At 39.7% G+C, this 72,089-nt stretch overlaps 1 protein-coding gene across 1 annotated transcript; it reads right to left on the bottom strand.

The window, feature by feature from the left end:
- Positions 1 to 64,253: 64,253 nt before the first annotated feature.
- On the bottom strand, positions 64,254 to 65,639 carry LOC140014596 (uncharacterized). The gene has a single exon (XM_072065662.1). The coding sequence runs from the start codon at positions 65,637 to 65,639 to the stop codon at positions 64,254 to 64,256; it is 1,386 nt and encodes a 461-aa protein (XP_071921763.1).
- Positions 65,640 to 72,089: the final 6,450 nt, after the last annotated feature.

Below are 72,089 nucleotides of genomic sequence, written 5' to 3'. Positions count from 1 at the left end.
TTTATGGAGTAGAAACAAGATCAAATGGTTGGATGATTACACTCAAGCAAGATGGAAGCAAGAATCTTGGAGAGTTTTTCTTTCTTCTTAGCTAGAGAGGGCCGGCCACAATGGTGAAGAAAAGAGTGATTTTTGTGGTAATTTTGAGATATTTAATCAATTGGTAAGAAAGGTCAAAAAGTCAAATAAGTGACCACCACTCTTAAGGTGACACTTGTCACTTCATTAATGCATTCCTATCCTTCTTTTTCCCCCTCACATCAATCACTTCACCTCCTCTAATTATCTCTTAACACCTGATAAATTTCACCCAGTATCCGGAACTTATCCTAATTGGTCGAATTTTTCCGAACTTTTCGCCCTAGTGGGTCCCACGTCCGATATATATCCTTAATTTCTCAAAAACTAACCGATACTAGAAAATCATTTTAAAACTATTTTTGCTCATAAACTTTATCTGGGGAATTTTTCTAATAAAGAAAATGTAGAAAAGGCGGGCGATTAAATAAAATAAACCCTAGAAAATTGGAAAATTTCCGGGTTCTCAAACTCATTTTTTTTCGGGGCGTCACAATCTCCCCTCCTTAAAAGAATGTCGTCCTCGACATTCCATCTTGTACCAATCAAGTCGAGATATCCCGCAAGAATCATGAATATTGCAAATCAAACCCGCAGTCCGGCATCCTAAACTTCAAGCCTAGGATACACTACAGAGATCTGAAACCTAAGCTCTGATACCAACTGTGACAGCCAGTCCCAAAGGTACACACACAACAACAAGTTCATCCAATAGCCATTCAGCAAGCTCCAAGTAGTACTAGTACAAGTCAAGCTAGGGAAAAGTCCGGAAATGAAAATTAATCTCAAAACCAGAAAAATAGTTTTGACGTCATTTTGAGGTAATGGTACCAAAGGCGCTACGATGGTCGGATGAAGGTGAAAGACCCACCATTTCGAAGCTAAGAACCAGGGTTACAACAATGTCGAAGGTCACTCAGTCCAAATCCCAGCACAACTAAGTCATATATGCCAAATACCAAACCAGAACCGTAATTGCAGGTTTACAAATTACACTATGCTGTAATCAGTACAACTCAGTCTAAACAGGTCCAAATTCAGAAATTCCAAAGGTATATGGTAGCTAGGACATCAATCTACATTTCATCAGAAGACCTCAACACCCAAATCCAAAACAATTCCAGTCAAAACAACCCATTTCAGACGCAGTTCTAACATCCTGATGAACCGAGAACAGCAATAGTAATTTCGGCTTCTCTCATTCTACAATACCCCAAGTGACCTGACATTTTACAGGCACACTTAAAACATCAATACCTACAACTTTCATGTTTTGAGCCAAGGCCAATTCGGCCTCTAACCATAAGATACAAAACCGGACAGAATTGGGGATATAAAACCCTAACTTTCTCAAATTCCTTCCAAACCCAAAATTGATTACAATTATCTATCATAGACACCTACTAGAGTCCTTAAACATCAATTCCCATCATCAAATATAGCCACAACATCACATTCATATTAAACCAGAAAATTCATCAATAAATTGAAAAATTCACCAATTCATCTCAAACCAAGAAATAAACAACAAATTTCAGCACTTTAGCTACCACTAAGCACAACTTAAGCTTCATTAAGTGTAGGAGGAAGTTCAATCACCACTCACCTAGTAAACAAGAGAGGGAGAGTTGTTGGACACCTTAGCTTCCCAAAACACTTCACCAAACCACTTACTAGCACCAAATGGAAAGATTTTATGGAGTAGAAACAAGATCAAATGGTTGGATGATTACACTCAAGCAAGATGGAAGCAAGAATCTTGGAGAGTTTTTCTTTCTTCTTAGCTAGAGAGGGCCGGCCACAATGGTGAAGAAAAGAGTGATTTTTGTGGTAATTTTGAGATATTTAATCAATTGGTAAGAAAGGTCAAAAAGTCAAATAAGTGACCACCACTCTTAAGGTGACACTTGTCACTTCATTAATGCATTCCTATCCTTCTTTTTCCCCCTCACATCAATCACTTCAGCTCCTCTAATTAGCTCTTAACACCTGATAAATTTCACCCAGTATCCGGAACTTATCCTAATTGGTCGAATTTTTCCGAACTTTGGAACCCTAGTGGGTCCCACGTCCGATATATATCCTTAATTTCTCAAAAACTAACCGATACTAGAAAATCATTTTAAAACTATTTTTGCTCATAAACTTTATCTGGGGAATTTTTCTAATAAAGAAAATGTAGAAAAGGCGGGCGATTAAATAAAATAAACCCTAGAAAATTAGAAAATTTCCGGGTTCTCAAACTCATTTTTTTTCGGGGCGTCACAATCTCCCCTCCTTAAAAGAATGTCGTCCTCGACATTCCATCTTGTACCAATCAAGTCGAGATATCCCGCAAGAATCATGAATATTGCAAATCAAACCCGCAGTCCGGCATCCTAAACTTCAAGCCTAGGATACACTACAGAGATCTGAAACCTAAGCTCTGATACCAACTGTGACAGCCAGTCCCAAAGGTACACACACAACAACAAGTTCATCCAATAGCCATTCAGCAAGCTCCAAGTAGTACTAGTACAAGTCAAGCTAGGGAAAAGTCCGGAAATGAAAATTAAGATCAAAACCAGAAAAATAATTTTGACGTCATTTTGCGGTAATGGTACCAAAGGCGATACGATGGTCGGATGAAGGTGAAAGACCCACCATTTCGAAGCTAAGAACCAGGGTTACAACAATGTAGAAGGTCACTCAGTCCAAATCCCAGTACAACTAAGTCATATATGCCAAATACCAAACCAGAACCGTAATTGCAGGTTTACAAATTACACTATGCTGTAATCAGTACAACTCAGTCTAAACAGGTCCAAATGCAGAAATTCCAAAGGCATATGGTAGCTAGGACATCAAGCTACATTTCATCAGAAGACCTCAACACCCAAATCCAAAACAATTCCAGTCAAAACAACCCATTTCAGACGCAGTTCTAACATCCTGATGAACCCAGAACAGCAATAGTAATTTCGGCTTATCTCATTCTACACTACTCCAAGTGACCTGAAATGTTTCAGGCACCCTTAAAACATCAATACCTACAACTTTCATGTTTTGAGTCAAGGCCAATTCGGCCTCTAACCATAAGATACAAAACCGGACAGAATTGGGGATATAAAACCCTAACTTTCTCAAATTCATTCCAAACCCAAAATTGATTACAATTATCTATCATAGACACCTACTAGAGTCCTTAAACATCAATTCCCATCATCAAAGATAGCCACAACATCACATTCATATTAAACCAGAAAATTCATCAATAAATTGAAAACTTCACCAATTCATCTCAAACCAAGAAATAAACCACAAATTTCAGCACTTTAGCTACCACTAAGCACAACTTAAGCTTCATTAAGTGTAGGAGGAAGTTCAATCACCACTCACCTAGTAAACAAGAGAGGGAGAGTTGTTGGACACCTTAGCTTCCCAAAACACTTCACCAAACCACTTACTAGCACCAAATGGAAAGATTTTATGGAGTAGAAACAAGATCAAATGGTTGGATGATTACACTCAAGCAAGATGGAAGCAAGAATCTTGGAGAGTTTTTCTTTCTTCTTAGCTAGAGAGGGCCGGCCACAATGGTGAAGAAAAGAGTGATTTTTGTGGTAATTTTGAGATATTTAATCAATTGGTAAGAAAGGTCAAAAAGTCAAATAAGTGACCACCACTCTTAAGGTGACACTTGTCACTCCATTAATGCATTCCTATCCTTCTTTTTCCCCCTCACATCAATCACTTCACCTCCTCTAATTATCTCTTAACACCTGATAAATTTCACCCAGTATCCGGAACTTATCCTAATTGGTCGAATTTTTCCGAACTTTTCGCCCTAGTGGGTCCCACGTCCGATATATATCCTTAATTTCTCAAAAACTAACCGATACTAGAAAATCATTTTAAAACTATTTTTGCTCATAAACTTTATCTGGGGAATTTTTCTAATAAAGAAAATGTAGAAAAGGCGGGCGATTAAATAAAATAAACCCTAGAAAATTAGAAAATTTCCGGGTTCTCAAACTCATTTTTTTTCGGGGCGTCACAATCTCCCCTCCTTAAAAGAATGTCGTCCTCGACATTCCATCTTGTACCAATCAAGTCGAGATATCCCGCAAGAATCATGAATATTGCAAATCAAACCCGCAGTCCGGCATCCTAAACTTCAAGCCTAGGATACACTACAGAGATCTGAAACCTAAGCTCTGATACCAACTGTGACAGCCAGTCCCAAAGGTACACACACAACAACAAGTTCATCCAATAGCCATTCAGCAAGCTCCAAGTAGTACTAGTACAAGTCAAGCTAGGGAAAAGTCCGGAAATGAAAATTAATCTCAAAACCAGAAAAATAGTTTTGACGTCATTTTGAGGTAATGGTACCAAAGGCGCTACGATGGTCGGATGAAGGTGAAAGACCCACCATTTCGAAGCTAAGAACCAGGGTTACAACAATGTCGAAGGTCACTCAGTCCAAATCCCAGCACAACTAAGTCATATATGCCAAATACCAAACCAGAACCGTAATTGCAGGTTTACAAATTACACTATGCTGTAATCAGTACAACTCAGTCTAAACAGGTCCAAATTCAGAAATTCCAAAGGTATATGGTAGCTAGGACATCAATCTACATTTCATCAGAAGACCTCAACACCCAAATCCAAAACAATTCCAGTCAAAACAACCCATTTCAGACGCAGTTCTAACATCCTGATGAACCGAGAACAGCAATAGTAATTTCGGCTTCTCTCATTCTACAATACCCCAAGTGACCTGACATTTTACAGGCACACTTAAAACATCAATACCTACAACTTTCATGTTTTGAGCCAAGGCCAATTCGGCCTCTAACCATAAGATACAAAACCGGACAGAATTGGGGATATAAAACCCTAACTTTCTCAAATTCCTTCCAAACCCAAAATTGATTACAATTATCTATCATAGACACCTACTAGAGTCCTTAAACATCAATTCCCATCATCAAATATAGCCACAACATCACATTCATATTAAACCAGAAAATTCATCAATAAATTGAAAAATTCACCAATTCATCTCAAACCAAGAAATAAACAACAAATTTCAGCACTTTAGCTACCACTAAGCACAACTTAAGCTTCATTAAGTGTAGGAGGAAGTTCAATCACCACTCACCTAGTAAACAAGAGAGGGAGAGTTGTTGGACACCTTAGCTTCCCAAAACACTTCACCAAACCACTTACTAGCACCAAATGGAAAGATTTTATGGAGTAGAAACAAGATCAAATGGTTGGATGATTACACTCAAGCAAGATGGAAGCAAGAATCTTGGAGAGTTTTTCTTTCTTCTTAGCTAGAGAGGGCCGGCCACAATGGTGAAGAAAAGAGTGATTTTTGTGGTAATTTTGAGATATTTAATCAATTGGTAAGAAAGGTCAAAAAGTCAAATAAGTGACCACCACTCTTAAGGTGACACTTGTCACTTCATTAATGCATTCCTATCCTTCTTTTTCCCCCTCACATCAATCACTTCAGCTCCTCTAATTAGCTCTTAACACCTGATAAATTTCACCCAGTATCCGGAACTTATCCTAATTGGTCGAATTTTTCCGAACTTTGGAACCCTAGTGGGTCCCACGTCCGATATATATCCTTAATTTCTCAAAAACTAACCGATACTAGAAAATCATTTTAAAACTATTTTTGCTCATAAACTTTATCTGGGGAATTTTTCTAATAAAGAAAATGTAGAAAAGGCGGGCGATTAAATAAAATAAACCCTAGAAAATTAGAAAATTTCCGGGTTCTCAAACTCATTTTTTTTCGGGGCGTCACAATCTCCCCTCCTTAAAAGAATGTCGTCCTCGACATTCCATCTTGTACCAATCAAGTCGAGATATCCCGCAAGAATCATGAATATTGCAAATCAAACCCGCAGTCCGGCATCCTAAACTTCAAGCCTAGGATACACTACAGAGATCTGAAACCTAAGCTCTGATACCAACTGTGACAGCCAGTCCCAAAGGTACACACACAACAACAAGTTCATCCAATAGCCATTCAGCAAGCTCCAAGTAGTACTAGTACAAGTCAAGCTAGGGAAAAGTCCGGAAATGAAAATTAAGATCAAAACCAGAAAAATAGTTTTGACGTCATTTTGCGGTAATGGTACCAAAGGCGATACGATGGTCGGATGAAGGTGAAAGACCCACCATTTCGAAGCTAAGAACCAGGGTTACAACAATGTAGAAGGTCACTCAGTCCAAATCCCAGTACAACTAAGTCATATATGCCAAATACCAAACCAGAACCGTAATTGCAGGTTTACAAATTACACTATGCTGTAATCAGTACAACTCAGTCTAAACAGGTCCAAATGCAGAAATTCCAAAGGTATATGGTAGCTAGGACATCAAGCTACATTTCATCAGAAGACCTCAACACCCAAATCCAAAACAATTCCAGTCAAAACAACCCATTTCAGACGCAGTTCTAAGATCCTGATGAACCCAGAACAGCAATAGTAATTTCGGCTTATCTCATTCTACACTACTCCAAGTGACCTGGAATGTTTCAGGCACCCTTAAAACATCAATACCTACAACTTTCATGTTTTGAGCCAAGGCCAATTCGGCCTCTAACCATAAGATACAAAACCGGACAGAATTGGGGATATAAAACCCTAACTTTCTCAAATTCCTTCCAAACCCAAAATTGATTACAATTACCTATCATAGACACCTACTAGAGTCCTTAAACATCAATTCCCATCATCAAAGATAGCCACAACATCACATTCATATTAAACCAGAAAATTCATCAATAAATTGAAAACTTCACCAATTCATCTCAAACCAAGAAATAAACCACAAATTTCAGCACTTTCGCTACCACTAAGCACAACTTAAGCTTCATTAAGTGTAGGAGGAAGTTCAATCACCACTCACCTAGTAAACAAGAGAGGGAGAGTTGTTGGACACCTTAGCTTCCCAAAAACACTTCACCAAACCACTTACTAGCACCAAATGGAAAGATTTTATGGAGTAGAAACAAGATCAAATGGTTGGATGATTACACTCAAGCAAGATGGAAGCAAGAATCTTGGAGAGTTTTTCTTTCTTCTTAGCTAGAGAGGGCCGGCCACAATGGTGAAGAAAAGAGTGATTTTTGTGGTAATTTTGAGATATTTAATCAATTGGTAAGAAAGGTCAAAAAGTCAAATAAGTGACCACCACTCTTAAGGTGACACTTGTCACTCCATTAATGCATTCCTATCCTTCTTTTTCCCCCTCACATCAATCACTTCACCTCCTCTAATTATCTCTTAACACCTGATAAATTTCACCCAGTATCCGGAACTTATCCTAATTGGTCGAATTTTTCCGAACTTTGGAACCCTAGTGGGTCCCACGTCCGATATATATCCTTAATTTCTCAAAAACTAACCGATACTAGAAAATCATTTTAAAACTATTTTTGCTCATAAACTTTATCTGGGGAATTTTTCTAATAAAGAAAATGTAGAAAAGGCGGGCGATTAAATAAAATAAACCCTAGAAAATTAGAAAATTTCCGGGTTCTCAAACTCATTTTTTTTTGGGGCGTCACAATCTCCCCTCCTTAAAAGAATGTCGTCCTCGACATTCCATCTTGTACCAATCAAGTCGAGATATCCCGCAAGAATCATGAATATTGCAAATCAAACCCGCAGTCCGGCATCCTAAACTTCAAGCCTAGGATACACTACAGAGATCTGAAACCTAAGCTCTGATACCAACTGTGACAGCCAGTCCCAAAGGTACACACACAACAACAAGTTCATCCAATAGCCATTCAGCAAGCTCCAAGTAGTACTAGTACAAGTCAAGCTAGGGAAAAGTCCGGAAATGAAAATTAAGCTCAAATCCAGAAAAATAGTTTTGACGTCATTTTGAGGTAATGGTACCAAAGGCGCTACGATGGTCGGATGAAGGTGAAAGACCCACCATTTCGAAGCTAAGAACCAGGGTTACAACAATGTCGAATGTCACTCAGTCCAAATCCCAGCACAACTAAGTCATATATGCCAAATACCAAACCAGAACCGTAATTGCAGGTTTACAAATTACACTATGCTGTAATCAGTACAACTCAGTCTAAACAGGTCCAAATTTAGAAATTCCAAAGGCATATGGTAGCTAGGACATCAAAATACATTTCATCATAAGACCTCAAAACCCAAATCCAAAACAATTCCAGTCAAAACAACCCATTTCAGACGCAGTTCTAACATCCTGATGAACCCAGAACAGCAATAGTAATTTCGGCTTATCTCATTCTACACTACTCCAAGTGACCTGAAATTTTACAGGAACCCTTAAAACATCAATACCTACAACTTTCATGTTTTGAGCCAAGGCCAATTCGGCCTCTAACCATAAGATAAAAAACCGGACAGAATTGGGGATATAAAACCCTAACTTTCTCAAATTCCTTCCAAACCCAAAATTGATTACAATTACCTATCATAGACACCTACTAGAGTCCTTAAACATCAATTCCCATCATCAAAGATAGCCACAACATCACATTCATATTAAACCAGAAAATTCATCAATAAATTGAAAACTTCACCAATTCATCTCAAACCAAGAAATAAACCACAAATTTCAGCACTTTCGCTACCACTAAGCACAACTTAAGCTTCATTAAGTGTAGGAGGAAGTTCAATCACCACTCACCTAGTAAACAAGAGAGGGAGAGTTGTTGGACACCTTAGCTTCCCAAAAACACTTCACCAAACCACTTACTAGCACCAAATGGAAAGATTTTATGGAGTAGAAACAAGATCAAATGGTTGGATGATTACACTCAAGCAAGATGGAAGCAAGAATCTTGGAGAGTTTTTCTTTCTTCTTAGCTAGAGAGGGCCGGCCACAATGGTGAAGAAAAGAGTGATTTTTGTGGTAATTTTGAGATATTTAATCAATTGGTAAGAAAGGTCAAAAAGTCAAATAAGTGACCACCACTCTTAAGGTGACACTTGTCACTTCATTAATGCATTCCTATCCTTCTTTTTCCCCCTCACATCAATCACCTCACCTCCTCTAATTATCTCTTAACACCTGATAAATTTCACCCAGTATCCGGAACTTATCCTAATTGGTCGAATTTTTCCGAACTTTTCGCCCTAGTGGGTCCCACGTCCGATATATATCCTTAATTTCTTAAAAACTAACCGATACTAGAAAATCATTTTAAAACTATTTTTGCTCATAAACTTTATCTGGGGAATTTTTCTAATAAAGAAAATGTAGAAAAGGCGGGCGATTAAATAAAATAAACCCTAGAAAATTAGAAAATTTCCGGGTTCTCAAACTCATTTTTTTTCGGGGCGTCACAATCTCCCCTCCTTAAAAGAATGTCGTCCTCGACATTCCATCTTGTACCAATCAAGTCGAGATATCCCGCAAGAATCATGAATATTGCAAATCAAACCCGCAGTCCGGCATCCTAAACTTCAAGCCTAGGATACACTACAGAGATCTGAAACCTAAGCTCTGATACCAACTGTGACAGCCAGTCCCAAAGGTACACACACAACAACAAGTTCATCCAATAGCCATTCAGCAAGCTCCAAGTAGTACTAGTACAAGTCAAGCTAGGGAAAAGTCCGGAAATGAAAATTAAGATCAAAACCAGAAAAATAGTTTTGACGTCATTTTCCGGTAATGGTACCAAAGGCGATACGATGGTCGGATGAAGGTGAAAGACCCACCATTTCGAAGCTAAGAACCAGGGTTACAACAATGTAGAAGGTCACTCAGTCCAAATCCCAGTACAACTAAGTCATATATGCCAAATACCAAACCAGAACCGTAATTGCAGGTTTACAAATTACACTATGCTGTAATCAGTACAACTCAGTCTAAACAGGTCCAAATGCAGAAATTCCAAAGGTATATGGTAGCTAGGACATCAAGCTACATTTCATCAGAAGACCTCAACACCCAAATCCAAAACAATTCCAGTCAAAACAACCCATTTCAGACGCAGTTCTAACATCCTGATGAACCCAGAACAGCAATAGTAATTTCGGCTTATCTCATTCTACACTACTCCAAGTGACCTGGAATGTTTACAGGCACCCTTAAAACATCAATACCTACAACTTTCATGTTTTGAGCCAAGGCCAATTCGGCCTCTAACCATAAGATACAAAACCGGACAGAATTGGGGATATAAAACCCTAACTTTCTCAAATTCCTTCCAAACCCAAAATTGATTACAATTACCTATCATAGACACCTACTAGAGTCCTTAAACATCAATTCCCATCATCAAAGATAGCCACAACATCACATTCATATTAAACCAGAAAATTCATCAATAAATTGAAAACTTCACCAATTCATCTCAAACCAAGAAATAAACCACAAATTTCAGCACTTTCGCTACCACTAAGCACAACTTAAGCTTCATTAAGTGTAGGAGGAAGTTCAATCACCACTCACCTAGTAAACAAGAGAGGGAGAGTTGTTGGACACCTTAGCTTCCCAAAAACACTTCACCAAACCACTTACTAGCACCAAATGGAAAGATTTTATGGAGTAGAAACAAGATCAAATGGTTGGATGATTACACTCAAGCAAGATGGAAGCAAGAATCTTGGAGAGTTTTTCTTTCTTCTTAGCTAGAGAGGGCCGGCCACAATGGTGAAGAAAAGAGTGATTTTTGTGGTAATTTTGAGATATTTAATCAATTGGTAAGAAAGGTCAAAAAGTCAAATAAGTGACCACCACTCTTAAGGTGACACTTGTCACTTCATTAATGCATTCCTATCCTTCTTTTTCCCCCTCACATCAATCACTTCACCTCCTCTAATTATCTCTTAACACCTGATAAATTTCACCCAGTATCCGGAACTTATCCTAATTGGTCGAATTTTTCCGAACTTTGGAACCCTAGTGGGTCCCACGTCCGATATATATCCTTAATTTCTCAAAAACTAACCGATACTAGAAAATCATTTTAAAACTATTTTTGCTCATAAACTTTATCTGGGGAATTTTTCTAATAAAGAAAATGTAGAAAAGGCGGGCGATTAAATAAAATAAACCCTAGAAAATTAGAAAATTTCCGGGTTCTCAAACTCATTTTTTTTGGGGCGTCACAATCTCCCCTCCTTAAAAGAATGTCGTCCTCGACATTCCATCTTGTACCAATCAAGTCGAGATATCCCGCAAGAATCATGAATATTGCAAATCAAACCCGCAGTCCGGCATCCTAAACTTCAAGCCTAGGATACACTACAGAGATCTGAAACCTAAGCTCTGATACCAACTGTGACAGCCAGTCCCAAAGGTACACACACAACAACAAGTTCATCCAATAGCCATTCAGCAAGCTCCAAGTAGTACTAGTACAAGTCAAGCTAGGGAAAAGTCCGGAAATGAAAATTAAGCTCAAATCCAGAAAAATAGTTTTGACGTCATTTTGAGGTAATGGTACCAAAGGCGCTACGATGGTCGGATGAAGGTGAAAGACCCACCATTTCGAAGCTAAGAACCAGGGTTACAACAATGTCGAATGTCACTCAGTCCAAATCCCAGCACAACTAAGTCATATATGCCAAATACCAAACCAGAACCGTAATTGCAGGTTTACAAATTACACTATGCTGTAATCAGTACAACTCAGTCTAAACAGGTCCAAATTTAGAAATTCCAAAGGCATATGGTAGCTAGGACATTAAAATACATTTCATCATAAGACCTCAAAACCCAAATCCAAAACAATTCCAGTCAAAACAACCCATTTCAGACGCAGTTCTAACATCCTGATGAACCCAGAACAGCAATAGTAATTTCGGCTTATCTCATTCTACACTACTCCAAGTGACCTGAAATTTTACAGGAACCCTTAAAACATCAATACCTACAACTTTCATGTTTTGAGCCAAGGCCAATTCGGCCTCTAACCATAAGATAAAAAACCGGACAGAATTGGGGATATAAAACCCTAACTTTCTCAAATTCCTTCCAAACCCAAAATTGATTACAATTACCTATCATAGACACCTACTAGAGTCCTTAAACATCAATTCCCATCATCAAAGATAGCCACAACATCACATTCATATTAAACCAGAAAATTCATCAATAAATTGAAAACTTCACCAATTCATCTCAAACCAAGAAATAAACCACAAATTTCAGCACTTTCGCTACCACTAAGCACAACTTAAGCTTCATTAAGTGTAGGAGGAAGTTCAATCACCACTCACCTAGTAAACAAGAGAGGGAGAGTTGTTGGACACCTTAGCTTCCCAAAAACACTTCACCAAACCACTTACTAGCACCAAATGGAAAGATTTTATGGAGTAGAAACAAGATCAAATGGTTGGATGATTACACTCAAGCAAGATGGAAGCAAGAATCTTGGAGAGTTTTTCTTTCTTCTTAGCTAGAGAGGGCCGGCCACAATGGTGAAGAAAAGAGTGATTTTTGTGGTAATTTTGAGATATTTAATCAATTGGTAAGAAAGGTCAAAAAGTCAAATAAGTGACCACCACTCTTAAGGTGACACTTGTCACTTCATTAATGCATTCCTATCCTTCTTTTTCCCCCTCACATCAATCACCTCACCTCCTCTAATTATCTCTTAACACCTGATAAATTTCACCCAGTATCCGGAACTTATCCTAATTGGTCGAATTTTTCCGAACTTTTCGCCCTAGTGGGTCCCACGTCCGATATATATCCTTAATTTCTTAAAAACTAACCGATACTAGAAAATCATTTTAAAACTATTTTTGCTCATAAACTTTATCTGGGGAATTTTTCTAATAAAGAAAATGTAGAAAAGGCGGGCGATTAAATAAAATAAACCCTAGAAAATTAGAAAATTTCCGGGTTCTCAAACTCATTTTTTTTCGGGGCGTCACAATCTCCCCTCCTTAAAAGAATGTCGTCCTCGACATTCCATCTTGTACCAATCAAGTCGAGATATCCCGCAAGAATCATGAATATTGCAAATCAAACCCGCAGTCCGGCATCCTAAACTTCAAGCCTAGGATACACTACAGAGATCTGAAACCTAAGCTCTGATACCAACTGTGACAGCCAGTCCCAAAGGTACACACACAACAACAAGTTCATCCAATAGCCATTCAGCAAGCTCCAAGTAGTACTAGTACAAGTCAAGCTAGGGAAAAGTCCGGAAATGAAAATTAAGCTCAAATCCAGAAAAATAGTTTTGACGTCATTTTGAGGTAATGGTACCAAAGGCGCTACGATGGTCGGATGAAGGTGAAAGACCCACCATTTCGAAGCTAAGAACCAGGGTTACAACAATGTCGAAGGTCACTCAGTCCAAATCCCAGCACAACTAAGTCATATATGCCAAATACCAAACCAGAACCGTAATTGCAGGTTTACAAATTACACTATGCTGTAATCAGTACAACTCAGTCTAAACAGGTCCAAATTTAGAAATTCCAAAGGCATATGGTAGCTAGGACATCAAAATACATTTCATCAGAAGACCTCAACACCCAAATCCAAAACAATTCCAGTCAAAACAACCCATTTCAGACGCAGTTCTAACATCCTGATGAACCCAGAACAGCAATAGTAATTTCGGCTTATCTCATTCTACACTACTCCAAGTGACCTGAAATTTTACAGGAACCCTTAAAACATCAATACCTAAAACTTTCATGTTTTGAGCCAAGGCCAATTCGGCCTCTAACCATAAGATAAAAAACCGGACAGAATTGGGGATATAAAACCCTAACTTTCTCAAATTCCTTCCAAACCCAAAATTGATTACAATTACCTATCATAGACACCTACTAGAGTCCTTAAACATCAATTCCCATCATCAAAGATAGCCACAACATCACATTCATATTAAACCAGAAAATTCATCAATAAATTGAAAACTTCACCAATTCATCTCAAACCAAGAAATAAACCACAAATTTCAGCACTTTAGCTACCACTAAGCACAACTTAAGCTTCATTAAGTGTAGGAGGAAGTTCAATCACCACTCACCTAGTAAACAAGAGAGGGAGAGTTGTTGGACACCTTAGCTTCCCAAAACACTTCACCAAACCACTTACTAGCACCAAATGGAAAGATTTTATGGAGTAGAAACAAGATCAAATGGTTGGATGATTACACTCAAGCAAGATGGAAGCAAGAATCTTGGAGAGTTTTTCTTTCTTCTTAGCTAGAGAGGGCCGGCCACAATGGTGAAGAAAAGAGTGATTTTTGTGGTAATTTTGAGATATTTAATCAATTGGTAAGAAAGGTCAAAAAGTCAAATAAGTGACCACCACTCTTAAGGTGACACTTGTCACTTCATTAATGCATTCCTATCCTTCTTTTTCCCCCTCACATCAATCACCTCACCTCCTCTAATTATCTCTTAACACCTGATAAATTTCACCCAGTATCCGGAACTTATCCTAATTGGTCGAATTTTTCCGAACTTTTCGCCCTAGTGGGTCCCACGTCCGATATATATCCTTAATTTCTTAAAAACTAACCGATACTAGAAAATCATTTTAAAACTATTTTTGCTCATAAACTTTATCTGGGGAATTTTTCTAATAAAGAAAATGTAGAAAAGGCGGGCGATTAAATAAAATAAACCCTAGAAAATTAGAAAATTTCCGGGTTCTCAAACTCATTTTTTTTCGGGGCGTCACAATCTCCCCTCCTTAAAAGAATGTCGTCCTCGACATTCCATCTTGTACCAATCAAGTCGAGATATCCCGCAAGAATCATGAATATTGCAAATCAAACCCGCAGTCCGGCATCCTAAACTTCAAGCCTAGGATACAATACAGAGATCTGAAACCTAAGCTCTGATACCAACTGTGACAGCCAGTCCCAAAGGTACACACACAACAACAAGTTCATCCAATAGCCATTCAGCAAGCTCCAAGTAGTACAAGTACAAGTCAAGCTAGGGAAAAGTCCGGAAATGAAAATTAAGCTCAAAACCAGAAAAATAGTTTTGACGTCATTTTGAGGTAATGGTACCAAAGGCGCTACGATGGTCGGATGAAGGTGAAAGACCCACCATTTCGAAGCTAAGAACCAGGGTTACAACAATGTAGAAGGTCACTCAGTCCAAATCCCAGCACAACTAAGTCATATATGCCAAATACCAAACCAGAACCGTAATTGCAGGTTTACAAATTACACTATGCTGTAATCAGTACAACTCAGTCTAAACAGGTCCAAATTCAGAAATTCCAAAGGCATATGGTAGCTAGGACATCAATCTACATTTCATCAGAAGACCTCAACACCCAAATCCAAAACAATTCCAGTCAAAACAACCCATTTCAGACGCAGTTTTAACATCCTGATGAACCCAGAACAGCAATAGTAATTTCGGCTTATCTCATTCTACAATACTCCAAGTGACCTGACATTTTACAGGCACCATTAAAACATCAATACCTACAACTTTAATGTTTTGAGCCAAGGCCAATTCGGCCTCTAACCATAAGATACAAAACCGGACAGAATTGGGGATATAAAACCCTAACTTTCTCAAATTCCTTCCAAACCCAAAATTGATTACAATTATCTATCATAGACACCTACTAGAGTCCTTAAACATCAATTCCCATCATCAAAGATAGCCACAACATCACATTCATATTAAACCAGAAAATTCATCAATAAATTGAAAACTTCACCAATTCATCTCAAACCAAGAAATAAACCACAAATTTCAGCACTTTCGCTACCACTAAGCACAACTTAAGCTTCATTAAGTGTAGGAGGAAGTTCAATCACCACTCACCTAGTAAACAAGAGAGGGAGAGTTGTTGGACACCTTAGCTTCCCAAAAACACTTCACCAAACCACTTACTAGCACCAAATGGAAAGATTTTATGGAGTAGAAACAAGATCAAATGGTTGGATGATTACACTCAAGCAAGATGGAAGCAAGAATCTTGGAGAGTTTTTCTTTCTTCTTAGCTAGAGAGGGCCGGCCACAATGGTGAAGAAAAGAGTGATTTTTGTGGTAATTTTGAGATATTTAATCAATTGGTAAGAAAGGTCAAAAAGTCAAATAAGTGACCACCACTCTTAAGGTGACACTTGTCACTTCATTAATGCATTCCTATCCTTCTTTTTCCCCCTCACATCAATCACCTCACCTCCTCTAATTATCTCTTAACACCTGATAAATTTCACCCAGTATCCGGAACTTATCCTAATTGGTCGAATTTTTCCGAACTTTGGAACCCTAGTGGGTCCCACGTCCGATATATATCCTTAATTTCTCAAAAACTAACCGATACTAGAAAATCATTTTAAAACTATTTTTGCTCATAAACTTTATCTGGGGAATTTTTCTAATAAAGAAAATGTAGAAAAGGCGGGCGATTAAATAAAATAAACCCTAGAAAATTAGAAAATTTCCGGGTTCTCAAACTCATTTTTTTTTGGGGCGTCACAATCTCCCCTCCTTAAAAGAATGTCGTCCTCGACATTCCATCTTGTACCAATCAAGTCGAGATATCCCGCAAGAATCATGAATATTGCAAATCAAACCCGCAGTCCGGCATCCTAAACTTCAAGCCTAGGATACACTACAGAGATCTGAAACCTAAGCTCTGATACCAACTGTGACAGCCAGTCCCAAAGGTACACACACAACAACAAGTTCATCCAATAGCCATTCAGCAAGCTCCAAGTAGTACTAGTACAAGTCAAGCTAGGGAAAAGTCCGGAAATGAAAATTAAGCTCAAATCCAGAAAAATAGTTTTGACGTCATTTTGAGGTAATGGTACCAAAGGCGCTACGATGGTCGGATGAAGGTGAAAGACCCACCATTTCGAAGCTAAGAACCAGGGTTACAACAATGTCGAATGTCACTCAGTCCAAATCCCAGCACAACTAAGTCATATATGCCAAATACCAAACCAGAACCGTAATTGCAGGTTTACAAATTACACTATGCTGTAATCAGTACAACTCAGTCTAAACAGGTCCAAATTTAGAAATTCCAAAGGCATATGGTAGCTAGGACATTAAAATACATTTCATCATAAGACCTCAAAACCCAAATCCAAAACAATTCCAGTCAAAACAACCCATTTCAGACGCAGTTCTAACATCCTGATGAACCCAGAACAGCAATAGTAATTTCGGCTTATCTCATTCTACACTACTCCAAGTGACCTGAAATTTTACAGGAACCCTTAAAACATCAATACCTACAACTTTCATGTTTTGAGCCAAGGCCAATTCGGCCTCTAACCATAAGATAAAAAACCGGACAGAATTGGGGATATAAAACCCTAACTTTCTCAAATTCCTTCCAAACCCAAAATTGATTACAATTACCTATCATAGACACCTACTAGAGTCCTTAAACATCAATTCCCATCATCAAAGATAGCCACAACATCACATTCATATTAAACCAGAAAATTCATCAATAAATTGAAAACTTCACCAATTCATCTCAAACCAAGAAATAAACCACAAATTTCAGCACTTTCGCTACCACTAAGCACAACTTAAGCTTCATTAAGTGTAGGAGGAAGTTCAATCACCACTCACCTAGTAAACAAGAGAGGGAGAGTTGTTGGACACCTTAGCTTCCCAAAAACACTTCACCAAACCACTTACTAGCACCAAATGGAAAGATTTTATGGAGTAGAAACAAGATCAAATGGTTGGATGATTACACTCAAGCAAGATGGAAGCAAGAATCTTGGAGAGTTTTTCTTTCTTCTTAGCTAGAGAGGGCCGGCCACAATGGTGAAGAAAAGAGTGATTTTTGTGGTAATTTTGAGATATTTAATCAATTGGTAAGAAAGGTCAAAAAGTCAAATAAGTGACCACCACTCTTAAGGTGACACTTGTCACTTCATTAATGCATTCCTATCCTTCTTTTTCCCCCTCACATCAATCACCTCACCTCCTCTAATTATCTCTTAACACCTGATAAATTTCACCCAGTATCCGGAACTTATCCTAATTGGTCGAATTTTTCCGAACTTTTCGCCCTAGTGGGTCCCACGTCCGATATATATCCTTAATTTCTTAAAAACTAACCGATACTAGAAAATCATTTTAAAACTATTTTTGCTCATAAACTTTATCTGGGGAATTTTTCTAATAAAGAAAATGTAGAAAAGGCGGGCGATTAAATAAAATAAACCCTAGAAAATTAGAAAATTTCCGGGTTCTCAAACTCATTTTTTTTCGGGGCGTCACAATCTCCCCTCCTTAAAAGAATGTCGTCCTCGACATTCCATCTTGTACCAATCAAGTCGAGATATCCCGCAAGAATCATGAATATTGCAAATCAAACCCGCAGTCCGGCATCCTAAACTTCAAGCCTAGGATACACTACAGAGATCTGAAACCTAAGCTCTGATACCAACTGTGACAGCCAGTCCCAAAGGTACACACACAACAACAAGTTCATCCAATAGCCATTCAGCAAGCTCCAAGTAGTACTAGTACAAGTCAAGCTAGGGAAAAGTCCGGAAATGAAAATTAAGCTCAAATCCAGAAAAATAGTTTTGACGTCATTTTGAGGTAATGGTACCAAAGGCGCTACGATGGTCGGATGAAGGTGAAAGACCCACCATTTCGAAGCTAAGAACCAGGGTTACAACAATGTCGAAGGTCACTCAGTCCAAATCCCAGCACAACTAAGTCATATATGCCAAATACCAAACCAGAACCGTAATTGCAGGTTTACAAATTACACTATGCTGTAATCAGTACAACTCAGTCTAAACAGGTCCAAATTTAGAAATTCCAAAGGCATATGGTAGCTAGGACATCAAAATACATTTCATCAGAAGACCTCAACACCCAAATCCAAAACAATTCCAGTCAAAACAACCCATTTCAGACGCAGTTCTAACATCCTGATGAACCCAGAACAGCAATAGTAATTTCGGCTTATCTCATTCTACACTACTCCAAGTGACCTGAAATTTTACAGGAACCCTTAAAACATCAATACCTAAAACTTTCATGTTTTGAGCCAAGGCCAATTCGGCCTCTAACCATAAGATAAAAAACCGGACAGAATTGGGGATATAAAACCCTAACTTTCTCAAATTCCTTCCAAACCCAAAATTGATTACAATTACCTATCATAGACACCTACTAGAGTCCTTAAACATCAATTCCCATCATCAAAGATAGCCACAACATCACATTCATATTAAACCAGAAAATTCATCAATAAATTGAAAACTTCACCAATTCATCTCAAACCAAGAAATAAACCACAAATTTCAGCACTTTAGCTACCACTAAGCACAACTTAAGCTTCATTAAGTGTAGGAGGAAGTTCAATCACCACTCACCTAGTAAACAAGAGAGGGAGAGTTGTTGGACACCTTAGCTTCCCAAAACACTTCACCAAACCACTTACTAGCACCAAATGGAAAGATTTTATGGAGTAGAAACAAGATCAAATGGTTGGATGATTACACTCAAGCAAGATGGAAGCAAGAATCTTGGAGAGTTTTTCTTTCTTCTTAGCTAGAGAGGGCCGGCCACAATGGTGAAGAAAAGAGTGATTTTTGTGGTAATTTTGAGATATTTAATCAATTGGTAAGAAAGGTCAAAAAGTCAAATAAGTGACCACCACTCTTAAGGTGACACTTGTCACTTCATTAATGCATTCCTATCCTTCTTTTTCCCCCTCACATCAATCACCTCACCTCCTCTAATTATCTCTTAACACCTGATAAATTTCACCCAGTATCCGGAACTTATCCTAATTGGTCGAATTTTTCCGAACTTTTCGCCCTAGTGGGTCCCACGTCCGATATATATCCTTAATTTCTTAAAAACTAACCGATACTAGAAAATCATTTTAAAACTATTTTTGCTCATAAACTTTATCTGGGGAATTTTTCTAATAAAGAAAATGTAGAAAAGGCGGGCGATTAAATAAAATAAACCCTAGAAAATTAGAAAATTTCCGGGTTCTCAAACTCATTTTTTTTCGGGGCGTCACAATCTCCCCTCCTTAAAAGAATGTCGTCCTCGACATTCCATCTTGTACCAATCAAGTCGAGATATCCCGCAAGAATCATGAATATTGCAAATCAAACCCGCAGTCCGGCATCCTAAACTTCAAGCCTAGGATACAATACAGAGATCTGAAACCTAAGCTCTGATACCAACTGTGACAGCCAGTCCCAAAGGTACACACACAACAACAAGTTCATCCAATAGCCATTCAGCAAGCTCCAAGTAGTACAAGTACAAGTCAAGCTAGGGAAAAGTCCGGAAATGAAAATTAAGCTCAAAACCAGAAAAATAGTTTTGACGTCATTTTGAGGTAATGGTACCAAAGGCGCTACGATGGTCGGATGAAGGTGAAAGACCCACCATTTCGAAGCTAAGAACCAGGGTTACAACAATGTAGAAGGTCACTCAGTCCAAATCCCAGCACAACTAAGTCATATATGCCAAATACCAAACCAGAACCGTAATTGCAGGTTTACAAATTACACTATGCTGTAATCAGTACAACTCAGTCTAAACAGGTCCAAATTCAGAAATTCCAAAGGCATATGGTAGCTAGGACATCAATCTACATTTCATCAGAAGACCTCAACACCCAAATCCAAAACAATTCCAGTCAAAACAACCCATTTCAGACGCAGTTTTAACATCCTGATGAACCCAGAACAGCAATAGTAATTTCGGCTTATCTCATTCTACAATACTCCAAGTGACCTGACATTTTACAGGCACCATTAAAACATCAATACCTACAACTTTAATGTTTTGAGCCAAGGCCAATTCGGCCTCTAACCATAAGATACAAAACCGGACAGAATTGGGGATATAAAACCCTAACTTTCTCAAATTCCTTCCAAACCCAAAATTGATTACAATTATCTATCATAGACACCTACTAGAGTCCTTAAACATCAATTCCCATCATCAAAGATAGCCACAACATCACATTCACATTAAACCAGAAAATTCATCAATAAATTGAAAATTTTACCAATTCATCTCAAACCAAGAAATAAACCACAAATTTCAGCACTTTAGCTACCACTAAGCACAACTTAAGCTTCATTAAGTGTAGGAGGAAGTTCAATCACCACTCACCTAGTAAACAAGAGAGGGAGAGTTGTTGGACACCTTAGCTTCCCAAAACACTTCACCAAACCACTTACTAGCACCAAATGGAAAGATTTTATGGAGTAGAAACAAGATCAAATGGTTGGATGATTACACTCAAGCAGGATGGAAGCAAGAATCTTGGAGAGTTTTTCTTTCTTCTTAGCTAGAGAGGGCCGGCCACAATGGTGAAGAAAAGAGTGATTTTTGTGGTAATTTTGAGATATTTAATCAATTGGTAAGAAAGGTCAAAAAGTCGAATAAGTGACCACCACTCTTAAGGTGACACTTGTCACTTCATTAATGCATTCCTATCCTTCTTTTTCCCCCTCACATCAATCACCTCACCTCCTCTAATTATCTCTTAACACCTGATAAATTTCACCCAGTATCCGGAACTTATCCTAATTGGTCGAATTTTTCCGAACTTTTCGCCCTAGTGGGTCCCACGTCCGATATATATCCTTAATTTCTTAAAAACTAACCGATACTAGAAAATCATTTTAAAACTATTTTTGCTCATAAACTTTATCTGGGGAATTTTTCTAATAAAGAAAATGTAGAAAAGGCGGGCGATTAAATAAAATAAACCCTAGAAAATTAGAAAATTTCCGGGTTCTCAAACTCATTTTTTTTCGGGGCGTCACAATCTCCCCTCCTTAAAAGAATGTCGTCCTCGACATTCCATCTTGTACCAATCAAGTCGAGATATCCCGCAAGAATCATGAATATTGCAAATCAAACCCGCAGTCCGGCATCCTAAACTTCAAGCCTAGGATACACTACAGAGATCTGAAACCTAAGCTCTGATACCAACTGTGACAGCCAGTCCCAAAGGTACACACACAACAACAAGTTCATCCAATAGCCATTCAGCAAGCTCCAAGTAGTACAAGTACAAGTCAAGCTAGGGAAAAGTCCGGAAATGAAAATTAAGCTCAAAACCAGAAAAATAGTTTTGACGTCATTTTGAGGTAATGGTACCAAAGGCGCTACGATGGTCGGATGAAGGTGAAAGACCCACCATTTCGAAGCTAAGAACCAGGGTTACAACAATGTAGAAGGTCACTCAGTCCAAATCCCAGCACAACTAAGTCATATATGCCAAATACCAAACCAGAACCGTAATTGCAGGTTTACAAATTACACTATGCTGTAATCAGTACAACTCAGTCTAAACAGGTCCAAATTCAGAAATTCCAAAGGCATATGGTAGCTAGGACATCAATCTACATTTCATCAGAAGACCTCAACACCCAAATCTAAAACAATTCCAGTCAAAACAACCCATTTCAGACGCAGTTTTAACATCCTGATGAACCCAGAACAGCAATAGTAATTTCGGCTTATCTCATTCTACAATACTCCAAGTGACCTGACATTTTACAGGCACCATTAAAACATCAATACCTACAACTTTCATGTTTTGAGCCAAGGCCAATTCGGCCTCTAACCATAAGATACAAAACCGGACAGAATTGGGGATATAAAACCCTAACTTTCTCAAATTCCTTCCAAACCCAAAATTGATTACAATTATCTATCATAGACACCTACTAGAGTCCTTAAACATCAATTCCCATCATCAAAGATAGCCACAACATCACATTCATATTAAACCAGAAAATTCATCAATAAATTGAAAATTTGACCAATTCATCTCAAACCAAGAAATAAACCACAAATTTCAGCACTTTAGCTACCACTAAGCACAACTTAAGCTTCATTAAGTGTAGGAGGAAGTTCAATCACCACTCACCTAGTAAACAAGAGAGGGAGAGTTGTTGGACACCTTAGCTTCCCAAAACACTTCACCAAACCACTTACTAGCACCAAATGGAAAGATTTTATGGAGTAGAAACAAGATCAAATGGTTGGATGATTACACTCAAGCAGGATGGAAGCAAGAATCTTGGAGAGTTTTTCTTTCTTCTTAGCTAGAGAGGGCCGGCCACAATGGTGAAGAAAAGAGTGATTTTTGTGGTAATTTTGAGATATTTAATCAATTGGTAAGAAAGGTCAAAAAGTCGAATAAGTGACCACCACTCTTAAGGTGACACTTGTCACTTCATTAATGCATTCCTATCCTTCTTTTTCCCCCTCACATCAATCACCTCACCTCCTCTAATTATCTCTTAACACCTGATAAATTTCACCCAGTATCCGGAACTTATCCTAATTGGTCGAATTTTTCCGAACTTTTCGCCCTAGTGGGTCCCACGTCCGATATATATTCTTAATTTCTCAAAAACTAACCGATACTAGAAAATCATTTTAAAACTATTTTTGCTCATAAACTTTATCTGGGGAATTTTTCTAATAAAGAAAATGTAGAAAAGGCGGGCGATTAAATAAAATAAACCCTAGAAAATTAGAAAATTTCCGGGTTCTCAAACTCATTTTTTTTCGGGGCGTCACAATCTCCCCTCCTTAAAAGAATGTCATCCTCGACATTCCATCTTGTACCAATCAAGTCGAGATATCCCGCAAGAATCATGAATATTGCAAATCAAACCCGCAGTCCGGCATCCTAAACTTCAAGCGTAGGATACACTACAGAGATCTGAAACCTAAGCTCTGATACCAACTGTGACAGCCAGTCCCAAAGGTACACACACAACAACAAGTTCATCCAATAGCCATTCAGCAAGCTCCAAGTAGTACTAGTACAAGTCAAGCTAGGGAAAAGTCCGGAAATGAAAATTAAGCTCAAAACCAGAAAAATAGTTTTGACGTCATTTTGAGGTAATGGTACCAAAGGCGCTACGATGGTCGGATGAAGGTGAAAGACCCACCATTTCGAAGCTAAGAACCAGGGTTACAACAATGTCGGAGGTCACTCAATCCAAATCCCAGCACAACTAAGTCATATATGCCAAATACCAAACCAGAACCGTAATTGCAGGTTTACAAATTACACTATGCTGTAATCAGTACAACTCAGTCTAAACAGGTCCAAATTCAGAAATTCCAAAGGTATATGGTAGCTAGGACATCAATCTACATTTCATCAGAAGACCTCAACACCCAAATCCAAAACAATTCCAGTCAAAACAACCCATTTCAGACGCAGTTCTAACATCCTGATGAACCCAGAACAGCAATAGTAATTTCGGCTTATCTCATTCTACAATACTTCAAGTGACCTAACATTTTACAGGCACCCTTAAAACATCAATACCTACAACTTTCATGATTTGAGCCAAGGCCAATTCGGCCTCTAACCATAAGATACAAAACCGGACAGAATTGGGGATATAAAACCCTAACTTTCTCAAATTCCTTCCAAACCCAAAATTGATTACAATTATCTATCATAGACACCTACTAGAGTCCTTAAACATCAATTCCCATCATCAAAGATAGCCACAACATCACATTCATATTAAACCAGAAAATTCATCAATAAATTGAAAACTTCACCAATTCATCTCAAACCAAGAAATAAACCACAAATTTCAGCACTTTCGCTACCACTAAGCACAACTTAAGCTTCATTAAGTGTAGGAGGAAGTTCAATCACCACTCACCTAGTAAACAAGAGAGGGAGAGTTGTTGGACACCTTAGCTTCCCAAAACACTTCACCAAACCACTTACTAGCACCAAATGGAAAGATTTTATGGAGTAGAAACAAGATCAAATGGTTGGATGATTACACTCAAGCAAGATGGAAGCAAGAATCTTGGAGAGTTTTTCTTTCTTCTTAGCTAGAGAGGGTCGGCCACAATGGTGAAGAAAAGAGTGATTTTTGTGGTAATTTTGAGATATGTAATCAATTGGTAAGAAAGGTCAAAAAGTCAAATAAGTGACCACCACTCTTAAGGTGACACTTGTCACTTCATTAATGCATTCCTATCCTTCTTTTTCCCCCTCACATCAATCACTTCACCTCCTCTAATTATCTCTTAACACCTGATAAATTTCACCCAGTATCCGGAACTTATCCTAATTGGTCGAATTTTTCCGAACTTTGGAACCCTAGTGGGTCCCACGTCATATATATATCCTTAATTTCTCAAAAACTAACCGATACTAGAAAATCATTTTAAAACTATTTTTGCTCATAAACTTTATCTGGGGAATTTTTCTAATAAAGAAAATGTAGAAAAGGCGGGCGATTAAATAAAATAAACCCTAGAAAATTAGAAAATTTCCGGGTTCTCAAACTCATTTTTTTTCGGGGCGTCACAATCTCCCCTCCTTAAAAGAATGTCGTCCTCGACATTCCATCTTGTACCAATCAAGTCGAGATATCCCGCAAGAATCATGAATATTGCAAATCAAACCCGCAGTCCGGCATCCTAAACTTCAAGCCTAGGATACACTACAGAGATCTGAAACCTAAGCTCTGATACCAACTGTGACAGCCAGTCCCAAAGGTACACACACAACAACAAGTTCATCCAATAGCCATTCAGCAAGCTCCAAGTAGTACTAGTACAAGTCAAGCTAGGGAAAAGTCCGGAAATGAAAATTAAGCTCAAAACCAGAAAAATAGTTTTGACGTCATTTTGAGGTAATGGTACCAAAGGCGCTACGATGGTCGGATGAAGGTGAAATGATGCAAGTACGGGTGCGCAACAACTTCAACCTTGGGTCAAGGACCCTTTGATCAATATTGGTGGTCCGATGACAAGATCAAGAACCAAGAAGGTGAAGGAAGCTTTACGAGCCTTGATCATTCACCATACAAGCAAGGAGCAAGATAGGTTTGAAGACTTGATGGACCATGAAGTTACTTTGTTCACTTGCACGTTTGAAGTGAAGGAATGATCTCATACTTGTTAGCTTAGTTGGTAGTTGTTTAAGGACTACCTAGTTTAGTAGTTGTTAGGCGTTGAGTATTTTATTACTTATTGGGCCTTATCGAAAAGCCTTAAAGAGCTGGCTCTTTAAGCTCTTTATGCGGACCGAATTTCTTTCAGGTTTATGTGGGCCGGATTTTTGCCCTAGTTTTAGCCTATATAAAGGCACCTATTGTATGAGCGAAAGAGAGATTATTACAACCAGAAATCGTGAGGAATTTTCCTTCAAGTTCTTAATCGAACTTACTCTTGAATTCTTGAGTTCATAGCTTAGGATTCAAATCAGACTTTATCGATTAGCTTGTTCCCTAATCGTGGTGTCGCTTCATCCATCCTTATTTGCTTAAGGTTGCTGATTACCTTTGTGTGTCAGAGGTCTTGAGTTCATGAGAACAATCGAGTTCAATTTCTGTTGGGAGAAAAGATCCAACTCTGATAATTACAAGGTTGGGAGGTTCTAGGAGGGTCTTCCCCTAGGGTTGCCTATATCAGTTGGTAATCAGAGCATCAGGTTAATTCTCTTTTAATTGAAGTTGTTCATATCTTGTTAGTTTGTGTCTTTTGTAAAAAAAAAAAAAAAAAAAAAAAAAAAAAACTGTAGCGATTACTGTTCATCGTTACTGTTCCGAATACTGTTCATCGTGCTGTAGCGTACTGTTCACGTTACTGTTCATCCGAGTCAAAAAAAAAAAATTGTTTGGGTGTTGTCTTTTTGTGTTTCTGTCCAAGTTCTTGGGTTTGTTATACTTGTGTTTGGGTTGTTAGGGTTTAAAGAAAAAAAAAAAAAAAGAGTCACGTACCTTATATTGTTTAGTGTTCAGAGTATTGCTGGAATTTTCTTTTGAGTATTGCTGAAATTCTGTTTTGCCTATTTCTTGAGTATTGGTTGTTGTTCTTGCAAACCCTAAACACCACAACGTAATTTGGGAAAATTCTTGTGTTTCTTGAACAAATTCTTGAAGTTCTTGGACCACCAAGTCTTGTTTTGAAAATTCTTGAACAATAAACCAAGAACTAGGGTTTTTTCTTGGAATTGGCATAACCTTTCATCCGTTTTTCTTGAACTTGTTGGTGTGATCTGAATTTGTGTTCCTTGAAGAGACGGAAAAAAAAAAAAAAAAAAAAGGGAAAAAAAAACGAAAGAGAAAAAAAAAAAGGAAGAAGAGAAGGAATTGGCTCTCATACAAAGGAAAATCAAGTTTCCAAAAAACTCGTGAGTTTCCAATTCTTGGTGGGTTGCCAAATCTTGGTTAATCTCCAAATCTTGATTGAATTCCAAAGACCCCAAACGACCTCACCAGCTCCAAACACACCCAATTTCGTTTTCAAAATCGAACCAAACACCTTAGCCCAAATCGCCTTGGGAGTTCTTGAATTTCTAAAATCGGTTGAGCTAGTTTTGCAATCCGATTTGACTGAAATTTAAGGACTGGTTCTTACATTATTTGAGCACCCCAAAAGCACCATTTACCCTTCAAAAATACTGACCAGAAATTCAGCAAAACAACAGCTCAAAAAAAAAAAAAAAAAGTTTCAGATTCGGGTAGAGTTTTTCTAAGATTTGCAAAATTCTGCTTGGTGTCTTGTTACTTGCTTATAGAGTCATTAATTCTGAAATTTTTGAGAGTTTGAGTTGTTTTAAGAATTTCGAGAAGGAAAATTGAGAGTGAGTGTGTTTCCTTGAGTGATACACGAGTGCTTGCAAGGTAGACTAGGATACACTTGTTTTGCAGGTTAGACAATATGTCTCAAGAGGGGAACATGCCTGAGCCGTCTGAGACCGACGTGTCACTCAAACTGGTGCTCCAAACTCTTCAAAAACAAGCGGAGAGACATGAATTTGCGATGGAGAAACATGAATTTGCGATGGCACAAATATCCGACAGGTTGGCTGCCATTGAGATGCGAGGTACCGGAGATACACACCATAGGGTGTCGAGTGTTCAGAGTGCTGATCATGATGCGGATGATGAGGGGTATCATTCTCACACCTCATTTCGATCAAGGAGAAGCCAAGAGGGAGTGAGGGAAGGTCGAGGCCGACCTAGGAGAACCGATGACAATCTTGGTTCCATCAAGACTAAGATGCCTACCTTTCATGGGAAAAATGATCCTGAAGCTTATTTAGATTGGGTTAGGAGAGTTGAGCAAGTGTTTGAAGTCCACAATTACTCTGAAGAGAAAAAGGTGAAACTTGCAGCTATTGAATTTGAAGATTATGCATCCATTTGGTGGGAGCAAGTATGTGCCACAAGGAGGAGAAATAGGGAACAACCAATTGACACTTGGGCTGAAATGAAGCAAGTGATGCGGAAACGATTTGTACCTTTCCATTACACCACGGACTTGTACAATCGGCTCCAACGACTCACCCAAGGGTCCAGTTCGGTTGATGAGTACCACAAACAAATGGAGGTAGCAATGATAAGGGCCAATATACAAGAGTATTCAGAAGCAACCATGGCAAGATTTCTTAATGGATTAAATCCTGAAATTCGGAAGAAGGTTGAGCTTCAAGACCACTTTGAGCTACAACAAATGGTGTCTTATGCAGAGAAGGTGGAAAGGCAAGCCTTACCTATAAAGACACCTAGTGGCCGAACCACTACATCCTCTTCCATACCTTGGAGACGTGATCAATTGCCAACATCCAATGCTTGGCCAAGGCAAGGCAATAAGGAAAGGGAAAACAGGCGAATGGAGCAGCCGTTCCATCCGAGTGCAACTCCTTCTAAACCAACCCCGCGACCAACTCTTCCAAGGCCAAATACGTCTACCAACCAGCCAAAGGCATGTTTCAAATGCAAGGGAATTGGCCACCTCATGGCTCAATGCCCTAACCGAAGCATCATGTACATGAATGAAGAGGGAATGTGGCAAAGCGAAGGAGAGGAGGAATATGCGGACATGCCACCACTTGAAGAAGAAGGGAAGGATGCTGACCTGGTTGAAATAGAAGAGGACCCCGTGGCTCGAACTATGGTGACTATGAGAGTGCTAAATGCACAAGCGCAAGAAGATGATCTCCAACGGACCAACATTTTTCATACGAGATGCAAAATTGGAGATGAGGTATGTCTCATGATCATTGATAGCGGCTCTTGTACTAATTGCGTAGCTGCTGACTTTGTCGAACAAAAGCACCTTTCATGGACTTACCACCCTAAACCCTATAGACTATCTTGGTTAAATGATGGGGGGGAAGTCAAGGTGACCAAACAAGCTTTAATCGCTTTTTCTATTGGTCGATACAAGGACCAAGTTTTATGTGATGTAATTCCTATGCAAGCTAGTCATGTCTTGTTAGGGCGTCCGTGGGAGTATGATAGGCAGACTGATCATATTGGACTCACTAATAAGTATAAGTTCATTATGGACAACCTCAAGATCACTCTTTCACCCTTGACACCTACACAAGTGTATGAGGAACAATTACATCTAAGAAAAGAGCGAGAGAAAAGGCAACTGAGAGAGGCAAAAAAAAGGCCGAATGTGCTTGAGGATGAGGAAAAAAAGAAAGTAGAGGCCGAATTGAGTGAAAAAGAAAATTCGAGGGGAAAAAAACTTAGTGAGGCCGAGAGCTTGAAAGTGAACAAAAAGAGCTTCTATGCAAGTGTGCGAGAGGTAGGTAGGGCTTTGAATGCACAAAGTCTTCTCATAGTACTTCTGTACAGGGAAGCTGATTATTCTTCTTTTTACACACTAGGCATAACCGATTCTCTTCCTAGTGCAATCTACTCTCTTTTGCAGGAATTCAAGGATGTGTTTCCGGAGGAACTACCAAAAGGATTACCTCCAATTCGAGGTATCGAACATCAAATCGACTTTGTTCCTGGAGCAATTCTCCCAAATCGACCAGCCTATAGAGCAAATCCGGAGGAAACAAAGGAAATCCAAAGGCAAGTCGATTCCCTCCTCGAAAAGGACCAGGTACGTGAATCTCTTAGTCCTTGTGCAGTTCCAGTCATTTTAGTGCCTAAGAAAGAAGGGACTTGGAGAATGTGTACAGATTGTCGTGCAATTAATAAAATTACTGTTAAGTATCGTCATCCTATTCCTAGGTTAGATGATATGTTAGAAGAATTGCATGGGGCAATCATTTTCACTAAAATTGACTTAAGATCTGGTTATCATCAAATAAGGATAAAGGAAGGAGACGAATGGAAAACTGCTTTCAAAACAAAGTATGGTCTTTATGAGTGGCTTGTGATGCCTTTCGGCTTAACAAACGCTCCAAGTACTTTCATGAGGTTAATGAACCATGTTTTAAGGCATTTTCTTGGGAAGTTTGTTGTTATTTATTTTGATGATATATTGATCTTTAGCAAGTCTTTAGATGAACATGTTGAGCATTTGCGACTTGTTTTAAGTGCCTTGCGTGAAAATAGGTTGTTTGCTAACATGGAAAAATGTGTCTTCTGCACTCCTGAAGTTAATTTCCTTGGATATATTGTTGGTGCAAATGGCATACGTGTTGATCCCGCCAAGGTAAAAGCCATCTTAGAGTGGCCGACTCCAACCAATGTGTCTCAAGTAAGGTCTTTTCATGGTCTTGCAAGTTTCTATAGGAGATTTGTTAAAGACTTTAGTACTATTGCAGCACCTTTGAATGAGACAATTAAAAAGAATGTGGGGTTTCAATGGGGAAAAGAGCAAGAAGAGTCATTTAATACGCTTAAGGATTTGTTAACTTCAGCACCTATTCTTGCTTTGCCTAATTTTGATGTGACGTTTGAAGTTGAATGTGATGCTAGTGGAATTGGCATAGGGGCTGTCTTACATCAAAATAATAGACCATTGGCATATTTCAGTGAAAAGTTGAGTGGGGGAGCTCTTAATTACCCTACTTATGATAAAGAATTGTATGCTGTTGTGCGTGCTCTTGAAGTGTGGCAGCATTATCTTATGCCTAAGGAATTTGTGATACATACTGATCATGAATCAATTAAATTCCTTAAGGGTCAGGGTAAGTTGCATAAAAGACATGCGAAATGGATTGCATTTATTGATTCCTTTCCGTACATCATTAAGTATAAGAAGGGGAAAGATAATATCGTTGCAGATGCATTGTCTAGGAGGTATACTTTGATCACTAACATGAGCACTAAGTTACTTGGTTTTGAGCACATTAAAAACATGTATGCACATGATGATGATTTTTCTAATGTGTTTCAAGCTTGTGAACATGCTGCATTTCAAAAGTACTATAGGCATGAAGGTTTCTTGTTCAAAGAAAATCGCCTATGTATTCCCAATTGTTCGCTTAGGGAATTACTTGTTAGAGAAGCCCATGGTGGAGGATTGATGGGACATTTCGGCATTGATAAAACTCTTGACATCTTGCATGAACACTTCTATTGGCCTAAAATGAGGCGTGACGTTGCTCACATTTGTGATAAGTGTTTAAGGTGTAAGCAGGCCAAGTCAAGGAGTAACCCTCATGGACTATACACTCCTCTACCCGTACCTCATGCTCCTTGGACAGACTTATCCATGGATTTTGTACTTGGCTTACCAAGATCTTCTAGAGGTATGGATAGTATCTTTGTTGTAGTGGATAGATTTTCTAAAATGGCTCATTTTATCCCTTGTAGGAAAACAACTGACGCGCGCCATGTTGCTGATTTATTCTTCAAGGATGTGGTTAGATTGCATGGAGTACCGCGTACTATTGTAAGTGATAGGGATGTGAAATTCTTAAGCTACTTCTGGAAATCACTTTGGGGAAAATTGGGAACAAAGTTGCTATTTTCTACTTCTAGTCATCCTCAAACGGATGGTCAAACTGAGGTAACCAATCGAACCCTTGGTGCTTTACTTCGAGCCATTGTTCAAAAGAACTTGAAGAAGTGGGAAGACTGTTTGCCTATCGCTGACTTTGCATATAACCGAACCACTCATTCTACTACTAATCATTCTCCTTTTGAAATTGTTTATGGGTTTCAGCCACTAACTCCTCTAGATTTATCACCTATTCCTGTTGATAAGTGTTTAAGCGCAGATGGTGTCAAAAAGGCAGAGGCTGTTCGGACCTTGCATGAGAAAATTCGAGCTCAGATTGAAAAGAAAAATGCGCAATATGCACAACATGCGAATAAGGGAAGAAAGCATGTTGTATTCGAACCTGGTGATTGGGTTTGGGTACACATGAGGAAGGAAAGGTTTCCAGCATCTCGACGGACCAAGTTACATCCAAGAGGCGACGGACCTTTTCAAGTTCAAGAGAGGATCAATGACAATGCATACAAATTGGAACTTCCAAGTGAGTATGGCATAAGCGCATCTTTTAATGTGTCTGACCTATCCCCTTTTGATTTTGATACAGACTTTGAAGATTCGAGGACGAATCCTTTCGAGGAGGGAGGGAATGATGCAAGTACGGGTGCGCAACAACTTCAACCTTGGGTCAAGGACCCTTTGATCAATATTGGTGGTCCGATGACAAGATCAAGAACCAAGAAGGTGAAGGAAGCTTTACGAGCCTTGATCATTCACCATACAAGCAAGGAGCAAGCTAGGTTTGAAGACTTGATGGACCATGAAGTTACTTTGTTCACTTGCACGTTTGAAGTGAAGGAATGATCTCATACTTGTTAGCTTAGTTGGTAGTTGTTTAAGGACTACCTAGTTTAGTAGTTGTTAGGCGTTGAGTATTTTATTACTTATTGGGCCTTATCGAAAAGCCTTAAAGAGCTGGCTCTTTAAGCTCTTTATGCGGACCGAATTTCTTTCAGGTTTATGTGGGCCGGATTTTTGCCCTAGTTTTAGCCTATATAAAGGCACCTATTGTATGAGCGAAAGAGAGATTATTACAACCAGAAATCGTGAGGAATTTTCCTTCAAGTTCTTAATCGAACTTACTCTTGAATTCTTGAGTTCATAGCTTAGGATTCAAATCAGACTTTATCGATTAGCTTGTTCCCTAATCGTGGTGTCGCTTCATCCATCCTTATTTGCTTAAGGTTGCTGATTACCTTTGTGTGTCAGAGGTCTTGAGTTCATGAGAACAATCGAGTTCAATTTCTGTTGGGAGAAAAGATCCAACTCTGATAATTACAAGGTTGGGAGGTTCTAGGAGGGTCTTCCCCTAGGATTGCCTATATCATGAAAGACCCACCATTTCGAAGCTAAGAACCAGGGTTACAACAATGTCGAAGGTCACTCAGTCCAAATCCCAGCACAACTAAGTCATATATGCCAAATACCAAACCAGAACCGTAATTGCAGGTTTACAAATTACACTATGCTGTAATCAGTACAACTCAGTCTAAACAGGTCCAAATTCAGAAATTCCAAAGGCATATGGTAGCTAGGACATCAAGATACATTTCATCAGAAGACCTCAACACCCAAATCCAAAACAATTCCAGTCAAAACAACCCATTTCAGACGCAGTTCTAACATCCTGATGAACCCAGAACAGCAATAGTAATTTCGGCTTATCTCATTCTACAATACTTCAAGTGACCTGACATTTTACAGGCACCCTTAAAACATCAATACCTACAACTTTCATGTTTTGAGCCAAGGCCAATTCGGCCTCTAACCATAAGATACAAAACCGGACAGAATTGGGGATATAAAACCCTAACTTTCTCAAATTCCTTCCAAACCCAAAATTGATTACAATTATCTATCATAGACACCTACTAGAGTCCTTAAACATCAATTCCCATCATCAAAGATAGCCACAACATCACATTCATATTAAACCAGAAAATTCATCAATAAATTGAAAACTTCACCAATTCATCTCAAACCAAGAAATAAACCACAAATTTCAGCACTTTCGCTACCACTAAGCACAACTTAAGCTTCATTAAGTGTAGGAGGAAGTTCAATCACCACTCACCTAGTAAACAAGAGAGGGAGAGTTGTTGGACACCTTAGCTTCCCAAAACACTTCACCAAACCACTTACTAGCACCAAATGGAAAGATTTTATGGAGTAGAAACAAGATCAAATGGTTGGATGATTACACTCAAGCAAGATGGAAGCAAGAATCTTGGAGAGTTTTTCTTTCTTCTTAGCTAGAGAGGGCCGGCCACAATGGTGAAGAAAAGAGTGATTTTTGTGGTAATTTTGAGATATTTAATCAATTGGTAAGAAAGGTCAAAAAGTCAAATAAGTGACCACCACTCTTAAGGTGACACTTGTCACTTCATTAATGCATTCCTATCCTTCTTTTTCCCCCTCACATCAATCACTTCACCTCCTCTAATTATCTCTTAACACCTGATAAATTTCACCCAGTATCCGGAACTTATCCTAATTGGTCGAATTTTTCCGAACTTTTCGCCCTAGTGGGTCCCACGTCCGATATATATCCTTAATTTCTCAAAAACTAACCGATACTAGAAAATCATTTTAAAACTATTTTTGCTCATAAACTTTATCTGGGGAATTTTTCTAATAAAGAAAATGTAGAAAAGGCGGGCGATTAAATAAAATAAACCCTAGAAAATTAGAAAATTTCCGGGTTCTCAAACTCATTTTTTTTCGGGGCGTCACAAAAACCCTACCTACAATGGTTCACCATTTCCAAATTTGAAGTGGAAAATGAAAGTAAGACCAGTTCTAGGAAAACAGAATTTTCCAGTTTTGCGCAATATTATTTGAAAAATCATATCTCAAGCTTCTTAAGTCCAAAATTGATAAAATTCATACCATTGGAAAATAGATTAAAAGATTTACAACTTTCCAGAAGACACTACGGTAATATTTAGAACACAAGTCAGTCATATTCGAGCCTCAAGTTGTCGCTTCATCCAGCAAATGACAGGATAGGTATGCAATTTTAGTCAACTTTGAAAAATCACCATAAATCGTACGGACAGAAACAGTGTCTGAAATTGTCACGATATATAGCTCTAGGAATCTAGTTTAAAGCGCAATAAACGGACTAAATTCTGATTTTTCTACAAGAAGATATAGCAAATTTCCCAAGACTGCTCAAGGTTCCTGCAGAAAAATTTCAACAGCACCTCCCTCTAAAATCTCTATTTTTCCCTCCTACAAACAACCACCAATTTCATCTCAATTCAACCACAATTGAACACACCAATCACAAGCTATTAAACACATTTAGTTAGGGCCACAATACCCTTCCACTTGAGCCAATTAATAGCTCCAATTTTGAAACCCTAAAACTGAAATTTTCTCCATTAGCTGAAATTTTCCACAACAAACCACAATGAACATAAAAGAGCTTCATTTTACCCCACATAAAGCTATCATACCATGACTAGTCAATAATTATCACATAAGGACAGAAAAATTACCAATAAACCTGAAATTTGTCAAGCTCTACCTTAAATCATGAAATCTCCCACAAAATAGCATATTTAACCACTAGAAACCTCTAATTTACCATTATTAGTAACAAAGAGAAGATTTCTTGACAAAGTACCTTAACACCTCAAGAAAGGTAGTAGCTTGGAGCTTGTCCTTCCAAAATCACTCCACTCAATCCCTTAATCCACCTTAGTAAACAACTTTTATGGAGGGTTTTGCAAAAATTCTGGTTGGAATTCAAGATTGGGCAAGAAATTGAAGAACAAATGAAGTTTCTCTCTTGGTTTCTTTCCCTCAAGGTGGCCGGCCAAGGAAGCTTAAAATGGGATAAAATTGGGTCAAAATTGATGTTTAGGAAAGTGAAATACTCTTAGTCAAAGTCCACCCACTAATCAGGTTGCGACACGTGGCGCCTCTAAGCTTTAATCTTATCTTCTTCTCTCCAATACTAATTAATCTAGCTAACCTCCTATTATCTCTTAACACCTTGTAAAATAATATTCCTTCACACAAAAATCACCTAATCACCCAAAATTTTATCGCACTTACCGCACTAGCAGGTCCCACGTCTATAATACACTTCAAACTTAACATAAACCAACTCATACCAGGAAAATGATTTGAAAAACTCTATTCACTTATAAAAATGTATATAAAGTTAATATATTGAAGGAAAGTATAAAATTGTAGACAAGGAAATAAAATAATGTCTAGAAAATATAAAATTTTCGGGTTCTCACAAAAAAGAAGAAATGTAGTGCTAGATGATTACATTGTTTTTCTCCAAGAACATGAGGATGACACTGGAATGATGAAAGATGATCCAATCAACTTCTGTCAAGACATGAAAAGTTCAAATTCTCAAAAGTGGATCGATGTTATGAACGAAGAGATTAAGTCTGAAAGAAAATGACATCTAGGATCTTGTTCCATTGTTAGAAGGAGCGGAACCCATTGATTGTAAATGGATATTTAAAACTAAGAGGGATTCAAAAGGTAATGTGATAAGGTACAAAGCTAGTCTTGTCACTAACTGCTTTACACAGAAAGAAGGCATCGACTATAAAGAGACATTTTCTCTGATCTCTTCAAAGGATTCCTTTTAGATTATAATGGTATTAGTGGTGTATTTCAACCTTGAGTCATACCAGATGGATGTAAAAATAGTGTTTTTCAATGATAACATTGATGAGACAATCTATATGGTGCAACTAAAAATTTTTGTATCGAGAGATCCAAAGACTATAGTCTGCAAACTTAAGAAATTCATCTATGGGTTCAAGCGATCATCTTGACAATGGTATTTCAAGTTTCATCAAGTGATCATCTCATTCGATTTTAAGATGAATTTAGTTGATGATTGTATATATCATGATTTCTATGGGAGCAAGTATATTTTTCTGATATTATATATTGATGACATTTTGTTTGTTAGCAATGATATATACCTATTGCATAAAACTAAGAGATTTCTAGTTGATGTATCCTTTGTGTTAGGCATATAGATACACCAGGATCGCTTTTGAGGTATTCTTGTACTATTACAAAAGAATTATATCAAAAAGATTCTTAGAAAATATGGCATTCAAATTACAAATAAGGTGACACTCCTATGTCTAAAAGAGACAAGTTTTGTCTCGATCAATACCCTAAAAATGCTTTTGAGGAAAAGGAAATAGAAATGATTTCTTATCCATCGCAGTAAGGAATTTAATGTATGTTCAAATTTGTATGCATCTGAATATTGTATACATTGCTAGTATGTTGGATAGATATTTAAACAATCCAGCATTAGATCATTAAAAAGCAACCAAATGGATCTTGTAGTATTTATTGAAAATAAAAGACTATATGCACACTTATTAGAGGTCAGACAAGCTGTGGTCATTAGTTATACTAATTTCGGTTATGTTGGATGTGAAGATGAAGATTTAGGTTTATCAATCTTTGATTTTGATGATAACAAAATAAAATAATGATTTGGATTAATGTTTTTACATGAGAAATGATTTAGGACAGGTATCTTGCAAAATGAAAAAGGAGGGAAACAAGTCAAGAAGAAATAGAAGGTGTTGGTGTCTATCGAACATAAGCTTTGGACGCATAGCTAAGGATCAGAATTTTGAAGCATTTTATAAGACTCAACATTCAGTTTTGGACGCAAGGGATAGATGCATCTCATCTGTCAGCCATCCGAAAAATTGAGAGCAAAGATTGGAATATTTTGACCTCCTTTAAGATGCATCTGTTGGATGTAGAAGTTTTGTATAGGACATTCAATCACGTGTCAAATGTAGGGTTTGAATGCAGAGAGTTCTTGTCGGACATCCCATAGATCTAACTAGTTTTTCAATAGCTAATTTTTTTACCGTTGCAAAGACTTTTGGGGCAAATTTTCACCACTTATAAATACCCCCAAGCATGAGACAAAGAGAAACTTTTGCCTATATTAAATACAAGTTTTGTAAGAGGGATTTTGACAAAAAAATACTCTCTGTGTTTGTTGTTGTTTTCTTTGTGTGGTTGAAAAGTGAGTAGTAATTTTTAATTGGTTGGGGGCATTCAAATGTAGCATAGTGAGGGTTAATTTGAGTAACGTTGTAAAACTCTTTGGTTTAACTAAAAGATATTTAGGGTGAGCAAAGAGTGAGTATTCTTACGTACAAGGTGGTTTGCTACACCATCAATTGAAAAAACTACTAGTGGAAATCAACTCCAAGTTTGGAACAAGGTTGGGAGTTTGTTTGGGTTGCATCTTTTTTATTTTATTGTTCACTTTTCTTTTATTCTATTGTATGACTAAATTGCTTTATCGTTATTGCCATTTTGTATGCTTGAGTGTGTGATCACTTAGGCTAATTTTGATTAACTTAAATTGGGTGATCACTTAGGCTAATTTTGATCACTTAGGCTAATGCTTGAGTGTGTGATCACTTGCTTAATTTGTGCATAGCCTAATTTACCCCCATCTTAGGTTGTTTTGAGACCTTACAATTAGCATCAGAACTTAGTCTCTTAGAAATTAAACTCAATCGGTTTAGGAGTAAAGATGGCAACCAATAATGTTTTATTTTTAGAGGGGCAATCTATTGTTAGACCACCTATATTTTAGTTGTTGAAAATAAAGAATGAAAGTTTTCTTGCAATCTATTAATATTGAGTTTTGGTTTATTGTCATTGATAGTTCTTATGAAGTTACAACAATTGATGATGCAACAAATTTGAATAGATTAAAAACTAGACAAAAATTAGATGAAAAGAATAAAATATATCTTTCTTTGAATGTCAAGGCCATGAATGTGTTATATAATACTTTAGAAACTAATAAATCTTGTAGGATTAAAGGTCGTAAATCAACTAAGAAAATTTGAAATAAATTGTGTGAAATATATGAAGGTAACCAAGATATTAGAGAACATAAGAAATCTTTACTTGTTGCAAAATATGAATCTTTCAAAATGGAACCTTCTGAGAATGTTGATTAGATGTATTGTAGATTTAGTGACATTATTTGTGACAGCCCCACCGCCCGCTAAGGCGAAATCCAATTTTTTTTCCAAAACCCCTTCCTATCCGGCCGAGAATCCGGCCAAAAACTGGCCGGATTTCCGGCCGGATTCGCACTATTCACCAGAAATTCTTTTCTTCTTCTTTCGGGGCTTCACAAACTTCCCCCCGTAAAAGAATGTTGTTCTCGACATTCTGACTTGTACTAATCAGATCAAAATAGTTCTCGAAAGTCAGTCAAGTACTAAGAATCACTCTAATCCCACTTATCACTTTCAAACCAGTCCTACAGTCTGGCATCCTAAACTTTAGCTTACGATACACTAAAGAGATCTAAAGCCTAGGATCTGATACCACCTGTGACAGCCCCACCTCCCCCTAAGGCGAACCAAAGGGTTCGGCGGACCGCCTGCCCAGCTCTCGCCAGGATTCACTCACTCACTACAGTCCTCAATTAAATTACAATACACATCTCAAATATTACATCAAATTCTCCATGAATTTACAATCATAAGCGAAGCGAGTACTAATTCCCAAGTGTGGAACGTACACATACATTCGTTCAATTCCAAACATTCATATACTCCTAACTATTACACAAGAGAAATCTAAAACTCAAACTGTACAGGAGATATTCATCCAGTCCCATGAATAAGTTAATACAAGCTTCCTTTGTCTCGAGCCCTGTGGAGGGGGAAAATATGTTTTAGGGTGAGCTAGAAGCTCAGCGAGTGTCCAGTAACAATCAGAAATCAAATAAGCTTCACAATAGTGCATTTAAATGATGTCATGAATCAGTGATCAAATGTATTTATATTGCTCTTGTGAGCCGGTGAAGTCATTGTACTTAGAACTCCAACGCTCAAACATATCCAGTAAATCAAATAGTACATGGGAGCCATCGGTACTCCAAATAAACAATGGTGGAGACGTTGGTTCTAAGCATAAGTTTACCAAGAAATCCCTCTTTGCTTCTAATACTACCATACTAGTAGTTTAGGGTTGCTAAAGTGGTAGTTTTATGAGAAATTTCATGATTTGAAGTGGTGTTATAGAAATTTTCAATTTTATGGTGAAATTTCTGCTCATATGTGATGCTTGAGGGTTGTCCATGTTTTGATAGTTTTGCTATGTGAAATATTGAGGTTTTATAGGCTAGTTTAACTTGCCTAAAGAAATTTCCAACTTATGTGCATAAATTTTAGTTTAGGGTTTCCAATTTGGGGCTTTCTTATGGTTGGTTATTGAGCTCTTAATTGGTTAAGATTTAAGGGTGTTGTGGCCCTAATTAGGTGTGTTTTATAGCTTATGATTTGTATGTGAATATGTGGTTGAAGTGAGATGGTATTGGTGTTGTTTATAGGATGGAAAATAAGGAAATTAAGGGGAAATGTTGTCCAATCTTTGAGAACATTTGATAGTTTTGTTATGTGAAATATTGAGAATATATGTGCTAGTTTCACTTGCCTACGGAAATTCCAACTTGTGTAGGTCAATATCAATGTTAGGGTTTCGAATTGGGGCTTAATTATGATTGGTTTTGGAGCTATCAATTGGCTCATATTGAAGGGGCATTGTGGCCTAATTAGATGTGTGGTATATCTTATGACTCGTATGTGTAATTGTGGTTATATGCATAGATTAGTTTAGAAGTGTAATTTTAGTTTTACCTTGTTTCTGGACTCAACTTGGACTGCAAATTTAGCCATGTTTTAGACCGAACCAGTTGTTGGACAAAACATGAAAGTTGTAGATACATGAGTTAGCTATCTACCTGCAAAACTTCAGATCGTTTGGAGTACTGTAGCTTGTGAAATGTCTTGAGATGCTACTTGACTAGGTAAATGCACCAATTCAAACTTATTCCGCACCTCCTTCTTCAGGATCCCTTCATGTCGCGCCCCACTTTTTGATGGTGTGAAAGTGTGTGTGGAATATGTATGTGAATGTGTGTGAAAATGAAAATAAAAGGCCGTGGGACTTGAAAATGCGACGATTTGGCCAAACAAAGTTCAAAAAGGGTTTTTTGCATGGAAAATGGAGTCGCCACTTGGTATAGAGTTTGGGTGTACCAAGTCACCCAAAAATGAATTTTTGAAAAGCAAAGTAAACAAACCCCTTTTTAAGAATTTTTAGGTCTACGTAACCAAAGAAAGGGATCGGGGATCACATTTGATAAGGGAGAAGGCAAAGGCAAAGCCTAAGGCACTCCCTTACCCTAGCCAAAGCTAGTTAAGCGATTTAGCCCCACGTTTCCTAATTTTTCTACCCAAAATATGCGTTGCATGTTGGATATGACTAATGGATATGAAAAGGAAATGCAATCCTAAATCTAAAATGTCTCTTACGAGGCTTTTTGGTCCCAACCACATGAGTTGTGGTGGCCAATAAGGAAAGTCCTCATAGAGGTCGCGAATGATGCAAATGAAGACTCAAATATGAGTGCAAGTGTGAAAATGTAAGAAAACGTGCATGGGTGCGAATGTAAGACAAGTGCATTTGTGCAAATTGGGAAAATAAAGGTGTCTGTGTGCAAATGGATGAAAATATGATAGTAGATACATATAAGTGCAATTGGGTGCAATTTGTGAGGTAGAAAAACAAGTGACAAGAAGAAAAATGTGTGAACATGGCATTTGTATTGAGAAGGATATAAGTAGTGAGAAAATGTGGATAAGAAATGAAAAAGTGATATGGTAAAATGGAGGTGCATGAACCTAGAGGAATGCATCAAGTCGGGTACGGGAATGACTCCTAATTTCACGACTTTAATTTTCCCTTTGATTAGAAGGAAGAACTAGCATGCTAAGGCTATTTTGTAGCCACACTCGCTCGTTTCCCTTATCGAAAGGGGACTCTCAAGCAAATGTACCCTATAACTAGCATGAGGATGCAAAAACCTAAAAGGAAGGGGAAAGGGTTGGAGGGGCATGCCAAATGCTAAAAAACTAAGAAAAATGCATGAAATGTAGTGAAACATGCAAGTATGAACTAGCGAGGGAAATCCCTAAGGGTCTAGCGTTGGACTAGCCCATATCTATGAATTCCTACTAGCGTTGGACTAGTGGAAAACGGGACAATGAGCCATAACTAGCGTTGGACTAGTGTGGCGATGTGCATTCATCCATCACATTCATCTATGACTATAGAAAGCAAGTAGACATGCCAATCACCTATAAACACGTAGCACATAACACTTAGCATGCTCGACTAAATGCAAGAGCCTAATAAAGCAAATTAACACGTAGCAACAAAACAAGCAATCAATCTAATGAACCTATCACATTTGCTAACAAAAGGGGAAGGGGAAAAATGGACAAAAATGCTCTTCAAGCCCTATCTATTACAAGCCAAGAGGTGTACACATACCCCATACAGAGTAACTTAAATAAAAGCAAAAGTAAATGAAATAAATGAAAGGAATTAAGGAAAGGCAAGGGAAGCAAGTAGACATGCAATTCTCACTTAGCACGTTGGGTCACATAGGAGAGACAAAAAAGGGATAAAAGAAGTTATACCTCCCTTGAGTTGATGCCTTAAATGGAGTGAAATCACTTATTTATCCTCCAAAATAAAAGAAATGGTCAAGGTACCAATTAATTTGGAAAAATTAAAGAAAATAGGCAAACACAAGCTCACTTGGTCATAAAGCCCCTAAAGTCATGCATTAAGTGCAATCTAAACAAAGCATGGTAATTAATTAAAGTAAACAAGCAATGAAGTTGCAAAAATCAAAGCTGCGAAGGATCAAATTGATGAAATTATTCAATTAGTTGGGTCATGGTAAAACAAAAGAGACTTGGGGGCCAAAGTGTAATTTTCAGAAATTATTCATGCATAAGCATGCAAGTGCTACGAAATGTTTCTGCAACAAGAAGGTTGAAGCATTTTGCTGGGGCTTTCTGCAATCCAAAGAACACACCCGCAACTTTCATTTCTTAGTTGTAGGTTTCAGCCTCAAAACACCATTTGGAACAAGATCTTTTTCAGCCAAACATCAAAGTCATAATCTGAAACTAAGCTCATTGGAAATTAACATCTAAACCTGCAAAAGGAAACTCAGGAAAAGATCACGGAGCTCTGGTAGCTCTCTCCTTTCTGGTTTCCTTTCACTGCAGCATGCAACCTTCACGAGTCAAATATATCACTACCAAACATCAAGTTTTGATCAACGAAAGTGAACACAAGACACCCCTCATCTCAGATATGATGAGAGGAAGAGTGCGAGCTAACACCCAGCAAAAGGAAAAGGGAATCACGGGAGAGCAAAAGGAACTCAGTCATGCGACCTTCTGCAAAAATCTGGATTAATATAACTCTTCCTAATGGTTGGGACTTCAACAAAACAACCTTTGGTCATTCACCTAGATGTGTTTGTGTGTGCCGAAACTCAGACAAAACCCATCAACTTTGCCAACCGAAAATAAGTGCAAGAAAATTCAGTTTTGCTCGAAAAAGAAACATTCACTTATTCTCAACTGGCTCACAAGTGCTGTCAGCCAGCAAAACGCAGCAAATGTATAAGAGGGAGGAACTCGCAGCAGGTATGGACATGATGCATCAATTAGACGACAAACAAAACACCAACCCTGGGCAAATCAAAAACTTCAACAACCAAAACAGCTGAAACGACCATTGCTGCAACGAAAGCCGAGAGTTTCGGGCTTGTTGCAGCAGATTTTTATGCATCAAATCTAAACACAACTTGAATTCAAGTAACAAAATCACCAAAGGGTCTCCTCATTTTTACCATAAAATTCCCATGTTTGAGCACCAGAAAATTCAGACGGAAGACCATACAAGCATCAAATAACAAAATTCTGCAATTTTTCAGATTCGATTTTCTACCATTGTTGCGTTTATTCAATGTAATTTTCCATCCAAACACTGCTAAAACTTCAACCAAACATCAAGCTTCGATCTTGAGCCAGAAAAAACAACATTCAACGTCCAAACATACCAAAATCAGTCCCAAAATGCAATCTTTTCTGGGTTCGTTCATTCAGCATACGTACACCAGTCATGAACTCAAGCAAGAAACCATGATACGATCTTATAAAAGACCTTTTCGGCCCCAAAAACCCCAACAATAGAAGCAAGAAAACATAACAAAAACACAAGATTCATGGCTTCACAAAAACAGACGTACAAAGGAGGAAGCCAAGCGGGAACAAGCATCGCAATTCTAGTGGGCTAATGAACAAAGTAAAAACATTACCTTCAGCCTGACGAAAGGCAAACCACGATCTGAAGTGATCAGAACCCAAAGGTATCGTTGCCCAGACCAAAACCTCTTCTCGAAGCCTGCTCCCCTTGCCCTTTCCCTCGATGAAGGTCTGCGGCTGATGACAGCTTGATGAAGGCTATAACAGCGTCCTCCCTCGGCCTTGTTTCTCTCTTTTCTCTTTTCCAAGACTCCAGCGTTGCGTCACCAGTCTCTCCGATGCTCTCCTCCTCTCGGCTCTCTCCCCCAGCTCTCCTTCTTTTCCAAAACTCTAGCCGCCGAACCTCTCTCTCGCTTCCTTTTGCTCCTTGCGGCCCTCCGTCATTCTCCTCTCAAAGCTTTTCCTCTCAGTTTTTCTGGTTTCTTTTTTTAGCCCACCGATGCCTCAGCTCTCCTCTTTGTTTTTTCACCCAGCCGTCAAAAACCCCTGCTTTGCTTTTGGTTGTGTTTCATCTATTTAAAGGCCCCAAAACCTACGATGAAAGGCTTAGATGGCTCTGCTAAAAAATGAGCTTATGTGGTTCATTGCTGCCCCTTTGATCTTGTCCTTGAGTGATGAACTTCCTCTTGTATTTTTTGCAGGAAAGGAAATGGCGTGTGCTTGCCGCGCGCATGGAACGGCTCCCTCTTTTCTTTTTCCTTTTTTTCATTTTTCATTTTCATTTTTCTAAAATCAATTTACATAAATAAACCTAGTTACAAACAAATTTAAAAAAACTAAAACTTTCAAAAATATCAATTACATTTTTCCTCTTCTTCAAATTAAAACTCAAAAATGATTAAAACAATTTTTTGTGGGCATTTTCTTTTTCCTGAAAAATAATAAAAATAATAACGAAATAATAAAATAAAATAAAATAGCCGATATTGTCAATAAAAGTAAAAATGAAATAAATTAAAATTTTGGTGTCTACACTTCATATTTCTTTTTCAGTTCCATGTTCTTGTGCAGTAGCTCAATTTTCTCCAAATATTCTTGTTTCCATCATCCTTCCCAGTGCTCAGCTAATCTTTTTTGGAACTCTACTTCCTTTCAAAGAATCTCTATTTCCTTATGCATATCAGCCAAATTTGTCATTTCACTGATTCGCTTAAACTCAAGTGATAGCCTGCCAGGCAAATCAAAGGATCGAAATAAGTAACTATGGGAGGACCCGAAAATTTCTTTAGAATTTCCTCCCATTTTTTAAAAATTAATTTATATTTCCTTCTATATTTCTTTACTTGATTATTTAACTATTTACTAGCCCTAAATTTCATGGTGATTTCATTAATTGAGTCAAGATTTTTATAATTTCCCTCTTATATTTTAGTGCATGATAAGTGTCGTAGTACATAAAGATAGTGTGACCGACTGGTAAGGTGTGAGTAATAAATTTGATAAATAAGGAGTTTTGTACACCAAGAATTATGTGACATGAGGTATCAAGAGTTAATTGGAGAAACTGTGAGGACCCAAAAATTTTCTTATTTTTATCTTTTTTTTTCGGCAAAACCCTCTCACCAGGTGGGGATGCCAGCCCCTTCCTTTATTCATAACCAGCATTACAATAAGTTGGAGTACACAAACCATTCACTTCCCATCGCTACTACCCTTTGTCCACCTGCATGCGTACATAGCAAAACTCTCGACAATCCAGACTCAGAGAGGCCCGAATCCTCCCTGGAAGTTGATGTTGCGAGATACAAAATAACTCCGAAGGCAGCCTCAGCTTAGATAGCATATCAGCAGAGGAATTCGCCTCCCTATATATATGCTGGACCGAGGCCGAGAAGCGGAGAAGCAACGCTCGTATACACCTGATCGTGTTGCAGAGCGGCCACTTGGTTATAGCTGATGACTTTAGCAATCGAACTAGACTTTCCGAGTCCACCTGCACTAGTAGATGCCTTGTGAATCCTTCCGAGCATCGCTGGAGTCCATACAACAGTGAGAAGCTCTCTGCCGATAGTACATCCAATTCCCCAAACTCCTTGTAGAAAGCAAAGATTAGCCTGCCAATAGAGTCGCGTAGCAAACCTCCCCCGTAAGCCCGGCCATTGCTAACACTGGCGTCCGTATTGAGCATGAGACACTGCGACGGTGGTCTCCTCCAAGAGACTGTCATCGCTCTGCACTTCAGGTTCCCAGAGACCATCCACCGGGACCAGGGATCCTCCTGGTCCCCCCTAAAGGCGGCCCCTGATAGCATCCTAGCCCTCCCCAGCTGGGCGACAAACTGGTCAACCATGAAAACAACATCTCGAGCCTGACCAAAAAGTCCCTCATGCCTTTCTTTATTCCTCCTCTTCCATAAGAACCATAACACGAGTAATAGGATAATTGTGCGAATATGACCAAGTGCCACCAGAGAAGTCGAGGAAAACGACGAGATGAGTGTTGCTAAGACCGATGAGGTCGGGCAATCCAAAATCCCGAATCGTCTCTGAAAATGTCCCCAGACCTCCTGCGCCACCGGACCAGTCACACACACATGTAAAATAGATTCCTCGGCCGTGCGACTGCAGGAACAACGCAAGCCCAGGTAGAAGCCTCTCTTCTTCAGGACCATCTCCAAGGGCACCCATTCCCAAAGTAGCTTCCAGGCAAAGAAAGAAATCTTGATAGGGACCGTACTATTCCAAACAAAAGTATCCACACATGAGGTGCTACGTTTCTGTTTAATGGCCTCCCACATAGCCTTGACTGAAAATTCCCCTGTAGTCGAACCCACCCAAACCATGAAGTCCTCCTGGTCCGGATAAAAGCTAACCTCAAGAATTTGCCGTACCAACTCCTCCGGCACCCATTCCCTCAACCGCTTCAGCCTTCCAATTTACGTCGTCAAAAAATTCCACGAGCATCATATGCGGAGGGTTCGAGACAGGAACCATATCTATGATTGGCAGGTCGGCGAGCCACCGGTCATACCAAAAGTCAATAAACCCCTTACCCACACACCACCAAATACGCCCTTCCGCTGTCTCCCTGACCCTTTCCAACCATCTCCCCGGCGCGGAGGGTCGACACACTTGGACCCTGGAGAGATGCGCCCCCTTGACATACTTAGCCTGCATCAAGTCAGCCCAAACCAACTCATTTTTCCTCAAGCGCCACCCTAGTTTGCAGTCAAAAGCCGAGCATATGTCCGCAAGGGATCGAAACCCTAACCCTCCCTCCTCTTGGGGGTAAAACAACTTCTCCCAAGCCACCCGGTGAATACCCCGTGACTCAGATGACTTGTCCCATAGAAATGCATTACATATCCTTGCTAGCCTCATAAGTAATGGGCGCCCTAGAAATGGGCACCCCAAGATAAGTGAACGGGCGCCCCAAGCCTTTGGGGGTTGCAGCACCGGCAGTATATACAATGGAATCGTCGTGAGGATGTGTCGAAGCAGCATCAATTTCCCCACTAACGACAACAATCTCGAACTCCAATGGAACACACGCTCATGTATACGGGAATCGGCGTTGTCGAATAACAAGCAGGTGTTCCTTCCCCTAGAAATGGGCGCCCCAAGATAAGTGAACGGCAAGCCTTGACGCATGAACTGCAGTTTAGAACTCACCCATGCACATTTCTCCTCTGATGCCTGGGGAGACAAAATGAAGGAGCTTTTCGATGAGTTAACCTTTTGCCCCGAGCAGGCCTGGTAATTCTCATGAAAAATCCTCAGAGCATCCAGACTTGCTTCTGAGCACCGTGTAAAGATCAGAATATCATCCGCGAAGGCTAGGTAGGGAATTTTTGACCCTGCCAACACATAAAAATGACCCTCCACCTTAGAAAAGAGGTGCTGCAACCCCCAGCCTAAGAATTCAGCCACCAGCAGGAATAATGCTGGAGATAACGGGTCACCTTGTTTAACACCCCGTGAAGACCTGAAGAACCCCACCGGGGAACCATTGATCAAAACCGAGAACCAGTTATTCGATAACGTACAAAAGATTAAGTCTACCACCCATTCATGAAGGCCAAATTGCCGCAACATAAAAATTAAAAAGCCCCACTCCACCCGATCGTATGCCTTCTCCATATCCACTTTGAGTATCGGGTTCGAGGAGGTTAGTTTTCTATCAAGCTCCAACACCATTTCTTGGCTAGCAAAATATTATCCACAATACTCCTTCTACGCACAAAACCCGTCTGCCAAGGCGATATCAACTTAGGCAGCAGTCGATTTATGCGATTGGCCAGAATCTTGGAGATAATCTTTGAGCTCGTATTACAGAGACTAATGGGGCGGAATTCCTGCCATTGGGACGCCCCAGGGACCTTCGGAATAAGAACTATAAGAGTGCTCGAGAAGCCTCTTGGTAATACACCCCCTTTAAAAAAATCGTGCACAGCCTACAGCAGATCCCTGCTAATAATCTCCCAGCACTGCTGGTAGAAACCGGCCCCAAAGCCATCCAGACCTGGAGCGCTCTCAGGTGAAAGAGAAGAAACAACTTCTCTTAATTCCTCCAGTGTCGGCAATTTCTCCATCATCTCATTCTCTGCCAGAGTCACCCCGAGTACCGAGAAGCCTAGAACCTGGGCCGTCCCTCCCTCCCGTTCTGAAGAAAAGAGTTTGAAGTAAAACTGGGCCGCCGAATCCCTAATTCCCAAGTCATCTTCAATCCACTGACCCCTTTCCCCTTTGATACGGGAGATAAAATTAGCACTTCGCCTCTGCTTGACCATCGAATGAAAAAAAATGAGTATTGGCGTCCCCCACTTGAATCCACTTTATAGCCGATTTCTGCCTTCAAAACTCACCTTCTATAGCCAAGACCCTTGTAAATGCCGCCCTAGCTTCCCCGAGCTTGGTCCTCAAAACTTCATCGCGTCGCAGTTGAAACTCGGACTCGCACTGCCGCAACCTCTCCTCGGCCCGCTGCACCGCTTGTGAGATATTACCAAAACATTGAGGATTCCATTGCCGAAGTTTTGCTTTGGTATTGGCCAGCCTCCTGAAAAACCCATGCATTCCCCCTAGTTGTACAGGTTCTCGCCACGCTTCTTGTACCACTTCCAAAAATATCGGGTGCTTGCCCCAAATATTGAGAAAGCGGAATGCCGACCCTTGCCCTGTCATTTGCCCACACCTGATCAGGAGTGGGACATGGTCTGACCTTCCCCGGACCAAGTGAGACACTTTAGTTACTCCGAACGTTCTCGACCAAGCTTCATTGACCAGTGCCCTGTCAAGGCGTTGCCACATCGTCCCATTCGTCCAGGTAAAAGGCGAACATCGAAATCAACATCCACCAATCCACAGCTAAACAGGGTGTCATTAAACTCCTCCATGTTGTGGACATTGGGAGGGGCCCCCTAGACCTTTTACTAGCTTTGGAGATGACATTGAAGTCACCTGCCACCATTCAGGGCCCCACACTTCATTACTAACCTCCCGCATCGCTTCCCACAACACTCGTCTACCAACCCTCGTGCACTTCGCATATACCGCCGAAAAGGAAAGGAGGGAGTTGTCCCATTGCCATGACATATGGACTAGCTAGTCCCCTATTTCCCGAAAGCTAATGGCAGGTTGTGATAGCCCCACCTCCCCCTAAGGCGAACCAGAGGGTTCGGCGGGCCGCCTGCCCAGCTCTCGCCGGGACTCAGTCGATCACTACAGTCCTCAAATAAATTACAAGATAAATCTCAAATATACATCAAATTCTCCAATAATTACATGTCATAAGCGAAGCGGAAACAATTCCCAACTATACATAAAATGATTCCAAATCCAAACGGTACAAGATATATGCCATCTAGTCACGGGAATAAGTACTACAAGCCTTCCTTTGCCATGAGCCCTGTGGAGGGGAATAAAATATTTTTGGGGTGAGCTAGAAGCTCAGTGAGTAACCAGTAAAAGCAGTCATCCAATATATTTCACAGTAACGTATTTCAATGATGTCATGATTCCGAGATCAAATGTACGTTTATTGCTCTCGTGAGCCAGTGAAATCATTGCACTTACACACCCAACGCTCAAAACATCCAGTAACAGTAAACAGTAAGAGGGAGCCCCTTTTTGAGCTCCGGAGCCATTTGCTCCAAATAAACAGAGGTGGAGACGTTGGTGTCCAGCACAAGACTCCCCAAGAACTCATTGAAGCCAAAATCGTATCATGAATTCACATGCAAGCACGCATGAGATGCAGTCGAGTAAATAATGCAAGAAACAAGTTCATAAGTAGCTTTGGAAACAGTTTGGGGTCACTTACCTCCACGGCTCAGGAACCATCTATCATATATCATTGTCTTGCCCAAATCCAAGCCCTTCAACTCAAACTCAAAGCCATCAAATGCTTTCAAGGATCGGAAAGCATATCCCCTTAATTTCCTTACTTTTCCAGCCGTCATGGCTTCATTATTTCCTCAGCCAGTCCCAAAGTCATACGAAATATAAATTTATCACAACAGCCGTTCAATAGGCTCAAATTCATTCAAATACAAGATTTAGCTAGGAAAATGACCGGAAATGAAAGTTAAGCTCTAACTCGGAAAACAGTTTTTGGCATCGTTTAGCGGTTTTGGTACGAATGGCCCTACGATTATCATATGGAGGTGCAAGATACACCGTTTCGAAGCTAAGAGATAGGGTTACAATGTTTCAGAAGGTCACTCAGACCAGTTTTGAGTGTAACCAGGTCAAAAATGCAATATACTACACCAAAACCGCAAAAACAGATTCACAAATCGCATTCTGGTGCAAACCTCATAAATCAGGCTACCTAAGTCCAAATCCAGTGATTCCAAAGCCATCCGAAAGCTAAGAAACAGGGATACAATTCATCAAAAGGCATCAACAACTAATTCCGAAGCATTCCCAATCAAAATAACCCAGTACAGAAGCAATTCTCAAATTCGGGTAGAAACAGGGCAGCAAGGGTAATTCCGTCTTTTCACAAGCTACGTTGCTCCGATTGACCTGAAATTTTTTAAGAATCTCTAAAATATCATTGCCTACAACTTTCATGTTTTAACTCAAGGCCAATTCGGCCTCTAACTATGAGCTACATTGCAAGGCAGAATGAAGAACAATGAAACCCTAACTTTCCAAATTTCTTTCCAAAACAGAAATTGCTTGCAATTAACCACCACATACACCTTCTAGCTTCATTCTAGATCATTTCTAATCATCATCCAAAGCCACACCATATTACACACATGAAACAGAAAATTCATGAAATAATTAGAAAACTTCACCAATCTCAACCCAATTCAAGAAATCATCCATAAAATGACATGCTCTACCGCTAAAAATCCTTAATTGATCATTATTAACATGAGAGAGAAGATATTTAACACCTCACCTTTGCAACTCCAAGAAACAAGACAACTAGAGCTTGTTCTTCACAAATGGCTCCACTCAACACCTTAAACTAGCTTAGCAACTCACTTTTGTGGAGAAATTTGGAATTTAACCGGTAGGTTTGCAAGATTCAAACTAGAAATGAAGGAAAATTGAAGAAGCTCTCTCTCTCTTTTCTCTCCTCCATGGCCGGCCAAGATGAGCAAATGAAGATGATATTTTGGGTCAATTTTAGTATTTAGTAAAGGTAAGAAATAATGGTCAAAGTCCAAGAGTGAATTGAATGGTGACACTTGTCACCTTTAGGTTTAAAACTTATCTTTTTGTCTCTCCAATACAAATCTCTTAACACCTTGTAAAATAATATCACTTAATACAAAATTCCAACAAGTTGTCAAAAATATAATGCATTTACCGCACTAGCGGGTCCCACGTCCAAAATATACTTCAAAATTAACGTGGACTAACTTGTATCAAGGAAATGATTTGAAAACTATATTTACTTAAAAACAATGTATACGAAATTAATATATTGAAGAAAGGCACAAAATTATAAACGAGTAAACAAAATAATGTCGCGAAAATATATAAAAATTTGTGGGTTCTCACACTCATTCTTTCGGGGCGTCACAAAGGTCCTCATTCCAGAAAACCCAGATCTTTCCCTCCAAAAATGACTAAGCTCGCGTACAGTGCAGGAATCGGCAAAGAGCCTGCAAGTGCTCCTGTCCCGTCATTGGTTCTAATAATACTGCCACACGAATCTGATTTTGTTGGCATAATCTACGGAGAAGACGCTGAGAGTCTTGCCAGGACGCCTCCCGTATGTTCCACACTAGCAAATTAAGCGGCCTAATCATCAGTACATCGGGAGGCTCTAGCTTGAGACAGAAAGTGCTGCAATCTTTTATTGTAATTAAGAGGGCGACCTGGCTTTTTAGAAAGAGCATTAAGGAGCTCCACATCCTTGGAATCAATCACCGCTCCTGGCAGCAATTGATCATCAATCAGCAGGGTGCGGTGCAATTGCTGGTCCACGGCCCGCTGGAATGCTTTGAGCTCTTGGAGGGGGATGCCACCGCCTTGGGGTCCTTCCAATGACTTCCTCCGGAGTCCATGCAGAGCTCGCAGCGGCGGAGAGAGAGAACGACCAGCTACAGAGCGACACCGACCCAGAGGTCGTGCTGTATCCAGCATCTCCATATCCAGTAACTCCAAAGTCACAAATCTGTTGGATGTTGCGACTGGTTCCGAAGCCACCTCCTGCGTGTCCTGGTCTGCGGTACACTTATCCTATTCTCCCTCCCTCCCAGAGGCCGAGCCGGACCTTGGAGGAACAGCCATAGATGCTGGAGAGGTTTCGGCCCACAGTAGTTTCCTCAAACCGCCCCCTAGATCCACAACAGTGCCTTCCGGAATTGACGAGAGCTCTCTATTCTCGACAACGTCCAGGTAGGTCCCTTCTGCTGTGGGCTTTGCTGTGTCCGCGACTGCAATGGCTGGTGCCGCAGGAGGGCGCCTGCTATCCTGACACCCATGCCATGGAGACGCATTCGTTAGGCCTATAGCTGTGCCTGCTGGAGCTGTCGGCGAGGAGTAAACGCCCTCCCTAATAGGCGTTGCTAAAGCAACCTGGTGAACCATCGCTACTGCTGGTGTGTCTTGTGATAACCCTGTATACTCCGCTGCAACTTCTTTTCCTCTGCCCATCAGGAGTTTGGGTTTATAAACCTGAGAAGCCCGCAGTTCCCCCTCACCAATCTGTCGAACAGGTTTAAGGGATGGATGTTTCCTATAACATCCATTCTCCAAGTGCCCTACCTTCTCACAGAAGCTGCAGAAATTTGGCCATTCTTCGTACTCCACTTTCTGCCAGTGACCACTGTCGTCATTCCCTATCCAAATGCGAGGAGCAGGGCTCCTTGCAACATCCACTTCCACTAGGAGCCGCGCTACCGAAGGCTGCTTCAAGTTCATGGTTGCTGAATCCACTTGCAGTGGTTGTCCAATCAACGAGCCCAGTTTGAATAAATATTTCTTGTCAAAGAAAGGTAGGGGCAACCCCGGCAACGTTACCGATATCGGAACAATGGAGGATTCTTGATTGACATTGAAATCCAACGTCCATTTCGACACCGTCATCGGCGATCCCTGAATAAGCCACGTACGGCGAAGAAAAATTCTGGTGTAATCCTCCTCAGTAGAAGGGCGTAAGAGAACATGCTTAGCTTCCAAGAGACCTATCGAACAAAAAAACCTTCTTATAGTTTCCATGGTTGGTTTGCTATAGGCGAACTTCCCGATAAGCGCATTCTTTTATGGCTCCGCAAGCTCTATCATCTCCTGCTTCGAGAGCACCAGAGCTGGCTCTCCTCTATGGATACCAAGCGATCCCAGGTCTGGGATATTGGATGCCGACGCCTCCCCTGCAACAATATCTACAAATGTCTTCCCCGGCAGCCTGTTGTGACCGGTCTCCGAGGATAGCGGCAGCTAAGAGGCCGCCATGCGGTTGTAGCGAATCATTAATGATTTAGGGTTTTTAGAAAGACCAAGCAGGCTAGGTTATTAAGTTGGTTATGTTGATCATTTAATGTCTATTTTTTTATCTTATTTTACTGGCTTATTTAATTATTTATTGACCTGTTTTTTCCGAATAATTTATTTCAACCATTTTACATCCATTTACATGAAACAATGCCTTACTTATATTTTAAAAATGTTCCGTTAGCAAAATTTAATTTTTCAGAGGCTCGATTAGCGAGAAATAGCGAATACATGTTTTTTGAGGCGATATTCGATTCAAGAGTGCAATAATCTTGGAGAATTAAGAATGATCAATACTAGACTAAAAAAAATTAAAAGAGAGATTAAATGTGAGAGAGTTAAGTTAAGCTTATACCGCATGCGCGTCGAAAGTTTTTCGAAAGTCGCGCTGATATAAATTAATTAGAGATTTGAGGAATTAATACTAGACTTGTGTGAATTAATTGGAGATTTTTATTCTTAAAATAGTCATTTTATAATTATTTACCCTAGTATTAGTTAATTATATTATCGTTACATGAATTCCTTTTAAGTTTCGCTTTATCGCGCGCGAATCTGAAGTTCACTTTTTTCGCGTCAAATCGACCCAATGGAGATTTAAAAATTTATTCTAGACTACTAAGAGTGAATAATTATAAGATTAAAGGAACTACATTAGAGGTTTAGTGCACAAGTGTAACAAACCCAAGAGAAATCGGTGTTACAAACCCCGCGCGCGACCACTACTGAGAGTTGACTTTTTGTACACAACCTAAAGCTACTATTCCATTCTTTCTCCCCAATTTTTAGCACGTAAAACCTCTCTTTTCTCTCTCATCTTGGCCGGCCATAACAGCAAGGAAAAGAGGAAGAAGAGCTTGACTCAATCTTGCACCATCCTTATTCCAAATCCTTCACAAATCATCACACAACTTCCATACAACTTGGAGAGCAACTTAAGCTTGGTGAAAGGCTCCTTCTTGTGGTTTTTCTTGGAGTTTTGTGATCAAAATTTCTGGTTTTTCAAGAGCTCAAGAGGTATCCACTAGATCCTTGAATCCTTCCATTTTTCCATAAAGATTGGAGCTTCAATTGCAAAGGATTTGCATCCTACACATGGTTTAGGCTAGCGGACTTGAGTTGCTCATTTTCTTGCTCTAAATGCTAGGATAGTGGACTTGGGGTGACCTTTAGGTAGCTTCCTTGAGGATTAAATGCTTGTTTGATGTTTTTTACATGTTGTTTGAAGAGATTATGGATAGAAAATGAAGGAAAGAGGAAGGAAAAAATTGCGTAGGAATGCATGGCTGAATCTGTCCTGTTTTTTCTGTAGCTTTAGTTCGAAATTTTGATGCTCAAATGATTGTGAAACTGATTTAGTTATGTTATATATGATGTGTAGAAATTTTCTACCGAAAATCATGTGAATTGGTTGGATAAAACTTGAGATTTCGAAAATTTAATGAACCTGGAAAATGTATTCAGGTGGCCTGAACAGAGCATCTTTGAACGAACATATCTCTCTGTACGGAGGTTGAAATTGAGTGCCATTAGCGGCATTCAAAACTAGACATCCATAGCTTTCTAACGGTGTAAGATGCACCTCCTAATTCGAACTGAGTCAACTGTAGTGATTGATCAAAGTCGGCTGTCCTGCTGGACTGCCCAACCGAGAGAAGAGTAGAAGCTGTAACTTGTGGCTCTATTTTCTCTCACTTGAAAATTGATTTTTGTAATACCCTGAAAATTAGGAGGTTGTTTGTAAAGAAAATACTAAAGTGTATTTCTTTGGGTTTGATTTAAAACCTTATTTTGTTTTAAAAGACTAGAAACCCTAAAATTTTAATCAAAAACCCTAATTTACTTGTGACTAACCGGTTTTCTTAAATCACTCATATTTTAATTGAAACCCTAATTTTAATCACTGGAATTGTAAAATTCCTCACGTTTTTCTTAAAAATGCCTTTCATTTGGAAATTATTCATTTATTATGGCCCTAATACCCAATCATTCCTCAATAGGTGCAAATGAACCTAGGAAGTAGGGTTTCACTTTTCGTTTCCAAGTTAAGAGCGAATTAGGGTTTCACGTTTTCCCGTAGTATGATTATTCGGTACGGAGTGAGGATCAAATTTGATAGGTAAAAGTGACTTTTGGATGAGGGAATACTATATGACTAGAAGTGATAATAATAAGTTAGTGATTATAAGCTAAAAACCCTAGTATACGCGATTTAAGAGAAATCGCGTCAAACCGACGGGTATCGATCACTATCGATTGAACCCACCACTTGACCACCACTTTCTTACCACCACATACCCTTGATATTTTTGCAAAATATTCCCCCTCATACTCATCCATATGGCCAAAATTTGTGGCCAAAAATGCAAGGGAAAGAAAGAGAAATTTGCATGGCTTTGGTGGTGACAAGTGTCACCACCCTATGGCTCTTTGATTAATTTTTTTTCCTTGTTCTTTTATCCTTCATTTCAGCTTATTTTCCTTCATTCTTTCTGTCTTTTGGCCTAGCAAGGGAGAGAGAGAGAGAGCAAGAGAGAAACAATCTTCTTTCATCTTGATTTGCACCATTTGAGTGAAAGAAACAAGATTCTAAACCGATTAACTTGTGAGCTGTGAACTTGGGAAGCTAAGGGAACCAAAAATTTCAAGAGAAGGTGAAGTATTACTCTTGCAAGCCCTTTTGTTGAGGTATAAGGTCTGACCCATGGCTTTGGTTCTTTTATTTTTGTTTAAGTTGTTATATAACTCATGTTTGGTTAGATTAGTAGCTATACAAGTTGTTGTGATGATTTTGGGGTGATGTATGTAAGCTAGGGTTTGACTGATTTCCTTCTTATACTTGTTGTAGGAGTGGTATAGGATGTATATAGGCTTGTATAAGAGGTTGTGGTAGTGATTGAATCAAGAAAATGAAGAGATTGCCCTTGAAATCCCAAAATTTCAGATTTCTGGAATTGTATGCTTCAGTTCTGTCCGGTTTCAGTGCCCTATGTTAGAGGCCGAATTAAGTTTAGCACAAAACATAAAAGTTGTATAGAATAATATTTTATATATGCCTGTAAAATTTCAGCTCAATCGGAGCAACGTATCCTGTGAAAAGACCGAAATACCCCCTGCCACCCTGTTTCTGTCCGAAAATGAAAATCAGCCTCTGTAAGTGGTTAGTTTGACCAGGAATATTACCGAATTTGATACGAATCTCGTTGGTGAGAAGATTCGCGACCCAAGATCGCTTGTTGGATTTGTTGTCGGGTGCAAGAAACGGTGGCAGCGGAAACCCTATGACCCCTCTAATCCCCGTGACTACGAACTTGTTGATACTATCTCAACCCGTAATCAAACGAATTAGTGAACCTCAGGCAAGTGTAGAAGGCGCCACAATTCAAGTGCGATTCTTGAATTGATAAGCCGAACAAGAACACTAGAGTATAACTCTAAGTTGTTCAAGGTTTGCTCGAAAGCTATGGAGAAAACTCTCTCAATATTTTTATCATAAAAGTGTCTACCCTTTATTGATGTAATATGGTGCCTTATATAGGCTATAAGTGAAAACCCTAATCTAGTAGAAAATGGACTAAGGGCGCAGTGGATATGGGCCCTAACAAAGGAGGCTTAACCCCCGACTGGTTGGGCCTCACGTGGACTTTCCTTCCTAGGCAGCCCACTGTAGCAAATAATAATGAGTAAATTAGCAATCCTACCCTTGGCGTTTCTACGTGCGATATGCACTTAGCCAATTATTCAATCTAATCAACTAATGTGGAAATAACTAACTATGATGCTAAAACGGAAATTAGGGTTTGGCAAAACCCTAATCCTCGGGTGTAGCTTCAATGCTCATTATCGGACCGCGACCACCTTCACTTAAATGCATGAATCCTTCAAAGGACTTGTGTATGGCCTGAATAAGTACATTGAGTTGCTCACGAAGTTTCTTTGCGCGAGCCCGAGTAATGGGTCCACTTGGGGCGAGCACGTGATCCTCAGCTCCTCGATTACCCGAGCCATTGTTGGCCTGCCCACGTACCATGATGCTATCATTCCCCTCCTCTTGAGAAGGATTTGCCCTCAAATCAAACGCATCATCTGCATCAAAAGGAGCTAAGTCAGTGACATTAAATGTAGCACTAACTCCATACTCACCAGGAAGGTCAAGTTTGTAGGCGTTGTCATTGATGCGCTCCAACACTTGAAAAGGTCCATCACCCCGTGGTTGTAATTTGTTCCTCCTTTGAACAGGAAAGCGTTCTTTGCGCATGTGCAACCACACCCAATCGCCAGGCTCAAAAATCAACTTTTGGCGACCTTTGTTAGCTTGCTTGACATATTGAGCAGTTCTCCTCTCAATGTTAGCCCTGACTTTCTCATGCAGTTGCTTAACAAACTCTGCACGTTTCTTACCATCCAAGTGCGCGCGCTCATTACTAGGTAATGGCACTAGATCAAGTGGTGTTAGTGGATTAAAACCATAAGCACATTCAAATGGAGAGAAACCAGTAGTAGAATGGATAGCCCTATTATAAGCAAACTCAACATGAGGTAAACATTCTTCCCATGATTTCAAGTTCTTTTTTATGATGGCACGCAACAAGGTACCTAATGTACGATTTACCACCTTAGTTTGACCATCAGTTTGGGGGTGGCTGGCAGTAGAGAATAGCAATTTGGTGCCTAACTTAGACCAGAGTGTCTTCCAAAAATAGCTCAGAAATTTGACATCTCTGTCTGAGACAATGGTCCTAGGAATGCCATGCAATCTCACAATCTCTTTAAAGAATAAGTTAGCAATATGAGATGCATCATCAGTTTTATGACATGCAATGAAGTGTGCCATTTTAGAGAATCTATCAACTACCACATAAATGGAGTCATGGCCATACTTGGATCTAGGCAAACCAAGTATAAAATCCATAGAAATATCGACCCATGGTGCACTAGAAATAGGTAACGGGGTGTAAAGGCCATACGGGTGTACCTTGGATTTAGCTTTCTTACAAGCTAAGCATCGCTCCACCACCCGTGCAACATCTCTCCTCATGTGCGGCCAATAGAAGTGCTCCTGCAGCATGGCAAGAGTCTTATCAACCCCAAAATGTCCCATAAGGCCACCCGAATGGGATTCTCGTACCAAAAGTTCGCGGATGGATCCATGTGGGATGCAAAGCCGATTGGCATAAAATAAGTAACCATCGGAAATGAAGAATTTACCTTGCCCAGTGTGTTTGCAAGAAAGGTAAAGTTCACCGAAATCACTATCTTGGGCATAGATGTCTTTAATCAGCTCAAACCCTAACAACTTAGCATCTAAGGAAGTGAGTAGAGAGTACCTTCGTGAGAGTGCATCCGCAACCACATTAGACTTACCAGCCTTATATTTAATTACGTATGGAAAGGACTCCACGAATGCGATCCACCTTGCATGCTTTTTGCTCAAGGTGTGCTGGGCCTTAAGGTATTTAAGGGACTCATGATCAGTGTGTATCACGAATTCCTTAGGCCTTAAGTAGTGCTGCCAAACTTGTAGTGCTCGAATGAGGGCGTACAACTCTTTATCATAAGTTGAGTAGTTCAGTGCAGCCCCATTGAGTTTCTCACTAAAGTAGGCAATAGGTCTTCCTCCTTGATTCAACACAGCTCCAACTCCAATACCTGAAGCATCACAATCAATCTGAAATGTCTTAGAAAAGTTAGGTAAAGCAAGTACAGGTGCATGTGTGAGTTTGTGCTTTAAAGCGCGAAAGGCTTGTTCTTGAGAATCTCCCCAATGGAAGTTCTCATTCTTCTTAATCAACTCGGTCAAGGGTGCAGCAATAGTGCTAAAGTTCCTCACGAATCTCCTATAGAAACCCGCAAGGCCATGGAAGCTTCGAACATCACCCACAGACCTTGGTGTTGGCCACTCTTGAATAGCTTTCACCTTTTGATCATCCACCTTCATTCCCTGCGCACTTATAACAAACCCTAGAAACACAAGCTCATTAGTGCAAAAATTACACTTCTTGAGATTGGCATAGAGCTGCTCTCTTCGAAGTACATCCATAACAACCCTAATATGCTCGAGGTGTTCATCATAAGATTTGCTATAAATTAGGATATCATCAAAGTAAATTACCACGAATTTTCCTAAGAATGGACGCAGAACATGGTTCATTAACCTCATGAAGGTGCTAGGTGCATTAGTGAGCCCAAAAGGCATCACTAACCACTCATACAATCCATACTTAGTTTTAAAGGCAGTTTTCCATTCATCCCCCTCCTTAATCCTAATTTGATGGTACCCACTTTTGAGATCAATTTTGGTAAAGAACACAGCCCCATGTAACTCATCAAGCATGTCATCTAAGCGAGGTATAGGGTGGCGATACTTTACCGTGATGGCATTTACGGCCCTACAATCAGTGCACATTCTCCACGTACCATCTTTCTTGGGCACCAAAATGACTGGGACAGCGCACGGGCTTAAGCTCTCACGTGCCCATCCTTTGCCAAGCAAGTCGTCCACTTGCCTTTGTAACTCCTTAGTTTCCTCCGGGTTGCTCTTGTAAGCTGGCCGATTTGGCAACGAAGCTCCAGGGACGAAGTCTATTTGGTGCTCAATGCCTCTAAGTGGTGGTAATCCACTTGGCACGTCCTCGGGGAAGATATCAACACATTCCTGCAACAGAGACTTAACCTCAAGAGGTATGTTAGTATCAAGTTCATGCACATTCAGAGCTACTTCTTTGCTAACAAGCATAAGAAGTGGCTGCTCATCTCTCATTAACTTCCTCACTTTCTTGGCTTTGATCAGAAGCATTTGTTTTCCCTCAATTTTTACCTCACTTGCCGAGCTATCTATAGCCTTTTTTCTCTCTTTTTTTGCCTCGGCTCTCTCATTTTCTTTTCTTTTTGCACTATACTTCTCAAACTCTTGTTGCAATTTCAATTGGTCCTTGTCACGACCCCACTTCTCCCAAGGGCGAACCCAAGGGTATCGGCGGGCCGCCTGCCTAGCTCGCGCCAGGACTCAAAACTTAAAGAAATAAAACTAGATAAATCGAAAGAGCACTATGTACAATATATACAATCCCAAAAGTTATATTTACATCTTCAAAAGTCTCGAGTCAAACCACTCTAATACACTATAACCACAACCAGCAGAAGATAGACCCTAAGAAGGGTACTTATACAAACCACCAAAACTAAAACAAACATCCTAACTGTTTAACTAATACAAGCCAATCTAACTATACTAGTGTACGAGCCAAAAGTCCTCGCGTCGGCCCCTGCTAAGGAAAACAAAAGGAAAGGGGTAAGCTATATGCTTAGTAAGTAAACAGGGGCGAAAGCATAAATTTCACGTAACAACAGTTACATAGTAAGAGTAAAGCAAAAGCAGAAAAGTAACATCACATAATAAGGATACAGGTGGCTCCAAAGCCAATTCATATGCCATGCGTGATCTCCTGCCGACACTCCGTCGACCACACTCAATAGTCCGTAGAACTTCACTTGTACACCCACCGACACCTTATCACCCTCACTGGCCAGTCACCTCACAAACTTGCCCGGGCGAACGAAATCACAAACTTGAACTTGAGTCACAAGCTCGGGTCACAAACTTGGTCACCTTCTCGGTGAACCGGATTCACAAAATTGGTTCATAACATGAACCTACAAACTTGGTGACCTCAGACTAAGTTGGACTGACTTCGACCAAGCCCTAACCGGCTCGAATAGTCCAAACAGGTCTTAGATCGGGCCCACGAACTCACAAACTTTGCAAACTTCACAAACTTTACTCGAAAGTCGCCCCGAGCCACAAGCTCAAGGGTTTTGGTTCCAAAAGGTTCATATACATATGCCAAGTACAATTATACATTCAAATTAGGGTTTAGGTCGAGTGCGATAAAGTACACCCTCGCCTAAGTACCCTTTTCACACATCTCAAACACATAGCAAAGAAAACACACCAAACTGGCCTGAATACTTACTCAAAACGGAAATAGCAAAAGTACGAAGTTGGATCGAAACGATCAGCTAGTAGTGGACCCCACCAGATCCGCCCAGCTCACCACCGTCTGAAATAGGAGATTGTGTCACATAATATCGTAAACGGCTACTATCGTGCCTCAAACAAACAAAACGGCAAAAACGGCACGCGCGCACGTACATATGACGGACGGAAACGGAAACGGCCGTTAGCGGAAACGGCAGATTTGACACTCGTTTCTATTTTAATCATAAGTTGAGCTACGAATATCGGATTAAGGCGTATGAGATGCCATATCGAAGCTTACAGGATGAACAACAACTGTTATGAAGACATCCAGAACTAAAACTGGAGGCTTCAGTCCCAAATGAACCAAACACAATCACTTACGAAATCTGGCCAATGCACAAATGGTCAGTTTTGAGTGCAAACTGTTTTCTATGCTACACATGGGCAAAAGAGCTGAAAATTGGCAGTTAGCTAGTTCATTCCAGATGGAACAACTTTCATGAAGGTCGGCAATCCAAATTCGGAACGGAAGTTGGTCATCAGGACCAAAACAGATCTGACCAGAAAATGGTCATTTTCACGGGCAGGCCTTATTTGCTCGGCTATATCTCAGGTTTTATAAATCCGATTCATGAAATTCCAAGGGCGTTAGAAAGCTCTGATATAGGGCTATAAGTTTGGTGTTTTGGTCGCAAGCCCAAACAGCTTGTAACCTAGTCAAACGTGAAGCCGAAGCTCCAGTCATAAACTGTCCGGATATAAAACAGTTCTGACATGCATTCTTATTTCGATCATAACTCGAGCTACGGGACTCGGATTTTGACGCACTTTATAGCGTTTCGAAGCTGTGACCAAGAACTACATTTATTATGAAGGAATAAAAATCCAGATCGTACAGGATCAAAATGAAAACCCCCACGGTCAGAAGCTGAAATGCAAAACGTACTCAAACTAATGTCTAAAACAGGCCTGAGTGTTCTGTGTATCACTCATAATACCCTACTCCGTTTGACTTGAAACTTTACAGAAATATTCAGGACTTAAGGGGCTACAATGTTGAAGAAGGAAACTTTGTCCAGTTTTGAAGATAACAAGGTCAAAAATGCAAGACACTATACCAGAATCGCAAAACAGGTTCACAAACCGTATCCTAGTACAAACATCATAACTCAGCCTACACAAGTCCAAATCCAGAAATTCCAAAGCCATTCGAAAGCTTAGACACAGGGATACATTTCATCTGAAGACCTCAACATCCAAATCGAAAGCAATGCCAGTCAAAACAGACGAGTTCAAACGCAGTTCACACATTCTGATCAACCCAGAACAGCAACAGTAAAATCGACATATCTCACTCTACACTACTCCAAATGACCTGAAATTTTACAGACACCACAAACACATCAATACCTACAACTTTCATGTTTTAAGAAAAGGCCAATTCGGCCTCTATCTAGGACCAAAGATTTCGGACAGAATGAAGAACCAAGAACCCTAATTTTCCAGAATTTCTTCCAAAACAGAAATTGATTGCAATTATCAATCATTTACACCTACTAGAGTTATTAGCCATCAATTCCAACCATCATAGATAACCACAACATCATGATCACAATTAAACCAGAAAATTCATCAATAAATTGAAAACTTCATCAATTCATCCAAAAACAAGAAATAAACCACAAAAGTCATCACTTGAACTATCACTAGGCATCAATTAAGCTTCATTAGATAAAGGAGAAGGTTCATTCACTACTCACCTAGTAAAACAAGAGAGAGAGAGTTGCTTGACACCTTAGCTTCTCCAAACACTTCACCAAACTACTAACTATCACCTAATGAAGAGATTTTATGGAGTAGAACCAAGTTTATGTGATTGTTTTGGAAGATTTGAGCTAGATGGAAGCTAGAAATGGGAAGAGTTTTCTTTCTTCTTTGCTCATGAGAGAGCCGGCCATGGAGGAGAAGAAAAGAGTGAATTTTTGTAATTTTTTTGTGAGATATTTAACTAAATGGTAAAAAAGTCAAAAAAGTCAATAATTGTCTAACAAGTCCAACCAATGAGATAGTGACACTTGTCACTCTATTTAAAGCATCTCTATCCTTTTATTCTCTCTCTCAACAATCACATCACAACCTCTACTTATCTCTTAACACCCGATAAATTTTACACAGTATCCGAAACTTAATCTTATTGGCCGAATTTTTCCGAACTTTTCGCACTAGTGGGTCCCACGTCCGATATACGTTCTTAATTTCTCAAAACCTAACCGATACTTGAAAACTCATCTAAAACCTATATTTACTCAGAAAAATTATCTGGGGAAATTTCCAATAAAGAAAAATGTAGAAAAGGCGGGCGATAAAAAACCCGAAACCACCCCACCGATTAACGAATAACCCTCATATCAGCTTACGAACGGACTGGGGCCTCACAATCCTCATGCACTTGTTTGGGGGGAAGGGGAGCTAGTGTGACTTTCTTACTGTTGTACAAGAAACTATACTTATTAGTCACACCATCAAAAGTCACCTGTCTGTCAAACTGCCAAGGCCTACCTAGTATAATGTGACTAGCCTGCATAGGAACTACATCACATAATACTTCATCAGAATATTTATGGATTTGGAAGGATATAAGAACCTGCTTGGTTACTCGAACCTCCCCAGAGTTGTTGAGCCATTGGAGTTTGTAGGGTCGCGGGTGATCCCTTGTAGGCAACTTCAAGTTGTCCACCATGAGTGAACTAGCTACATTTGTGCAGCTCCCACTATCAATAATCACACTACAAAGTGCTTGGTTGACGAAGCACCTGGTGTAGAAGATGTTCTCCCGTTGAAGCTCGTCCTCCTTAACACGTGCAGTTAATGCTCTCCTTGCAACCAATGCAGTCCCAAAATGACCCTCGGGTGCACTAAACTCCTCTTCATTTGGTGATTCCCCATCACTACCTCCATCAAGAGGTAGGATGCCTTCGTACTCGGCTTCGTCCTCACTCACGATCTCACCATTTTGCATCATAATCATAGTCCTTTGATTGGGACATTGACTAGCAATATGGCCTCTACCTTGGCATTTGAAGCATCGAGTATCACGAGCTCTAGTTTGTACCCTAGACTCCTCAAATTTTGGAGTAGAAGAGGGCGGCTTACTAATACTAGGGTTGCCCACCTTACCTCCCTCGAATCTCGGCTTTGGTGTAGGAGCATTTGGTGAAGGCCGAGAATCATTCCTTGGTTGGAATGGGCGGTTGGTAGAGTAGGTGGTATTGCCGAAATTCGATCGAGTGTTACCCCTCCGCTTGAGCCTTTGCTCGACCTTAATAGCCTTGTCTACAAGCTCATGCAACTCCATATAATGTTGAAGTTCCACTCGTTCAGCAATATCGGGTCGTAACCCGCTCAAGAATCTCGCCATGGTGGCTTCAGGATCCTCTTGTACATCCGCTCTAAGCATCAGGATCTCCATCTCCTTGTGGTACTCATCCACACTCCGGTTGCCCTGGACCAAGGTTTGTAACCGGTGGTATAAATCCCTAGTGTAATGTCCAGGTACAAAGCGGGTGCGCATCATGGCTCGAAGCTCGGGCCATGGAATAAGCTCAGGTAGCCCATTTCTCCTTCTAGACTTCTTGATTTGGTCCCACCAAACCACAGCGTACTCAGTGAATTCCATGGTGGCCAATTGCACCTTTTGCACCTCGGTGTAGTTTTGGCAAGAAAAGACCATTTCGATCTTGGATAACCATTCGAGAAAGGTCTCGGGATCGGACCGTCCTTTGAACTCAGGGATTTGCATCTTGATTCCCTTGAATACATCGGTAGGTCCAGTCTGGTTCCTTTGCCATGGTCGAATTCGAGGTTCCTCATCATCATCATCATTATTGGAACCATCGGACGACTCCTCCACGCCCCTTCACCTTCGCATGGACTTAGAGGTTTTTGGTGTTCCAGACGCTCGGAGTTGCAGCAACTCATCTTGAATGGGTTCTAGCATGCGTTGGAAACGGCTCTCCATTTGCTCCATCATCTGTTCAAAGTTCATGGGACGGGATACTCCTTCGTTTCCACTAGACATGGAGTCTCAAGTGTACCTGCAAGGGTTAGTAGCAAAGGAAATAGGGAAAAAAAGTAATGTCTTCTTTTGTTTTGTTTTTTTTTTTTTGTCACTTCACTCCCTAAGTGTTTACTCTCACACTCGTATATGGTAACTCAAATCACTCTAATAAGCTCACCAAAATATTCTCTCACAGCCCCTTGCGAAACCTTGAAGAAAGTAGAGCTCCTCAAGTGCTCAAATTTAGCTTAAAAATCAAGTTCACGCTAGAATTTGAGGTTCGTAAGAGTGGAAATCTTCTGGAAAAACAAAAATAGGACACTAAGAATGGAGTGATAGAATATATTCAAGAATAAAAATCGAGAAAAGACTTGACACAAAAGCTACAAAAAATTAAGAATGATGCTCAAACACCTAGCCGACAAGGAAGTTGGTTCCTTTTGCGTTGCTGGATTTTTGGATCGTTTACCAACCAAGGTCAACAAATGCTTGGTATTCGAATGGGAGAGAATGAAAGACACAATAAATGACCCAAGACTGACCAGGACTCAATGAACAACTCAATGGGCAAATCCAAAAACGACTCAAGGCTGAAATGACTCAATGGACTTTGGCTTGCTGGAATTTTGTTTTGTTTTTTTGTGTTGCGGCTGCCTTGGGCTTGGCTGATGATTTTATGGGGAATTGGTTCTGTGTGATTTCTCAAGGGTGGGGCGTGTTAGCCTTTGATAGCAATGGGTATCTGTCCACAAGTGTTGTAGCCGAAGGAAAACAAGTGCTAGTGGGCGGTGGTGTTTGGTTTGTAGTGCGGTGTTTAAGAGTCAAGGTGTAGTGCGGCTGGTTGGGGCTGTTTTGGGGTCTGTTTGTTGTGCAGAGGTGCGGTTCAAATGCCAAGGTATCAATATGGGCAAGTGGGGGCTACAGATTAGGAAGCAATAAGAATGGAAACCCCTTTGGATTTAGAAATCAATCAGGATTGGAAGTCCTCCAGCGGCTGTTTCTCTCTCCTTTTTTTTTGTTTCTTTTCTTTTCTAGATGTTCAGCCGACCATGTTCCTCTTCCCAAGTGCTCTAGGATTGCACCATAACTAAGATACCAACGTTCCTCTGGCTGCTGTGTTTTTTTTTTTTTTTTTGCGCAACAGCAACTTCAGATGAACACGGCTTCGTTGGGCAGAATTTCCCAGGTCTGTCCGAGTTTAAGTGCGGCTTGTTCTCATGGTTTTTTTTTTTTTTTTTTTTTTTTTGGTAAACAGGTAGGCTAGGTTTTGGTTCCCAAACGGGTCAAGGTTCAGCTCCAGGTATAGACCAACCCTTTAGCAATCAAGAGTTGCAAATCAAACACAAAATTTCCAGCAAATAGCTTCAAGAACGTCGCTGCAAATTTTCCAGATTTCAAAGGTTCAAGAATGACTTCAAGAACTCCAAGAAATCGTGAAGTTTTGCTTACGAAATTCAAGAACAAGGTTCCAAAATTCTCCTAGATAAATGAATAACTAAGACACGGATTAAAACAGCTTTAGAATGAACCGCAACTCGACAAAGAGACACGAGTAGGAATTGGGAACTACCAAACGGCAACTCCGCGACTTGGAAGGAACACCGACCAGAATTTTCTTGCCCCCCCTTTTTTTTTTTTTTTTTTTTTGACTCAGGTTTGGGACTTAATCACAAAAACTGAACAATGGACATGCACAAACAATCAGGGAACAATTCGGACAGACTTGTCAAAGCAAGTGCGGCACGGACCGAACTCCTAGGACTCGATGTTACTAGCACCGTTTGATTCTTCAATTTACTGGTCCCAAGCGGTGGAGAACACAATCAGCAAGACACGACCAGATTTATTCACTCGAGAATTGGCAATAACAAGGCACAGATTGCACAAGGTTCAACGGACACAGAAATACGGAAGCGACAATAAGAACACTAGCGGTGTGGGTTTGTTTCTCTTTTTCTTTTTTTTTTTAACGACTGCTGGAATCACACACCACCAAACCAACACAACTCACTTGACTTCCAGAAATTCCAGGAATTGAAGATGACACCAAGGCAGACTCCAGAACACGATGACCAGAATTGAACACAAAGGAAAACTCGCGGGCCAGAACTCGCGGACAGGACGCAACGTGCAAAAGTTTTTTTTTTGGTTGAACTAATCAAGACAAACACGAATTAAGACACGAGAAGAGGGATAAACGATATTACCAACAAGCTAGCTCTGATGCCAGCTGATACGAATCTCGTTTGTGAGAAGATTCGCGACCCAAGATCGCTTGTTGGATTTGACGTCGGGTGCAAGAAACGGTGGCAGCGGAAACCCTACGACCCCTCTAATCCCCGTGACTACGAACTTGTTGATACTATCTCAACCCGTAATCAAACGAATTAGTGAACCTCAGGCAAGTGTAGAAGGCGCCACAATTCAAGTGCGATTCTTGAATTGATAAGCCGAACAAGAACACTAGAGTATAACTCTAAGTTGTTCAAGGTTTGCTCGAAAGCTATGGAGAAAACTCTCTCAATATTTTTATCATAAAAGTGTCTACCCTTTATTCATGTAATATGGTGCCTTATATAGGCTATAAGTGAAAACCCTAATCTAGTAGAAAATGGACTAAGGGCGCAGTGGATATGGGCCCTAACAAAGGAGGCTTAACCCCCGACTGGTTGGGCCTCACGTGGACTTTCCTTCCTAGGCAGCCCACTCTAGCAAATAATAATGTGTAAATTAGCAATCCTACCCTTGGCGTTTCTACGTGCGATATGCACTTAGCCAATTATTCAATCTAATCAACTAATGTGGAAATAACTAACTATGATGCTAAAACGGAAATTAGGGTTTGGCAAAACCCTAATCCTCGGGTGTAGCTTCAATGCTCATTATCGGACCGCGACCACCTTCACTTGAATGCATGAATCCTTCAAAGGACTTGTGTATGGCCTGAATAAGTACATTGAGTTGCTCACGAAGTTTCTTTGCGCGAGCCCGAGTAATGGGTCCACTTGGGGCGAGCACGTGTTCCTCAGCTCCTCGATTACCCGAGCCATTGTTGGCCTGCCCACATACCATGATGCTATCAGAATTGGTTGATGATGTCTTCTTAAGAATTATAGCCTTGTATATTATCTTTCAAATGGCTTTGGAATTACCTAAATTGGAGTTGTGTGTACTGAGATATGAGTGAATAAAGCAGGACTGCTAGTTGATTTCTGCAGTGAATTTCGAACTGGAAAATCTGGAGTTGTTTTGGTAAATTTGACCTAGTTAGGGTGAGAACTGGACTGCGTGGTCTTCATGAAAGTTGTAGGTCTTTGTCTTAGGTTTCCAAATCCTCCCAGAACACCTTAAACGGACTTTGGTAGCCTGCGATATGGCTATTTAAAGGTAGTATGGTTAATTAGCCGATTAGTTGAAACTTGGTTCTGAGAATTGGGAATTTAACTAGGTTACACTGGAATTTGAACTAAGTGGTCTTCATCAAAATTGTAGCCCTCTGTCTTAGCTTCGAAACGGTATAAATTACATCCCAATCCGATAAGCGTAGCTTCGGATGTGTCCGTTACGCAAAACCCGTCAAATCTGTCTTTTGTTAAACTTCATTTCCGCACATGTTGTTAGCTTGATTTTTGTACTTATATGACTTAGAGCCTATTGAGTGGCTATTTATATTGTGTGTAATGTTGGGATTGATTGAGGAAAATAATGAAGCCATAAGGAAATAGGTAAATACAAAGGGCGTGCTGCCCAAATTTTCGCTCGAGGGCTAAGTTTCTATTTGAACTTGTATACTTTTGTTTGGCCAATACCATGACCGGTTTTTCATTTTAAAACATGATACCTCTTTAGTTTAAAACTTCAAATGCTACTTACTCCTTCCCAAAATATAGAGGTTTGATTTAGGGTTTTCTCGACCACAAGTGAACCACTTTTAAGTGAGGTTTTAAGTGTGAACGTAAGGTAGTATTGTCCTCCTTTTCACATGATTTTATCATGACGTTTAGTCTATACTAGCTGCTTGGGTATGAGTTGATTTTGAACTATCTAAATGATTCCGAAAACAATATTTTTAGCCTATCTCGTTGGATTCCGACATGTCTTTGGTTCAAGTGTTTTCCGTTGGAAATTTTATACCCCTTTTTGTTTGGTTTTGCGTTTAGTTTATGAAACCCTAGCTATTTCCGTCCACCGGTCCAAATGCCCTCGTTTCACTTTAAAGTCATTTCTATACGTTTTATTCATCAATTGTTGGGTTTCTTCGATTTCACCTAATTGTTTGTGCTAGATAGACTGTAATATTCTTTCTCATTTACTCTTAGGTTTTCTCGATGACTGAGGTAATATCCGGAAGGATATTTGCACGTTGTTTTGCGTAAATAGGTGAGTGTTCCTTGTTTGCTATATTTTTCTTGACTTCATGACTTGTGTTCTTGTTTGATAATGTGTTAAGTGCTTTCAAGGATTTCCAAAACAAGTTTTCTAGGCGAGCGTGTACTTTACCGCCCTCGACCTAAATGAAACGTGAAATTTTCAATGATTTAATGATTGCTACATTAGTTGCGCATGATGTAAGCTTTTTTGGCTGAACTAGGCCCTGCCCTTCGTTACCGATCGACTCAAGCCAGAAGCAGACTCGGTCGGGCGATATGGTGACCCTGGGTGAATTTGGTATACTCGAGTATTACCTTATAGTCTGGTGGAGCCTGGCCAATTTCTAGGAGGGGGTGAACGAAACGAAAGAACGAACGAGGGTTTTATTTACCAAAAATGCATTTTATTTAAATGACCGGAGGAATAAGGGGAATGACAGGAGAACGAATGAACGAACGAATATATGGCTCCCTGTGAGCCCGTATCCTTTTAATGAATGTGTTTATCGCTTTATTTTGTATTTGTATCTTGAATTATTGGTTATATGTAATGAATGCATTGAACTTCTTGTTGCCTATGTGTGCGGAACCTCACTGAACTTTTAGCTCATTCCTTTAGTTTTGTTTTCCTTAACAGGGGAAAGTGAGCAAGGATGAGAGCTGTGTATCGACTAGCCTAGTCTAGTTTCTTTTGGGATGGTTCTCGCCCTAGTGCTCGGCACGGGTTAGATGTATGGTGAATCGAGAACCTTTGTATATTCGATGTTTGTACTTCCTTTTTAGATAGCAATGTATATAAGTTTTGCTTTAAATTTTGGACCGTCGTTATATTTATTCTTGTGGGTTTATTCTGATTTTGTTTGAGGATTGAAGTGAACGACTGAGTCCCGGCGAGAGCTGGGAGTCGTTATATTTATTCTTGTGGGTTTATTCTGGTTTTGTTTGAGGATTGAAGTGAACGACTGAGTCCCGGCGAGAGCTGGGCAGGCGGTCCGCTGACCCCTTTGGTTCGCCTTAGGGGGAGGTGGGGCTATCACAATTTTCAAAATGATTTGTTCTGATGAAATGTAGACTTTTGAATCTAGATTTCAACACCACCGACCATTCTCAATTTCAAGTTGTATTGAGTGAGATATGGTACAATTTGTAAACTGCAGCAGAGCTGGAAAACTCTACTTTTTGCTGGCCAACTGATTTGGTTGTTTGTTAGATGTTTTGCTTTGAAAATTTTGATGTCAACCAACTATGAACTACTTATGAAATGTTTCTTGGACCTTGGTTTCACAAATGAACCAAAATAGGACTGATTTCATGGTCCAAAATGTTTGAAAAGGAAAAGAAAGCAAGAAGACAGATTTGTCTTGGAAATTCCTTGAACTTTGGTAGTTTTGTTAACTACCTTTCCGTACGAGTTTTCAAATGAAATTTGATAGAGAAGTAGTCCTCATATGGAAGTTGAATTGTACCGATTTTGGTGTCAATCTATGACCATTTCGATATTCAAATGATGTGCCAAATTTGTTCTTCAAATCTGGAAAATTGACCAAACAGTCATCATTTTTTGCCAACTTTGAGCTACTATATCTTGATGCTCAAAACTCCGAATCTAGTTCTGTTTGTTGTGTTTAAAACCTTAATTGGAGCTCTAAGAGGTCTATGAATTTTAGAGGCTAGTTCACTTTCTGTGAATTTTACCGAATTTCCAAATTTGCCGAAAAACAAGATTGAAACTGTCTTGTATGCTCAGATCAGCCAATTTGAGCTGAAAAATGATTGTCTTCTGTTTATAATCTTGGAAAAATGTCTTCTAGGAACTTTTAGT

The sequence above is a fragment of the Coffea arabica genome, chromosome 9e (assembly GCF_036785885.1).
Source record: "Coffea arabica cultivar ET-39 chromosome 9e, Coffea Arabica ET-39 HiFi, whole genome shotgun sequence".
Classification (NCBI taxonomy): domain Eukaryota; kingdom Viridiplantae; phylum Streptophyta; class Magnoliopsida; order Gentianales; family Rubiaceae; genus Coffea; species Coffea arabica.
Note: the sequence above shows the minus strand (reverse complement) of the source record. Positions and strands in the feature narration are given on the sequence as shown.

Bases quoted from the DNA above. Each gene is read 5' to 3' on its own strand.
- LOC140014596 (XM_072065662.1), bottom strand. From the start codon at position 65,639: ATGCAAATCCCTGAGTTCAAAGGACGGTCCGATCCCGAGACCTTTCTC.